The sequence below is a fragment of the Passer montanus genome, unplaced genomic scaffold (genome assembly GCF_014805655.1).
Source record: "Passer montanus isolate IOZ18808 unplaced genomic scaffold, ASM1480565v1 scaffold2, whole genome shotgun sequence".
NCBI lineage: Eukaryota > Metazoa > Chordata > Aves > Passeriformes > Passeridae > Passer > Passer montanus.
This window is the reverse complement of record NW_024366591.1, coordinates 7,928,467-8,000,555: the sequence shown is the minus strand read 5'-3', so window position 1 is coordinate 8,000,555 and position 72,089 is coordinate 7,928,467. Positions and strand designations below refer to the sequence as shown.

The following is a 72,089-nucleotide window of genomic DNA, read 5'->3' as shown; positions in this document are numbered from 1 at the left end:
CAAGGACTGCAGACCAAAGAGTCGATGGGACCAAAGGCCTTTCACACACCTTCAAAAGCCATGGCCACCAGAAGCAGACAAGGATCAAAGAATACAGTCAGTAAATCCTAGGCTAAGGGAGGACATCACAAATCTACTTTGTCATTCACTCATTTTTTTCTCCATCCTAATTCTGCTAATACCAACACTGCACATGCTTTCCACCACTGACATCAAACCCTGCCTGCTTTTACACCCACTTTCACTGCATTTCAACCATCCAGTTACTCCTTCCAAACCAAGGGCTCATTTCTTTTCAAGTGAGAGTTGATCCAGAATATTTCCAATTGCTGCTCTGGAGCTTTGACAAAAACTCTGGACAGGCCACACTTCACAGCCTAGAATGATAACCATCCACAAAGCTCCTGAATAGTGTTCCAAGCCAAAGAGAGATACTCTCTTTCCCAATACCAATTTCTGCAATACAGACTCTCTGGTCCTTTTCCAATCTTTCCTTTTGGTCACAACACAAACATGCACAAGCCTCCCTCCAGTCCTCCTAACAGCATTTCTCTCACAACAGCAAACAAGCATGTCTCAACTTACCCCCAAAAATCCTCCTCATATGAGCTTCCAGGCCCTCCACCTCCTCAGCCCACTCCATTCCTTCCTAGGTGGAGAGCCTTCCTGCTTCACACTGCCCATCAGCAGGGCTCAAAATTTTCTGGGCTTCCCCAGCTGCATTTAAAAGAGGCAGAGCCCCACTTCAGCTGTGTTCATTGATTTCATTGCTTCCCTCCAATTGCTCAGCCTTTTGGCTGAGGGTTTCTTTTATGTCTTTCACAGCACACAGAGCTTGTATGACAACCTAAACCAAACCTCCCTCTAAAGGCACACTGACTCCATTCATCCCCTTAGAGATCATCCCAACGAAAACACTCTTGTGAGAGCTTCTTTCCCCTGACTGTAAATCACTGCTATTCATGCCTAGGAAATCAAGACAATTACCTGTCACAATTTACTCTGACATTCTCCCTGGGCTAACACACATTAGTCAATAACACAGGCTACCCTTACTAACACATGTCTATGCTGCTCAACAAAAGCACAGACTTCTGCCAGAAGTTTAACATGTGACATTTCTGTCACATGCTGTTTGTGATTCAATTAAGTGCCACTACCTAAGTACAAACACACAGTATCTGCCACCTTTCACTGAACCTCACCCACTACTTTTATTACCAAAGTAAATGAAAGCACAGCATTCATCCTCAAAGAAATTGTACCCCTATATGACATAGCTTGTTTCTTGGGTGCCAGGGACTTCGCAGGATATTGCACTGAAACAAAGTCTTCAGCAAAATACTTCAAGCTAAATAAATAAGTCAACACAAAAATCAAACCTCTCAAAAATATTTTCTGTATTAAAAGAAGAAGCCAGTGAACAGTTTTTCAGGTCAATATATTCCAGATCCATCTTAGCATTTTAAGTGGATAAAGAAGGTGCAGAGCATACCATATGGCATTAAACACACACACCTGAACAGATCTTTTTCAGCAACAAAAAGCTTGGCAGAGAAAAACTTTGAGTGTCATTCAGATAGTTTTCCAGAATAAACAGAGATTGTTAACTCATTACTTCCAATTCTAAAGCAATATTATTTGCTTTAGAAAACCTGAATTCATAATCCAGGATTTGTGTGAGGTAGCTCACATTTGCATATCCTTTCAGGTATATGGGATAGGTCCCTGTGTAATTAGGAATTTCTTCTGCTACTTTCAGGTTTACACACAATACTCCCAAAAAGTATTATTATTAAGAAGTAGCAGGCAGAACTGCTGTAGCTTCCTTTCAAGGAAAGCAATGAATTTCAGAGACATTTGATCTCATGAGTTCTGAGGTACAGCAGTAATCTGATGCATTTGCTTTGTGGTTGAAGCAGACCATGTGAGAAACTACACAACTTTATCCCAGCCACAAAGCATGCCCAAGACAGAACAAAGGACTAACACAGGACTCCTGAAAGACAGCTAACTATTTTCACTATCAGAATACACCTAAAGCTTTGTACCTTTAGAACTCCTGTCTTCATGGAAAAGGTTGGAGATTTAAAAGAAGCACTCAGATAGAATTTTATATTATCTAAGCTATCAAACCTTAAGAGTTGCAGGTCCCCTTGAGGCAGATCCTGCAATAATGCTATTCTGTCTGGTGAATTTTTATTGGAAACCTCAGGTTAACTTATATTTTCCACCAGAAACATGAAGCAAATACAAACATCATATTTAGAGGACTCTGTCTATAACAACTTGCACCTGTCTACATTTTTGGACTCCAAATCTAAACAAATCTGAGATCTGAGACTGGAAAATAGATTTCTAAAATATCTCTGTCAAGCAAATCCACTAAGACAGTCTATAGATATAAATAGTTAATTGACAGGCTCCTTTAACTACTGAGTGAAACAGTGCTACCTTTTTATGTTGGAAACCTTTTGAATTTCCTCCTGATTAGGCAGAAAGGAAAACTCACAGTATTTTGAATGTACTTGCCATAGTTGCTCAACCTAGAAAGCATCCTCTCTCTCAGCCCTCTGTGAGCAGGAACCCCTCGCATGACTAGCCTTACAAAAACAAAGAGGTGACAACAAAACCATGAGAGATACTGAGAAGACTGAGATTTTCATTTCTGAGCAATAAAAGTGTCATAGTGCTTCACTGAACAAAAACATATGAAATGTCTTAAATTACCTTAAAGTCTGGGTCATAAGCAAGGACTGTAGCAGAGAAAGCCAGCAAGGCAGAACTAAGAACATCTTTAAGGTTAGAATGCCCTCTTTGGGTATGAAGACATATTTGCAGCAACAGTAAATTTCAGGAAGTACAGTGCTATCTTATGCTGTAGGAAGGAAAGCAGATCAAAGAATGCAAGTGTGCTACTCCAAGACTTCTAAGATGTTAGAAATTACTTGAATTACCCTCTTCTAGTAGCAATGCTCTGAAGAAGCCACATAACAATAGTGAGGATGACAGCAATCCATACACAGCAGTGCAGAGGGGCAGGACAAGAAAGAGATGGACATAATTAAAAATGGGAAACTGGATACAAAGAAAAACTTTTTCACCCTGTAGGCAGCTAAGAAGTGAAGAAGGCTACCCAGAGAGGCTGTATTATCTTTGGAGGTTTTCAAGGCCCAACAAGATAAAAGCTCTGAGCAACCTGACACAACCCCAGAGTCAGTCCTGCTTTCAGCAGGGAATTGGACCAGAAATCACCTGAGGTTCCCTTGAACCCAAACTATCCTAACATACTTCTAAGATTTAAATACATGTCTCAGGATTTGCACTATTTCACTATTAACTATACCCACAACAAAAGTTCAAGAGTTTAATCTGTGGAGATGCATCCAACCTTGCAAGAAAGCAACTTCTCCGATTTTTAACTCCACAAAGGAGTCACGGGAAGTCAGCAAACAATAGTTCCATCACATCCTGGAAGCTGAAAACAGCTCACTTTCTATAAAGAAAATTCAGAATAAAGTTCAATACTGGAAACAAATAAGTTTTCAAACAGCACTTAAGCATCCATCATTCACACAGAGAGAGAGAAATTACAAGCTTTGGTGATGGTCAGGGCCTTAAGCAAGACAGATACACTAAAGCAGAACACAGGAACTGCAATTGTTCCACAGCAGCAGGCCTTTAGCAGTTAGCTGGAGATTAAATGATGCTCATGAGCATCACTTAAATGTCACTTTGATCTATCACAGTTATTTCACAAAATCTTTATTACTGAGGCTTTTTATTGGCTGTACAAACATTGGCAAGCATTTCTCTTTGCTGTATTAAAAATTATTTTGATACTTATTCCCAGGCTGCTTGCCAACTGGAAGACAAGATGGAGCCATCTGTGAGACTACAACTCTCTGAAGACACTTGCCTTTCAAAAACATAATCCCTTAAATGGTGCCAAGGGCATTACACACAAAAAAACTAACACCACGTCTGAACAGCTGCAGCAAAACCTGCCTGTCTCACAAATTTCCCAGCAAAGGAAGGGGGAAGACCACTTCTGCCCAGGGAATACTGCCTCTACCCTATCCAGTCCGTGAAGTCTGATTATGACATGAGCATGTGAAAAGTCACGCCTGAATACTCTGCCACACAGACGTATCAGCCAAAACTGTGCCAGAGATCTATACCTTATCTGTAACTGAATTAAGTAGCAAACACAGCTATTTCTAGATCTTCTCCTTCTTAGTTTGGTAGAAATTTGAGGGGGCTGGTCTCTTTCTTCTTCCACTTTTTAGCAATGTTGGTGCTCAAAATATGTACACAGGCTGCTACCCAGAATTCCTTATATCCTTAGCATTGTCTTCACCTGGTCTGCTTGATTTTGATTATTATTACTCCTGGTATTATTCCTTACTTGCCCCCTGCCTTGTAATCCTCCTTTTAAAAACTCCTCTCGTATTTTATATCATAATTTCCAAGCCATTAGAGACCACCTTTAGCCAACTAACCCCTAAAACAATTACTCCTAAGATACCTGCAGGAAAGACAGCAACCCCATGTACTTCTCATAGCTTGCACTGCAGAGTTATACTGGCCTCCCAGCATTAAAACCACAGCCAATTTAAACTTACCAGGGTCACACCTAATGCCCAGGCTTCCAGCTCCCAACTGTGCTATGCCTAGGCAAAGCACACAAAGTTTCACTAGGGTATGGCAGCACACGGAGCAGTAACACAAGAAGTGCGTGTGCATCCAGATCCAGGAGAAAAGTCTGGGCTCTCACATCAAGAAATTCAGTGCCATGCCAAACTCAGCAGAAACACAGCAAAACAGCTGCTACACACCATGCTCACGACTCATAACAAAGATAAATTTAAAAATAATATGAAATTAACTCAGAAGGTAAATGACATGAATATACGCTGCCTACTTAACCAAAAGATGGAAAACCTTACTAACCTCACTCTAAAAGATAAACACAAGGCCTTGAAGTACAAAAGGGCAAGCCAGTTGGTTTCACAAAGGGCAATCAGAAGCCTTATGGATTATTCTTCCCAAAACAGCAATGCTGGTTTTTACCTCTCAGTCCTACCTCACAAAGGAAAAGACAGTAACAAATCTACTCCTGAAAATCTACATCATAGCTACACTCAAGGTGGGCTTAGCTAACATGAAATAGATCCTAACTTGACCCTGGAACAGATGATCCCATGGAAAATTCTGTCATTGGCAAAAGCTGGCACCATAGTAGGAAAATTCTCAATTAGCTAAAAGAACAAGTACCCTACTGCTAGTGTTCGCTGCATACAAAAAAAAAAAAAAAAGAAGTTGAAGCTGATCTTTTCGTAGCTTACAGCAACTTGAGACCCCCTGGCAAAACTGGATTTTCCCCCAGTCTTCATTCTCACAGGAAGCAGACATCCAGTTGTGATGGACTGCTCAGAGGAAACCATAAACTGGAGCAGCTCTTCCCTCCCAGCCAAGTCTGTACAAGTCCCCAGCAGGCCACAAGTGTGGGAACACTACAGCAGCTCTCTCACCATGACCATGTTCAGGCTCTCCAGGGGAAAGGGAAACACAATACCTGTTGATTATTAACTACTTTGGGAGCAAAACCACACAGCTGCTCTGGTTCTGCACCCCAGGCAACAGTAATCAGATCCTTCTTACACAAATTCTGTGAGGGTCTCCTCAAGATTTTCACTGCTCTCAGCAAATTAAAATGTCCCGCTCTCCTAAACAAGGATTCTGGCAGGACAGGAGCAAAGTTTAAGCATGGTGCCCTGCTAAAACACTGCTGTCCCACTGCAGTGGCAGCACAGCCTGGGACCATCCAAGGCATCCAAGAGCACCCACCACTGCTGAAGTACAGTTATCAGCACCCTATGCACATTGCTCCCACCATAGACACGGAACCAAAAGATGCTAACAACAAGGAAATGTTACTACAGCAATGCAAAATATCACCCAGCTCAGCAGCTGCATGTCACAACCTCCTGGGACTGGTGTGCCTATGGCTCCTCAGGAGCAGAGCTGGGAATGCAACACAGGCAGCCTGAGCTATTAATGCAAATATGACGGGTTAATGCACTACTCATTCAATGGGAAAAGCCAAGCCCCAGCAAACAGCTGTGCTGCCCATTCCCTTCCATCTCCACGATCTCCACGGACCATTAGCAACAGGAAGCACCTGAAACTTAGACCAGCACCATGAAATTCAATCTCATTCCTGCCTCAGTAACCATCTTTGTCCAAAATCCTAACGGAGAATGGAAAGCTCTTGTCCCCAAAGACATACTCTCTAACAAAGGGAGAAATTAAGTTTATATGATCAGCCTAGCTCTTGAAACAAAAAGTCAGATATTTTATGGAGCTGAGGCTACCTCAATTTACCACCCTGAACAGGCTCAGGGATGTTCCTTTCTTTGAACCTCATGGTGTTTCCTTGAAGTAGAACATTTATGTGTGGAGGAAGGAGAACAAGCAACCACAAGAATTAGATAGCCACAACATAAAGGAAAAACCTGTGGCTATAAGCATTTGGCCTTGCAAGTAATCTCCCCCAGCACCACTCCAAGTGCCTGCATATCTGCAGTACTGATAACCCGTAAGACTAAGCTGCTATGTCAGTGGGAAGAATGCTTACCACCATAACAGAAACAAAATACTTAAAGTATCCCATTAAAACAGCAAGAAAGCAGTTTACTATCATGAAAAAACTATTCTTCCCCTTCCCACGCTCTCTAGAGACTTGATGGCTTCCCAAAAGCAAAACAAAAATATGTTAAAAATTGTTTCCTTTATTGCTTAAAGCATATTTTTCAGACCAATCTGATGATTTTCACCATCATCAGACTGGTGATTTAAACTCAAGTTGCTGTCAGATAAGCTGAACTAGGGACTGTGGTGCTCACCCCTTTAATCAATAAAGTTGTGAAGCCATTGACAGACTTCATTATCTACAGACACATTCAAAACATCACTACTATCTGATTGTAATTTTCCATTAGTATTATTATTATTCACCATTAAGCAAGGTCTTGAAAAGCTACACCAGTGCCACATCCCTCATCTTACACAGATCTGGAGACTTGCAAAACAATTCAGAAAATGATATCAACTCCCAGTTCCTGCCTCTCTCACAGATACTAACCCTTTCATTTTATTTAGTTTTACACAAAGTCTCCCTACTAAGAGATTTTCCTCTGTAATGGTCTCCTGTCCCACTGACCTCTCAGCCCAGCAAAGGAAAACTTTCAACAAGAGCACATTAAACCCCTCCAAACAACCAACTCTTCAGCCATTGCAGAGAACAGAGAAAGGTCACATGCCACATCCATTCTGCTCTTAATTTCAAGGAGCCACTTTTCCCACACAGCTCTTTCCCAAAGAGATTTTATAATCTAAGAACATACAGAGTGTTTAACAAATTTTTATTCAACTGTAGTTCTGACTTGGCTGCTCTTTCATTCAATCCATAAACACAGGTAGTGCATACAACTTTAAAGGAGCTAACTAAGCAGTACTAAGAAAACATATTTTCCATTTTCCATCCCTTATTCTGAGTACACAGCTGTTTATGTAGTAAATATTTAGTATTCAAGGTAAAGTCTAATTTAGTTGGGTTTTTTTTTACATTTATCATTGTTATGAATAAAGAGAGTGACAGAGGGCAAAAAGAGCAAAGTAAGAAGACGATTTACCCTGACACCGGTGTGGCACGACTGAGACCTATCTGTAAGGCAGCAAGAGGGGAAGGGAGGATGTGGTGAGAAAAATCAGAAAGAACCATTGATCATACTCATTAGACAGCTGGGTCCCAATTAGAAATGTATCACACAGAGATAACAAGAGGTGTTCTGGAAGGAAGCTTGGCTGTGAGATGAAGGAGGGTCTGAAACACAGCAAGCAGCATTTTACAGTATCTACAAAGGGGAGGCAGAATCCAAATTCTTCAAGTCCCAAAGGAATCACACCGAACAAAGAAACCCTACTTGAGGAAAACACATGATCTCACCCCTCTGCCTGCAGACTTCAGATCACTCATTAAGCCACTTCACATTCTCAGCATCAATAAATAGGGAAGTAACTCCATGTCAACAGCTAATTCAATTTCCATACAGAAAACTTATGTTTAGCAAACAAAGTACATCCATAGTGGATCCTGGCTTCCACAGCATCAGTAGCTTGCAGGCTTGATATTTCTCCCTGAAAGCATTTTTCAGGTGAGCTCTGAATGGAATCCACACCTATATGGTAAAGGAGAAGAAAAAAGGAAATTACATGGTGTGTTAAATAGTTAACACTACACAGAAATAAGGAAACACCTTCAAAAAAGGATACTACCACACTTAAAATAGGAACAGCAGCCTTTGTTCAGTACCAGAGGGCCAAGTTTTTCCTCATGTGACTGCTGGTTTACAAAGGCCGCATTCATTCCGAATACATAAGGGTTTTGCAGCAGTTTTCCTTCAAGAATATTGAATAGTATTACAACATACCCTAGGTTCAATCCTAATCTAAGTGACGCAGCATGAAAGGGCTGCTTTCTGGAAAGATACACAAGATGCTAAGGATGAACTTGGAAATCACTATGGCAACTCTGCAGGTCCCTTCCTCTTCACCTTGGAGGCCAATGCTCCAAAGGAATCATTAATATGCAATTTCCACAGGAATCATTAATATGCAATATGGCCAAAACCAGAAAAGGTCACAGCCTGTCTCTGCTCAATTAGAAAGAGGGGTTCACTCAAAGAAACACAAGGCTAAAATGGGAAAAGAAAATATCATAACTCCCGAGGAGCGCCCGTGGGGCGTCACACACGCGAGTAAATCGCACTTGAAAGGTCAGCTGGTTCAGTCGCTGTCAAAGGCCCAAGCTACGGCGAGCAAAAAAAGCCTAACCAAGTGTGCCTAATTTGTGAACAAAGTCAGAATTAACCTCTAGGGTTTTCGCTTTTGTCACTACAAAACATTGTTTGCAGTGCTTTCTGTCCTCCTGTTCATCACAATTAATTTATTCTGGTGCTAATAAATCCGCTTTTCTTACACAAACCCACTACAATTCCACCAGAAGCAGCTTAGGCCCAAAGTTTTGACTTCACTTTACTGATGAGAACAAAAGATGATTTATCTAAATTTAAAGAGGGAGGAAGCCAGTGGCAATACAATACTTGCCTCTGACTGTTTTTCAGAGTGCTGCTGCACTGTAATCTTCAATGTCATGTATGAGAACATACCATTTTTGGTGCCCAATCTCAAAGAGAGCTATAAAGAAAATTGATAACTCTGATAGTATCCAGCACTGGGAAGAAAAAAAGACATATTGGATACAATCCTCATCTCAAGTACACAAAACACTGCACATAAACATTTGGTGGTTCATGTACATTTCCTTCAACTTGCCATGATCCCAATATTTTAAGTAACCACAAATCTCTAAAGTCAGGCTTTTTTTCTTTTAAATCAAATATTTATTTTAAACACCCCTATTTGCAGTTTCATCAGGGCTTAGAAGCCCTATGAATACGGCTTCAACTGGAAAACCACTGTCAATGCCTTCCCAGAATGAGCCACAACAATTTCAACTTCAGCAATGAGATGGGGGAACATACAACATCATTAAAGGGACTTTAGTATTCAATCACTAAGAAAAATTTTAATAAGTAGAACTTTTCCCATTTTCAGGAGTTACTGTAAGGCCAAAAGCAAATTAGCGAGTAAATGAACCAATAGGAAAGGACAAAACAAGAGATAATGCATCCCAGGGGACTTCACCCATTTCTTTGAAAACCAGCATTACTTCTATCTAGCAGCATATATATATATACACATATATATATACCTCCTGCAGCATATTTTGTGAAAGCCTTTACTATAAAAGCACTTCACTGCAGAACTCTTAAAATGCTAGCATAATTAATTCAAAAGCATAGCAAGAAGTTACTCAGGCACATGTACACAAAGATTAATGTAGATTACCAAAACAGGAATGAGCTGTTTCCTATTAAACTGTTGGCAGGGATGACTGAAGTGTTTGCAGAAAGTCTTGGTGGACTCATGAAACTGGGAGAACCACGTATCCCAAACAACCCAAAAGACAGCAGACACACCTAGTGTGTGTACACCTTCTTTCCCAGTTGTCCTGGGAAAGGTGAAGTGTTTTTTTCCAGAATTTCCCCGTGGCTCCAGCCTTTTGCCAACACCACTTGTTGATTAGCAGGCCTAGCTTGGGCCAGCTGATTGTTGCTGCTCTGAGAGAAAAGGAGAGCAGTTCATCCACATTAGAGGTCATGGTCTTGTAAGATACATTTATTTATAAAAGCACAGACACACAGAGTGTCCTCTGAGAAGGCAGTTTTCTTTTTCCTCCTTAAAGCAGGACGGGAGAGTTAACGTAGGTGACTTTTCTAAGAGCACCATTACTTCCCTCTTTGCAGTTGGTTATTTAAAAAATAAACAAATAAACCACTAATGTCTTTGTATCACTATAACTGCACTCACACGGGCTGAAGTGAAATCAAAGCATCTTATTTTTTGAGTTAAAAAATGATAGCTACGTTATCTCAAAGTCGTAAGACCCTTTCTTAGACTGCATTAAGTGAAATAAATGCCAATACACCAGGGGCTTAAAAAAAATTAAAAGAAAGAAAAAAAAAAAACAAACAAGTATAAAAAAATCCTTAAACTTTCAGACTGTGAAATGAAAGATCCACATCCCGCCCGACCCCGGCCCGCACCCGGCGGAAAGCGGCCCTGGCCCGGCCACTCCCCGCCGGGGGCGGGCTCCAGCAGCTCCACCGCCCCGGGGAAGGAGAGGGCGGCGGGCGGGACCGGCTCGGGCTGCGGAGGGCGGTGCGGTGCTGTGCGGCGCGGTGCGGCCCTTGCGGTGCGGTGCGGTGCTGTGCGGTGCGGTGCTGTGCGGTGCGGTGCGGCGCGGCCCCAGGGAACCCCGGTCCTCCGGGCTCCCGCCCGCGCAGTGGTGGCAGGCTGTGCGGGCTCTGTTCCCGCAGCGTTAAGTTGGGCGGGAGAGGAAACAGGGAATCACAAAATCGGTCATGCTGGAAGGGACGGCAGCGACCCAAACTCTCTGCTCAAGCAGGGTCATGGTAGAACACATGGCATGGAATCGTGTCCAGGTGGTTCTCGAGTATCTCCAGTGAGGGAGACTCCACGTCTTTGCACAATCTGTCCCCATGCTCGCAGACAAAGCGACTCCCAGGGGCTGCCGCTGCTCCCAGCCCGAGGGCAGCATCCAGCCCGGCCCCTGCCGCGGGGAGCAGCGCTGCCGGCCCGGCCCCGCCAGGGGTGCCGCACGCCCCCTGCGCGTTCCGGGCTCCTGCCGAGCTCTCCGAGGGCCGGGCACCCTCCGCCTCCTCCCTTGTTTGCACAATCTGTCCCCATGCTCGCAGAGTAAAGTTCTTCCTCATATTCAGGTGGAATTTCCTGTGCGTTGGTTTCTGCCCATTGCCTCTTGTCCTATTGCTCAGCATCACTAAGAGGAGCCGGGTTCAGTCCTCTTGACACCCTCTCTTCAGATACTTAAAAACATGGATAATGTCCCCTCTCAGTTGTCTCTCTGGCGGCTGAACAGGTCCAGCTCCCTCAGCCTCTCCTCACAGGGGAGATGTTCTAGTCCCTTAATCATCTCTGTATCCCTCTATTGGACTCGCTCTGGGAGCTCTATGTCTCTCTTGTACTGAGGAGCCCAGAACTGGACCCAGCACTCCAGATGTACCTCACCAGGGCTCCTTAGAGGGGCAGGATACCCTCCCTTGACCTGCTGGCAATGCTCCTCCTAATGCATCCCAGGATTGCATCAGTCTTCTTCTTGTTCACTTGATGGGCATGGCTCATGGACAGCTTGTTGTCCACCAGGACCTTCAGGTCCTTCTCCACAGAAGTGCATTCCATCAGCTCAGCCCCTAACCCATATCTTGGGTTGTTCATCCCTGGTGAAGGACACAACCTATGCTACACATACAGATATATGGCTTCCATCTCACAGGTCCCAGCATAACAACAAATATATACCAAACATACTCTTGGAAAACAATTTTTTTTTCAGGTTTAGCCATATAGGGCATTGCTTGGTCTCAGAGCCATCATGTGACTGTGAGCCCTACTCTGGCACTGTTTTGCATGTCAGATACTCACTGAATTTAGCAAGACATGGACATGTATACAGCTATTATAGTATTCATTGGCTTCAAGTAGCCATAAACATCTTGGAAGCAGGACTTAAAAGGATACTTAGAAAATCTGCAGATGATACAAAATTGGGAGGAGCTGTCAACTCCCTGGAAGGCCAGGAAGCCCTGCAGAGAGACCTCGACAAATGACAAATCAGAGGGCTGGGCAATCGTCAACCCTATGAAATTCAACCAGGGAAAATGCTGGACTCTGCACCTGGGATGGGGCAACCCTGGATATATGGACAGACTGGGGAATGAGATGTGGAAATCAGCACCATGGAAAGGGACCTGGTGGTCCTGGTTGATGGCAAGTTGAACATGAGCCAGCAGTGCCCTGCAGCCAGGAGGGCCAGCCCTGGCCTGGGGAACATCAGGGACAGCATCACCAGCCAGGCAAGGGAGGGGATTGTCCTGCTCTGCTCTGCACTGGGACAGCCTCACCTTGAGTCTTGTGTGAGTGCTGGGCACCACAATAAAAGAATGATATAAAGTGCTTAGAGAGTGCCCAGAGGCGGGCAACAAAGATGATGAAGGTCCTTCAGGGGAAGCCATATGAGGAGTTGCTGAGGACACTGTTCAGCCTGGAGGAGACTGAGGAGAGACCTCATTGCAGTTATACCTTCCTTGTGAGGGGAAGAGGAGGGGCAGATCAGTACATTGATCTGTTGTCTGCGGTGACCAGTGACAGGACCCGTGGGAATAGCCTGAATCTGTGTCAGGGAAGGTTTAGGCTGAATATTAGGAAAAGGTTCTTCACCAAGAGGGTGGTTGGGCACTGGAACAGGCTCCGCAGAGAAGTGGTCACAGCACAAGCCTGACAGAGCTCAAGGAGCATTTGGACAACACTCTGAGGCACATGGTGTGATTCTCAGGACTGTCCTGTGCAGGGCCAGCAGCTGGACTTGATCATCCTTTTGGGTCCCTTCCAACTCAGAATATTCTCTGGTACTGTGAATTCTATGTATGTATTTTCATTGCTTTTGTATGGCTCCACATATCTTTATGTCACAGAGTTTTTAATTTTGTTAAAAGATGCTATAATTTACATATATGTATGGGGTTTTGTTGGTATAAAGGCAATTTTCTTCATAGTAGCTTATTTAGGACTCTGTTTTGGGTTTGTGACCAGAATTAGGGATGTTTTAGCTGGGCAGTGCTTACACTGCTTTGTGAACTGCCCTGCCAGTGAGCAGGCTGGGGTATACAAGAAACTGGGAAGGGACACAGCTGGGACAGCCTGACCTAAACAACCCAAGGGATATTCCAAACCATATGTCCACATGATGTCATGCCCAACAGTAACAGCTGGGGGAAGGAGGAGAAAGAGAGGATGTTCAAATTTATGGCATTTTTCTTCCAAATTCACTCTTATGCATGATGGAGCCTTGCTTTCGTGGGGGTGACTGAATGCCTGCCTGCCCAGGGGAAGTGGTGAACAAATTCCTTGTTACATCTCATTGGAACAACATGAATTTCTGCTAAAATCCCCTTTCCTGTTTTATAATTTAGGTAATTTTAGTCCTCCACCATTTCCAGTGTATCTTCTCCTCCCTAGTTAACACATACATCATTTTTGCTATCCCTAGTATTTCTCTAGTGACAGTATTATTTCTATTGTTATTCATAATTTCAAGCTTCATATAAGCTTATGAGTGCCCGCTGGCTACTCATAAAGTAGTTTTAATAAACTTTGCTAAAGTTAAACCTGCTTCACTCGTCGATACTATATTAATCCTGTACATGAAATCAGAGTTTTCCAGATGGCCTCCATCCATCCTAGTCTTCAAGAATGCTCCTTCCTTCTCAGATGCAGGAAATGCAATTGTAAGTTGAATACACCATCCAGTGCACAAGGAAATTTTCACAACATTCAGAAAAGTTGCTAAAAAAAGCTCAGATTTATCTAACAACTGTCATATTACTGATTTTCTCTGGTTTCAGTCCATTTACTAAGAAATACAGGACATGCTAAGAGATTTTTGACCTCCTGCTCCAGTCTGTGTCCTTCCTGACTTGAGAGAGAAGACAGCAAGCAGCTGGCCTCACATGCCAAAAATAGCCACACATCCTTCTTCCTTCAGCCTTGCTGCAGTGCATCTGATTCAAGTGATGTCAGTGCTGGCTCCCATCATTCAGAAAGAAATTGGTCATAAAAGGGCAGCTCTGTGGGTGCAGACAAATGGCCCATCTAGCACAGCCTTGCCCCCAGCTCAAAGCCAGGGCAGCTCTCTCAGCAAGAGCAGGAACAAGGCAGCATCCACAAAACTTCCCCTTTGGCCTGTGCCACCCCCTCTGACCACTGTGTGCTCAGGGCTCCTCAGCTCAGTGAGGTTTGTTGAGTCAGTATCCTGCCGTGGTTCTCAGCTCTCCTGGGGCTTGCCCAGCCCCACCTTGAGCCTTCTTCAGCCTTTGGCCCACACAGCACCCACGGGTGAGGGGCTGCCCAGGTCTCACCTGCTGCACAAGGCACCAGCTCTTGCTCTGAGCTTGGCTATGGCTCCCTGCCTTTGTGAGCTCCTGGATTTTTGTGCTTGAAAAAATATTTTTTTCCCAATGTGTCTGCGCCTCTGATGATTTCCTGTGTTAACTCATAATGTAGTCCGTTTTCCAAACTGTGCAGTGCCAAACTAATCAGACTGACCTAATACACAGCCCCTCTCTAACTTTTTATGTTTCTGCTTTCTGGGATGAGGGGACTAAGTAAATGTTCAGGTTTGCTATGGATTCCTGCAGTGGCATCTTCATGCTTCCTGTTCTGTGTGCCTTCATAAATGGTCTGTAACATTTGACTGAGTGCAGCCACACACTTAACTGATGTTTTCTGATATGTAACTCATGCCATGGTTTCTTTCTCAGTGGCTGTGATAATTTCAGAGCTTTTCATCTTATATGAAAAGAGAAGCTAGGAATTTTTTTTCCTGGTAGGTGCTGGTTCAATTCACACAGTGAATTTCATCTGAGGTTTGATTGCCCAGTTATTCAACCTCACAAGGTCCTTCTGCAATTCTTTGCAGCCAGCTCTTGTTCATGCTACCTCAAGAAACTCAGCATCAGCAGCAGACTTGTTTCAGCTGCTTATATGGTGAACAGGAGGGGTTCAGGAGACACTGATCAATACAAAGCTACCAAAAGGGACATAGTCTCAAAACAAATATTTTGAAGAAGCAGAGCATGAGATGTACTCGGGGGAAAAAAACCCTGCTAGTGAGCTCTTTGCATTTATTCTGAATCTACTGGGAGAGTTAAAGTTTATCCCAAACCTCACCACTTCTGCCTCAGGTAAGCTTGCCTTACCTCGTGTGCACTTCACATCAGAGTGTATATTTAACAAAAAAGTCCCACCACAATAGAATATTCAGCAGACTGTAATTCATTACCTAAGATTATAATCAGGAGTATATGTGTGCACATGTGTGAGTGTGCACACAAAACATGACATTCTCTTCCTTTATCCAGAAAGGAGCTACTTTTTGACAGCCATTATCATTCAATTGCCAGACCATTGGAAAGGAGTTGCAGGGGGATGGCAAAGAGTTTTTACTGAAGACTTTAAGTATAACTGGAGAAAAAGGTGCAGATACCCTTCTGAAGCAAATGCTAGTAGAGAAGAATAGTATACTTGGGTTTTAATGCTGTTTTAATTGTGCCCTAAACTAATTATAAACATAACCCTAAGCCTGATTCAAATGACATAGTGAGACATCCAGAGATGTAGAGAAATCTACCCCGGTCCAGTTTGCCCTAATGCACTTTAGGGCAGTTGTTAAGTATTTAGATTGAGATGGTTGGTGTAAGAAGTGACACAGAAGAGCATATCTAACAGTGGATACTATAATGCTGTCTTCTAGTTTAGATTAGCTAGGAGGGAGCTGGAGAATTTTGTTATTTCTTAATTGCCATTTTTCATTATAATGGCACATACAGGCACAGCTGCCAAAAGAAATTTTCCTGCCTGCTCCCTCCACTACTTCTCCAGTTGTGCCTGCCTTCCCTTTCCCCATGCTACTGCCTTCTTTGTGCTGGCAGGAGAGATTCATCGGCTCTTCAATGGACTAGGAACTTTTTTTTTCCCCATTAAAAACGTTTCTCCACTTAAAAGTGACTGTGAAGCTACAGCATTACATGCTGCATCAGAAATCACACCAAATTTTAACAAACCCTCTCTGTACTGAAGGCAGTGCTGCTGCCTCTTTCCTACTCAAACAGCTTCCTGAGCCCTCGTGCAAGCTCCAAATTGACCCGTTTTCCACTGCTTGTCTTGGCCTCCCAGCTTCTCATTATCTACACATAGCTGCTGCTTTGTGTGGTACCTTCACTTCCAATTGACATCAGGGTATGGGAGCTCCCCCCTGCACCTGCTGCCATAAAGAGCAGATTTCCTGTAGCTCTGTCCCTTGTGACCTCTGGTTCGTCTCACAGCTCAGCTGCAAAATCTGCCTTTCTTCTTCTTCTTGCATTCATCTTTGTTTTTCCTCTCTGCCCCATCACTGCTTCACCAGAGATCTTTCCTGTTTCAGTAGTAAATAATGTATTCATCAAAACATGCTGCTGAAGGGAAGCCAGCTCTACTTGCAAATTCAAATCAAATTAAATTTAAAAAAAAAGGTTTTGCATGGCATAAAAATTAGGAAATCCCAGATATGTTATTTTTATCTCTTTAGCATCAAGACATCTTGATCTTTGCTCACATGTGGCACTGTGGCATCTATCATAGATCAGAAGAGTAAAAACCATCATTCTCATGTTCTAATATGGATTTTTTTTTCCCCAGCTACTCTTCTCATCCTCTCTCCTTCCCTTTAAGAACCATTTTCAGGGCATCTTGTGAAGGATGGCTGTGGCATGGACTGGGACAGGTGCAGTCAGGTGGGAGGGTGGGAAGGAGTGGCTGGTGTAGAGCAGCAGCAAGGACTGGCAGAGTGCAGTGAGGCAAAGCACCCAACTGTCCAAAACCAGAACTCATTTCACTTTTAATGATGAAGTTCATCACCAAATGATTTTTTTCTGTCAAAAACCAGTAAAAGCCAGGATATCATGGGTTAATATGCAAAGAACTTTTAAATAGATGTATTTTTAGGTCATCCACAGAACTGAAGCAAAAAGTTTTTTTGCAAAGCTTAAATCAGTGCTTTGTTTTAGATGTACCATCATACCCTATCCAAAATGAGTTGTTCTAAATTTGTGGTTTAGTCAATTCTGTGGGTACTTACAATACCTTTGGAATACGCTTTGTGATGTGATTAGCATAAAGGTAATCTTTCTAATAGATGGAGAAATAAAATAAATACAGGTGCCTTATGTGAAAGGTAAAAGTCCTAGACTCAGTTACTAAACCACAGAACTCCTAGAAATTTCAGCTAAGCCGAGATTTTGTTAAAAAAACCCAACAGCTTTTTAAAACAAACTCATGTCAATCTGAAAGAAAAAGATGAGACTTTATTGTGATTCTTGTTACAGGTGAATACATTTCACTTTTCAGAATCTTCTGTTTCATTATTCATATACAACTGTGGCAGAGCAGTTCTTTGGTTTTCCTGGCATCATTTTTTGATCCTGTTCCAAAGACAGTGATTCAACTGGTGTCAGTGTAGGCTTCAAAATAAGAGTAAAGCTGATAGCTCATTATCACTCAATTAAAAATATTTACGGGATTAATAATCACATATTATGGATAACTCAAAGTTTTTGAAGTCCTAATCCAGTGGTATACAATTCAAAAGAGTTAAGCATTTCGATGTTTATTTTGACTGAATGACTTCCCATAAATTTAAATTAGTCAAAGAAAAGAACTAAGTTTCCCTAGAGGTACCTGATCACTAGCAAATGAGAAAAGGATTCATACTGCTATTCTGCAGGCTTTAAAAATGGATTTTACTCACAGTAGTGTGAACCAGCCATAATTATGTCAGTAGATCAACTAAGAACAAAACTGTGAGAAACAAAATCAGGAACACTAGTGATTTAAAAAGCAATATAAACATATTTCCTCATCAAGTGTCCTTTTTACTGAATTAATCACCCCAAATCTCAAATTTCCTCAAATGTATTTCTCACACTGTTCAGTATCTACTGCTTGTCACAAACTGGGGTTTAAACACTACGCTACAGCTGATAAGTAAACAAACACTCCTGCATTAATTTTTTTTACATCTGGATATGGAATTGCTTTCTGTTGAGCTGTCATTATTATAGTGGGAGTTTTTTCACAGCACATGTGTATTTGGTTTTGAAGTGGTCATTATTTGGCTGTAGCATTCATTTAAATAAACCTCACTTCCTTAACATGTCATCTTAGAATGGCCATTGTATACATCCATTCTCCTGCGTGGATTGAGTGGGTCCCAGTGAGGGGAAGGCCATTTTCTCCCATTTTCATACTAACATGCTTTGTAAGTGAAGGATCACTTAAATAATGTATTAAAGAGAAATCCACAGCATTGAAAGTTCTGATTTGTAAAACATGTTCCTTTCCATGCCAGAAATCCAAGGGGTACTAAAGCAGGATTGCCATCTGGGGATTGAAAGCCCACATCCTCACTTCTGTAGGGTTTGCCTGAGAATGTGCAGATGGGCAATGTAGCAGGCATCCAGGCATTTCTGAGGAAACGGCAAAAAACCTACTCTCTTCTGTGACCTTCACACTCCTTGCCTGTTCACAGGTATTTTCCTGACTGCTAAGCCAGGAGCCAGTCCTGGCTGGTGGTACTGTTGTCTCTGCCTGATCAGAATTGTAAAAGGAAATAGTTCTCTGGTTGGTGATACAAACCACACATAACAATTCTAGGAAATTCTGGCTGTCTACTTTTTAAGAAGTAAACTATACGAATTAAAAGTCATCCCCATTTTATTCTCCATTTCAGGAAATGCCATGAGGTGTCACAAATGTTTCAATTATTAATGCCTGAAAAGAGGAAAGCTGATTCCATTTCAGACACCATCAGATAATACTTTTGCCAGAGGATGTTATTACAGTTTTAGGCTAAATAATATAAATAACCTGTCTTCTGCTATAGAAAATATCACTACTGGCTGGAAACAATTATTGTGAGATAATACAGGGAAGTTTGCCAGCTGGGCTTGTTACATTTTCTAGTTCCACATTTATTATTTACATTAGTGCACAGCGCTATCTCTGAGCACAGCCAAGGCTCTGCTGCTCTATTTATGAACCCACTTTATGTATCAGTGGCAAAATTATAAGGCTGAAGTAAACCATGCAGTGAAGTAATCTAAAACAAATCCTTAGAAGATATTAATTTCCATTCAGGATATAAGCACCACCTTTAAATGGACCACATTCAGTATGAGTGAATTATTCCAATTATTCAGCCAGCTTTACAACTTGCCTGTGGCTCAATGCCAGCATTTTGCTTGGCAGACTAATGAAAATTTGATTATCAAAGGCACCAGGTCAGCTGTACACTCAGGGGGCAGGTAATGAGCTGAAGCAGCCACCTTGGTAAGACACAAGGCCAAGGAATTGTCCATCACCTCATTTTATTATGCCAGTAATAAAAATAAGCAAAGCATGCTCCAAACAGCTATCTGGACCTAAGAACAGGTGGGTGTGGACCCAGTTTTCCCTGCCCCAGTGATCTGTGGAGAAGGAGTGTCCTGCTGAGCTTGCCCTGGGACAAGGGATATTCATGAAGGAAGCAGTCATCCCTCCTGGGCCCACAGGTATTTATAAGGGAAGGCAGGACAGAGATGCACAGGGAAGGGAGGGAGAAAACCACTTCAACAATTTTTTTTCATTCTTGCATCAACAGGTTGCAATTGCACTGGAGGTGAAATCCTAGTGAAGCCAGTGACAAAATCTCACAGGCAGATCATAGGACTAGACTTCTACAGACAAAACCAACCCTTATCATGTAACAGCTGGTCAGCAAACTCAGAATACAACAGAGCATGCTCTGGGAGAGTTGTTATAATGTCACTCGTATTTTCTTGGTCTCATCACAGGAAACTGGAAAATTCTCTTTGAGAACAAATATCTGGAGGAGATAAGGCTGCATTTGCAGTTCATGACTCCTGTGTCATTTGCTGTGGAAAAGGCTAAATGTGTCTCCCTTCAAAATGTTGAAGTTAGCTCCTGGGAAACACTGTCCCGGTGAAATGAAAGTCATGGAAACTGTGCAGATGCCTGCTTTTAAATGGCTGTGTGAGAATGAAACTTTTGTTTCCCCTTTCACTTTTATTTCCTTATTCCTTGCACGATACTTATTCTAGAGCAAAAAAAGTAACAGGAGCAAAAGTGCTTGCTTGGCTTTTTGAAGTTGGATCAAATGCTTTGTTTATAGCAGACATGGGACTCTGGGGTGGGGGCAGGTTGTTGCCAGGCTCTGTCAGCTGCTGTGCTGCAGATGCCACTTCTAACTGCCAGGCTGTGGGCAGGAGTCTGGCACCTGGGAGGGCAATGCTGGTTAGAGGGAAGATCCCCTGATTTGTGCTTCTCATCCATCTGACACGTGCCAAAACTCTGCAAAAGCAGGATTTGTACTAAATAAAATTGGGTCCCCAATTCAAAGCCTGTAAGTTATGATATTCATCTGCCTTACTGGTGGCTCATGAGAGGACATCAGTCCTCACAAGGTCTTATGAAAGCCTCAAAACCTGAGTTACCTTCTGCAGGTTCCCATGTCTTCCAGCTGACTGCAGAGGGAACCAAGGAAGGTCACCTTCCTCAGGAACCAAGGAAGGTCACCTTCCTCAGCTTAGCACCCCACACTCTAGGAGATGACTCTGGGCCATACAAATGGCCACTCAAACAGAACTGCTGTGATTCAGCCCCTGGGAAAAGTAACCAGAAAAGGAGAGAGCGGTGCATATGGTTTGGCAGAAAGCAAGAGGGAAAAGTAAGAAGAATAGGAAAGGCAAAATAGAAAAAGGGGAAGAAATAGACAGGAATGAACATGAGCTGTAAGATGGAAAGCAACTGCCAAAGGGAAATAGCAGAGGCTACAGGGCTAAAAGTGTCTGAGAGGTCAAGCAGAGGAAAGTCAAAAGCACATGAGTGACGAGCCTAAGCATGCCGTGAAGAAGCTCATCCCTGTGCCTTGGAAGAGGAGCAGCAACTGCCCAAGGCCACCAGAGGGACTGGCTCAGCCACCCCCAGGGCCTGGAGGGAGCCCTGCATGAAGGACACTGCAGTTTGCTCTGCCAGGGTCACTCTGTGACGGCCCCTTCTGCCACTCCTGGTAACAGCAGAAATGTAGCACTTCGTAGTCAGGAGCCAGAGAACACAATTGTCTTTTCCTCATGACAAACATACAGCACTGTTCAGCAGACACAGGGCAGGGTTTCTGACGTGTGGTACCAGCAGGAGGAATTTTTCAGTTTTCTGTTTTCAATTCTCTTTTAGATGTGAAATAGTTGCAAATTATTCAGTACTTTTTCCTTGCTCTGCTTTCCAAATTATCTCAGCACGACCAAGGTAACATAAGCACAGAGAAGCCTTCAAATATATTCAGTGTGTACTGGAAATCTCTGGTTTAATTGTTAAATGTCTTTCATACTTAAAATGTAGTTGGAAAGTTACACAAATCTGCATGTTATACAAATCCAGTGATTAAAAGTCACTTACTGGTTCATAACAGTAAATGTACTGCTGAATGTCAAAGTATGGTTCATAGAAAAGAATGTGGGAGACATTAGCCAGTGTAATTGCTTTGATAGAGTCCATTATCTTTAATGGAGTTTTTACAATTGTGCACACATGTGTACCTGCTGTGAAGACACCAAATTACAAATTAAACTCTGGTAGAGCCAAGCCACAACTTAACTATTTAGGCCATGGATAATAGGATCACCCTTGCAGCTGGATTAAGTACCATAAAACACAGTGAGATGTGTTTTCTCTTTGAGAAACCTTCCTGTTCACCATTTGGTGGGGTGAGGAAGCGTTCCTGAGGGGGAGCTGCACATCTGGGAAGCAAGCATCCAGGCTCCAATCTGCCCAGAGCTGCAGCAAGAGGTCCAGGGAGGCACAGAGGAAATTCTCACAACTGCCTGTTTCCCCGCCACGAATTAAGTGACTGAGTGATCAGAGGCAACAACTGAATTACAGGAGTGAGTCACAAAGTTCAAAACAAGAGCATCCACTAATTGTTTCATGGAAGAGGCTCAGGGAAGTCTGAAGAAGGATTTTGTAGGATTTTCTTTTACTTATTGTGAGCTTTGTAGTCTTTTGTAACAAAGCCAGCCGTTGTGATCTGAGAGTTTATTTTACGACTCATAGCCCAGGGAGGGCAGTGTTCCAGGGCTGGGCATTCATCCCTCATGGGCAGTTTTTTCTGCTGTGAGCCTGAAACAGCTTTGGAGCTGTCTTCTGGAGCTCTCAGACACCACCAGATGGCAAATGGGAGGAGGGGATAAATAGCTTTCTTCTCAGTCTAGCTGTCCCATCAGCTGTGCAAATGTTTGGGTCAGTTTGATTAGGATTTGTTCACCTATATTTCAGGTGCTCAAGGCAGGAAGATGACCTGTAATTTTTATTTGACAAATAACTCTACCCCCAAGCCTCTAGCCTTGGATAAGATGTCTCAATGATCATCCCCTGAGTCTTGCTCAGTGGGGCTTAGAGCCACATACAAAGGACATTAATCCACTGGCAGATTGCTCTGGTGAGGTGGTCACTGAGGATGAAGATGGCTTCCACAGTGCTTATTACCACAGCTTACAAGCACACTGCAAGTTTATGGCTTGGGCTAGTGGTATAGAAACATCTGCCAAAAATGTCTTAGTGCATGTTTGGTTTCCATGCACCCATTTCTCAGGATAATTCAGATTTATGACCTCCAGCTGCTGTCCAGTTGGTAACCCTGAGCTTTTCCTTTTTGCTGCTCTCTCTGTGCTTTGAGACATGAAGGCTCCTCTCATTTCTTCTTCCACATACCTGCCTAAGACAGGAAAGGTTCACAGCCTACCTGTTGGACTGTTGTTTTCTGAGCTAAGGCTTATTCAGTATTTCAGAACTCTTTACAGTACTTCCTTCCAGATCAGAGCTAACCAAGGCTCAGTGACTCATTTGTCTGGAGTCGTGTTCTTTTCTAATTTCAGTCCCAACCTGAAGATTAAAAATCAACAGAGGAAGCAGATGAATCAAAATGGGATTTTCAGTTTGGTGGAGAAAAGATCTGTGGAGGCAGATTCACTTGGCAAAAGCTTAGCTGGGGCAGGGGGGGTCAGAGGCAGGCAGGAAAGACTTCATGCAAATACAGTGATTTATTTCCAGTGAAATTATATGGACACAAAACACATAATGCCCAAGAGACCAAGAGATAAGGTCTCTTCCAACCCTAACACCTTTATGATTTTATTATGGTCTCACCCTTGTATTTTTCTGAGTGCAGAAACTGAACAGTGTCTGCTTCTGGACTAAGGGCTCTCTTGTGGAGAAAGGTCCCTGCTGTTGGCAGGAGCTAGGCTCCTTTGCATCTTTTTTCTACCTGAATTTTTATGAAAAAAGAGGACAAATTTTTTTTCCATTGACGAAAAAAAAAGTGCAAAAATAAGCAGGCTTGGAAAGTGAGCAGAAATTAGAAAGTTTTACCAAAAATTGGAAATTTTCCATATTTTGCACTTGGATTTAATGCAAAGTCCATTTGGAATAAAGGTACTTGCCAAATTATTATCAGGAAAGTGAGAGTTAGCAAAGGTATCAGCCAGGATTAAGAAGGAGCCTAAGTTAGTGGAAAACTATCACATTTAGGGTCCATTTACCAGAATACTAACACTTATGGTCTTGTATTTAAAACAACAGCTTGGTCTCAGCTGTCTAAAAAAACCATTGCATTACTGCCAAGTCATTAGCTTACAAAGCTCCAGGCCCTGTCTACACACAAGCCTGCCATCAGTTTAACTAAAATCACTATTTAATCCATTTAGAGCAATCAGCACAACCCTTTTTTTTTGGGTAACCAAATTAACCTAAATCAATACAAGCCTGTTGCAGAGACAAACAATTTAAGGACACTGACATCAAAACCTGCATTAACTCAGGCGGTGTAAGTTTTGTGGCAAGGCAGGAGCTCAGGTCAAGCCAGGGATATGCTGCCATGGTTCTTTTTACACCATAGAGCTGTGCCAGAAGCACATTCAGCAGCAGCTTTGAGTTGAGTTGCCCATGTTACATGCATGGTCTGGATCCCCACTGCTTCTCTGGGCTATGCCCTGCTGTGTTCACGAGCTGCCTCCTCTTCCCAGCCCTGAACCCTGCATGACAAACCCAACCTGTCTCCTGGGGGAGCTTTAGGGGAGAGGTTTAAGACATGGCTTGCTCCTGTAGAAATCATTCAGCTTCAATGGCCCAGGAAACCTTGTTTAAACTCTATTCTCTAGTGCTGAAAAACATGAGAGTGTAAGTACAGACACAGCCCTTTCTGACAACAGCCTGCTCCCCAGTGTTTGCAGCTGCCTGGGCAGGAGACCAGGTCTCCTCTCCAGAGACCTGTTGCACCCTTCTGCTGGGAGACAAGGAGGAAAACACCAGCAGTAGCAGCTGGCCAGGGTACAGGCTGTTCCCCCAGAGTCTTGGGGTCTTGGTTGCAGTGCTCAGCCCCTGCAGGGGCTGTCCAGCACTCACTCATGCTGAGGGAGCGGGCAAAGCTCTCAGCAGGGCCACCCTACAGCCAAACACAGCACTCACCTGCAAGGAACCTGAGCCAAAGGGTCTCAGGGGGTTCCTCAGCTCAGTTTGGTTTGTTGAGTCAGCAGCCTGCAGTGGCTCTCACTCTCCAAGGACTTGCCCAGCCCCACTTTGTGACCGCTCCAGTTTTTGGCCCGCACAGCAGCCACATCTGAAGGGTTCCCCAGGTCTCCATCCACTGTGCAAGGCACAGCTCCTGGTGCTTGCTCTGAGTCAGGCTATGGCCAGCTCCAGTTGATGGTGTCTCATTCTTCTTTTGGCAGAGACAGTGAGTGGTTGCTCCATATCCATCTTTATGGCACATGTAACTCTGTAGGCCTCTATTAAACCCTCCCTATCCAGCCCACTGGACTTGCAATTTCCTTTCACAGAGAAACTATTCCCTGTGTTTAGTCATCCGTTGCGTCTTTCTCTAGGTATTTTCCAGTTCTGCCATATCCTTTTTGAGATAAAGGATCAGAGTCACACTCAAAAGCAGGTGACCCAGGGATTCATAGTTACATTTATACAGCATATCCTTGCTTTTATTCCTAGTCCTCAATATTCCTACCATAAGACTGGGGTTATTTTTGCTTATTGACAATCATTGAATTGATATTTTCTTGGAAAAAAAATCCCAGTATTTTGAAGGGGGTACATGGGGATTATTTTTCCTTGTGTATTGCTTCACATCTACCTATACTCAGTCTGTTTCCCCATCCTGTCACTCTGCAGGTCCATATTGCTTTTCTGCACATTTTCTATCACCTGTTGTCTTTATTACAGTGGATATCTCACCACGAGCAAACTTTTTCACCTTGCAGCTCACCTTCTTTTCCATGTTTCTATGTGTATACACCATATGCATGCACAGGGCAGCATATGGTGTATACACATAGAAACATGGAAGGGAGGGAAGTGCACAGGAAATAAGGCAAAAATCCAAGTACGTACTCATTTATCAGTTATCCCATTTTCAGGTGGTAACGCCCTACAGCAAAATCTGACTTCCAAAAGCTAAAGAGACCAGAATCAGAAAATCAGGGCCACAGACAGGCCAGGGAAGGGCTGCCGAGTTTCAGAGACACCTTCATAGCTGCCTGTCTCTGAGTTTTCCTGCTGCCCAGAGGGAGCATCAAGCTCAGCTCCAAGAGCTCTTGATGACCTCAGGGAGGGCTTTGAGCTTTGACCTGAGGGAAAGCTGCAGGATGTAGCTGCTGAGTTTCAGCAGCTTAGGGATGTCACTACCTTCCCTGCTGAAGCTGGGGATTTCAAACTCTTTCTAAGACACCAGCTGGAATCTCACTGGAGTTTATCATAAAAACTGAGAGGACTCAAACTGTCTCTGACCTTTATACATGGGTCCCGAGCATTCAGAGTTTCACAAACGAAATCTGTCTGTGTTAAACTGTGGCAGAAAAAGACGGAAATCCCTCTGAAACCTGTGATCTTCCAGAGGCAAAGGAACTGCTCTAAAACAAACCAGCATCTCCTTCCTCCCATGGCTGTAATCCAGAAAGCAGTTTACATTAATGAGGTATCTGGCTCCCAGCTAAGCTACAAAAAGCTAAAGATGCTCAGATATGACTGTGACATTATAACATAAAACAGGGCTGATTTTGTACTGCAGAATGCCTGGGTAGCAACAGATGTCTACAGCCATGTGTCCAGACACACCAGCCTCACCTGATCTTTTCCAGTGTGCCAGCCCTCCACCCTGGAGCTGGGTACAGGACAGGCAGGAACTGTGGGTGTAAGAACAGATCTATGCCATTCTCTGGCTTTCAGCCCCAGAGTAGATATCATGTGGAGATCATACCCTGTAGGAGAAGGACCTAAAATTACCCTTGAATGACCTTTAGAAGAAGAATTTCCATTATGACAGTGCCACCATTTCTAAGTCTATTGATGCAATTTTGTGATTGTTATTAATGCCTTTCCACTGGGGCAATCCAAGTGATGACTATGGCTGTATTATGCCCTTTAAAAGCCTAATGCTTCATCATCCCTCTGCTGTGGTGCATGCCAGGTGTCTCCTGGCCTGGGAACACCCCTGAGCAACACAGTGCAAGGGAGACACAAAGGCCCAGGACAACACAAGGGACCAAACCACCTTTAGCATAAACTGGGCAATGTCTCAGAACTTAAGCACTAACCCCAGCCCCCTTCTGTTCGGGGAGCAGCACAGCCACTTCTTTTATCCTGCAGAACACAATGGGTTTGGAGCCTCCTGTGTTTCTACCTGAGAGGTTTCTGTGACAACAACAGTCAGGGCAGGGAAGCACACAGGCACATTCACACATGCAGGAGCATTTGATTTTATAGCAGGAGTTTGACAGCTGAAAAAGACTTGGATTTTCTTGTATAGGTAGCATGATTAGAACATAAATTAAGGAATTTAGGACTCTGGTCAATAAATCCTCATAGTCTCCTTCAAAGTACTACTTCAAATAAGAACATTTGTATGATTCACAAATCTGCAAGAACACACCTGGTCAAAGTTTCTCATGGCTTTTTGTTTATCTTTCTTCAAAACACCATATGCACATATGATGAGATATAAAAATATGCTATTCTCTGGTATTCCCCCGATTTCCAAATAGTAGAGTATGTAGAAAGTAAAAATTATTACTATCAGAGACCTACCTCAGTCAAAAAATGAAATTTACACCACATCACTTATTATGTTTATAAGCACTTAAAGAGAAAACAATAAATAACTTGTTACTCACAGCCAAAAGCTTGAGCACTCCAGAGGCTGGACACTAGGTGGCAGAAAAATGATACGTTCTCCAGTAACTGATAAATATTCATCCTTCTAGTAAGAAGGCAAGCCCAGGGAGTTAGAGGATGTATCTCAAATAAATTGAAGGTTTATAGCTGTCCTGCTTTTCCTAATCAGCTCAAATGAGCACAGATCCTGTTAAGGTTGTTGGGCTTTTTTGCTCCTGCAAAGCAACATTTCTCCAACAGCCCATCAATCAGGAGCCATCACAGGCAGAGGCTATGCTGAAAAAGCTGGAAAAAAGGCTTGGGAAGGAGGCAAGGAAACCGTGCCCTGCCCTTCTCTTCATGCCCTAGAGAAAAGATATACAAACCACAAATAAAATAATTAGTAAATATAAAATAACAGGCATCAGGACTTTATGAAGGCGAGCAGGAGGTTCTACATTAGTGTTTCCAATATTATCCCCTGCTCACTGGGCACATGTAAATGCAGCCTGTGGCAGGTCACAGCCATGCCCATGCCAGTGACTGTGGCATTTTGGTGGTGCAGTTTCTGGCCTTGGCCGGCTCTCAGGAGCAGAAGGAGCTCAGGCTTGCACTGGTGGGAGCAGGGCTGGAGGTTATATAGTCACGTCTTATTGCAGGCTCCTGGCTGATTTACTCATTTATGGCTTCATCTTACTCATCTTCTCTCAGCCCTGGCATCTGCTGCCTGTCACTTTTACTTCCAGGTACGAGGTGCAGAGCAAAACACACCTGCCAACTGCCCCTGCTGCAAGGAGAGAAACAACCCCCACTCCCTCCTCAAAGGAGACTCCTGGGACATAATGTTCCCACGACATCCAAACTCCCAGAACTAACTATTCAAGCACATCCTTCGCCACCCTGAGGCCTGTCCCTGAGCACAAAAAATATTCATTTTAACAAAAACCTGGGCAATTTCCAGACCAGTATTTTCAGCTTCTCTTGCTGGGGTCATCTGAGGAGAGGACCTTAAGGAAGAATTTAATGGAACCAGTAGGACCCTTCTGGATTACAAGGGACTTGCAAGCCTGCAGAAAAGCTCAGGGCTATGGGAGAAGTGCCCAAAGCTGTACCCCAAGATGTATCCCAAAATCTGTACTGCATCTGTAGCCAAGAAACAGTTTATGATGGGTTCAAGAAGTCATCTGACCTTTTGCGGCAGCGCAGGAGTAGAGCACACACAATAGAGTCTTTCTTTAGGAGGAATGAACATCTGCATGACATGAAAACAACAACACTAGGGGGGACAAAAAAAAAAAGAGGATGAACCCACATGTCACTGGTCTGCAAAATCCAATAGTGCAGGCTCAGAATTCAGCCCCCCCCAGATGGCTGAAGGGACACCAGAGCCAGCCTGCCTGGCCTGTGGGAGGAGCTGAGAAAGGAACCATCACATCACTCTTGGCCAGCGTTCAGGGAGGCACCAACTGGCTCCAGAAGAAGTCATGAGCAAGTCTCTTCTGCTACATTCTGCAAATAGACCTTTCAAAGGGATGATGGGTGAGGTAAAAAGAGGTAGAATTTGTGGAAAATCATACTCTTCAAAGACAACCTTCCTCAGAACTGGAGAAGAACCTTCTTTCATGTTTGTAGGCAATTTTCCTTGGCTCGTGATGATTGCAAACCTCAGAAAAACTGAGGTTTGCTCACCTGCAAAAGCAGCATGAGGTCTGCCCGCCCACCCACCCATCCTGACACATGGCACCACGGCTGCCATAGGACATACGCACCAGGCCTTATCCGAATGCAGGAATACCAGACCTCTCCCCTCAGAGTCAGAGCACTACTCCCAAATTTGGAGGTGCGAGCAGACAACCCTACCTAAGAAACCGATCGATTCCTCTTCCTGCACGGACACATTTTACCCCAGGATTCCAGCTAAACATGGAAAGGACTGAACCATGGGTTGGACATGGGCCATGGCTCAAAAGAACAGTACAGCCTCAGAAAGGATAAGTAAAGAAGGGAAGAAACAGAGAGGGGTTTGAAGCAGCAATGCCAGCGAAATGGACACGCAAACAGCACACAAGGGGAAACTGTGGTCACCGTAAGCATTCCTTTATGTTAAAAACTGTATCTAACCATGTCTCTAACAGCTGCAGATGATGGCAATTCAAACATCAAGGTTTGTGGCTACCAGTGTGGGAGTGAAGGTAATGTGAATGGCAAGTTGGGTCATATGGGAACTGAGAGCCTGTTGATTAGTGACTGCATGACTGGAAGCCTGCAAACCCTGCTCAGTCCAGGACCTGCAGGTTCTCAGCTGCAAAGGAAATCAAGTGCCCCTTATTTATGGCCCAAGGCTAGATCAATGCATTGGGGACCTTGTGGTAATTTTAAATTCAGTTCCTTTGGTCAACTCCAAGTCTCTCTTATAGCTGAGTCACTTGGTTTCAAAGTGTTGTTTCCAACTCCTTGCAGGGCTGTCTTCCTGTCCCACGTCCTCTCCAGTCCCACCCTCCTTGCATGTGCACCCGCTGTCCTGTGCCTCAGCCTGCTCTTCCTCCATGCTGTCCCACTCCTTGCCACTCTTCCCCCCTTTGTCTCTACCTCACTTCCTTCCATTTTGCCTCTCCACTGCCTTCACCCTTCTCAACTAACCCTTTACTGTCACACTGCAGACTTCCGTAAGTTTGGACAAGCTTCTTTTCCAAAATGGGAAGTGGTAAACCACCCTACAACTACAAACAGACCGTCTTCTGGTAAAAATCCTGTTACTTTATCCCCTCCCCTTTCTACCATCTTACTTTTGTTTGTCTTGGCTGACCTTTTGCCTACTCTTAAACTGCAAACTCTTTGAGGGCAGTGCCAGAATCTGGTCTGGATTCTATAAAGCACCTAATATGCTAAATATTACAAAAGGTGCAGTTTATTTTCTTTCTTTTTCTTTTGATTTTCAATAAACTCACTGAACATCCAAGTAAGCAGGAGTTTAAGTAGACAGACATATGTGTCTTATCAACAGGAAGTTTCTCTTGCATAACTTCTCTGGCAGTTCTGGAAAGCTAAATGCGGGTGCATTTTTCCTCACTGAAAATTAACACTCAGGAAAAAAAGTGAACCCATAAAGAAAAATCATTTCTGAGAAAGGAGATTCCAGAAAGAGAGATGATTTTTAGCACGCAGAGCTGTCCTTGTGAAACATCTGCTATGACGTAGTCCTGTTCTGGCTGCAGACCAAGCGTATCAATAGCTCCATAGAGTAATGGGATAAGAAATGGGAAAATTGCCATTGCTTGTTTAGCAGCTTGTTTTGCTGATAAATGTCTGTCACTTTTCAAATAGCTACAGTGCAATTGTTTTTTGGGGAAAATATTTCCTTGAGCAGGAGGTTTTCAGGCCATTAGCTACTTCCCATCTGTGCTGGTGTTTTAATACATGTTTTAATACACCGCACATACACTTTGCTCCTTATTAGAAATTCACAGCTTTTGATTATGACCAGGCAGCCTGAAGTTTAGAAATCGTCTGCCACTAAAAAAATTTCTCTTGCCTTACTGAAAATTTAAATCTCAAAATCATTAGAACCAGTATGTACTAGTTGAAAGAGCATCTACTTCTAAACATTGCTAGGGGGAAAAAAGTACTCTTTCTAGACATCTGTAGTTTTAAAATAATGAACGACTGTATAAAAGCAGGAGCTGACTAAAGTGGTGGCCACTGTGTGCTCATTCCATGGCCAGAGGCAGAATGTCAGCCAAGCAGTGCAATGTGCTGAAATTCATCTCATCCATTTCAAACTGTGCCATAAACATTTTTTAATTCCCTCTGATAGCTGCTAGGACAGACAAGAGACAGACCTCTGTTTAATATCACAAACTACGTCTAACAGTATCTGCTTTCACTTCACACACTTACACAAAACAGGCAATGACTTGCAGTAAATTAAGTGTGCCAAAAGAGGCACAACTGCGCTGTAGCTGCATCAACTGAAATGCTAGATGTATGCATCTCAGTGAGAGGGTGACACCCCAAAACGATTCCTTTTTAGCAACTAGCCTCCTTTCTTTCCCTTCCTCTCATCAGGATTAAAAAGAAAAAAAAAAAAAAAACCCAGAAAACAAAGTTGAGACGCAAAAAAAAACCCCAGAAAACAAAGTTGAGACATAGAAACATGGATGGTACTATTGCAGATTTGTTCCAGGGATATACCTGCTTTGTCACCTGAATCCTTTGCATTTTTTTCACTCAAAAGATTCACATGAAGTTTCTATACTAACTAGTTTTTAGACACCACAGAATAAACTTAAGGGAGAAAAAAAAATTCAGCATTAGAAAGTGCCCATGGAAGTATGAATACAGGAATGGATCCAAGCTTCCAAGTGAAGTCCTTCACGGTGGGAAACTTGCACCATAATTTACCACTTGGACTACACAGGCAAAAGGACCAACACAGAGACAGTGACTACTTTTCAGAATTTATTGTAAAAAATAGTATTAAACAATAGGAAAAATACCCTTTTTCAATCCACCCCATACTACTTTATGTGGGAACAATGGAAAAATTTGACAGAAATGTATTTATCCATTCCTATCCATATATCGGATGATTCCAGCTACTCAGGATATGCTCATGGGAAAAGTATTGGCAGTATCACAGCATATGGAAGTGGAAATAAAAAACATGCAGTATTTTCAATTGCAGTTGGGAGGCCTATTTCCTGGAGTCTAGAGATCATGTTGTTTTATCTGTTTTCCTTTAGCATTATGTACATTATCAGACTTTCATAACCTCAGACACCAGCATAAAGCCCTGATTTTTTGCCAACAGTGACATACCCCCCTCAAAGATAAATGTGGAAACCAGAATGACTGCCTTACTTCTGTTTGCAATTTCCTTTCCACAGGAACATGCACATGATATAGTTCCTGCTAACACATATTTAAAGCTTGGCTAGCCCTTTTCCACTTATACCAGTTCAAGCCCACTGGAGGTCCTCAGGGCAGCACAAACAATGGAGAACAAACTTCCAGCATTGCAACACATTTGTTCTGGCCAAAAACTGCTTGTCCTAACACTAAATTACATACTTTGTATGACAACTTCTTTTGTCTACAAACAGAAATATGTCAGATTTTGCATTAAACTGTATTACAAAAAATGTAAAACAATACGTTCCACAATTATTTTCTGTGGATTTCCTAGCTCATCTCAAAACTGTGAAGAACCAGTGTTAGTTCAAATGGAACTCAGTTTTAACATAGACCCAAAATGGCAGGTGACAGTAGTATTTACCTGGTGCAATTAGCTTCATTATCAATTGGCAAAAAGTTGACTTAAGTTTCATAGTTTAAAGCACAAATCAGAGAAAACTTGAATTACATGTCACTGTTGAGACCACCCCAGTCTCAAGTCAAGGGATGCACTTACACACAGGTGCATTGTTGTAGGTGTGACATGAGTACAGAACCCAAATACTCAGAAAATAGGTCAGCAGAAACCTATGGATAATGATAAACAACAGCACCCAACCATTTTTTTTCTACTGCTCTGCTTGATGAAAACTTGCACCAACAACTGTTTGCGGTGCGTCACACAAATGACAGTCACTGTCATTAGTAGAGTAGAGTAGTAGTAGAGTGCAGGGGAAATTTTGGTCATTCTGAAAGAAGATACAATGGAGCAATACAGGAAATTCCATACCAAGAGGCCAAAGTCAAACATTTCTTCTCTTGCACATCATAAAAGGTATTTTTGGTTACAAATTACCACTGCAAACAGCCTTCTCAAAGATAAAACTAAAAATGTCTCTACCTAAAAAGCTTTGAGAGGGTCAAAACCCCACAAACCGTAACTAGAGAGCTTTCTCTAGGTCCTCTTCTCTTCAGAGTAGCAAGAGCTTCCCAGTTTTAGGGAATCCCCTCCTCTTGGTCAATCAATTCCGTTTTGGTGGAGAACACATCAGCCAACATGTGCTTTGGGATTTCGGATCCCCGTACTTTTAACGTGTAGCAGGCATTCTCTACTTTTGCCAGACTCTGTTTCAAGGTATAGAGCTTCTTTGAGACTTCGTAAGGTCCAGTGTTGCCAATGAAAGTGAACCCATCGTAAATCTGACGCAAGAACTGGCTCAGTTCGAAGGGCGTGTCTATGTCCCCGTTCCCAACGCTGCTGATGCACAGCCGCATCAGCTCTCCCGTCAGATCAGCCACTCCCAGCAGGTAATCCACAGGGGTCACCTTCAGGCTCCACGTATGGGGCTGTTTGTCATGGGAATTGGAGGTCTGGGGACAGAATGGAACAAAGTCCAGTACAGAAAAGTGTGAGAAAGCCATCTGTAATGGTTCAACACGCTAACTCATCTAACATAACTGGAAATTTAAAACATTTTGGAAAATTAAATTGCATGGCACTTCCACATGGTCTGATTTCAGAAGTACTAATCTCCTTCCAGTACTAATCTCCTTCCATATAAGAAGGTAATTTCTACTTGAGATGTCATTTTCATTCTAGCAAGTATGATAAACATTCCCTAACTCTACCATCTATATTTGCAAGCAGAATTACCACATCTTTGTAGCAACATTTATTTGCAGTTGTTTGGGGTTTTCTTTCATTTGACAGATCTCAGCCTGATAGATTTTTTTCCTAAATAGTTGGTCCAAAGTTAGCAAATCAGTCAAAAATAGTCTGCATTATGAAAACAAATAATATAATTTCATAATGGTGTCTTGAATTTCAAAATATATTCTCTACAAGTAGCCATAGTATTCTCAGATCTGTTTTATATCAACTGAGCTTATTAAAATAACAAACAAAAATCTTCATGAAGCAAACCCATTGCAAAGCTACAAGTTTGCTCCAATATCCAAGTTTCCAATACTTTTTATTGCCAGAATATTGGTAATGTGGGAGACAATGCAGGTTTCTTTCTGTTCACTTGTTCCCACAATATGCTATCTACCCAAATATGCTATCTTTGACAGATCTGGTCAGAGGCATGCACGCTGGGGTTAATAACTTCATAGTTGGTACCTCTGGTGAAAAAAGCTAAAAATAAGGCTTCTCTGCAAATATCATACCAAAAGAATAAAGAAAGAATGAGAAGTGCTTTACAGCAGAATCTCTTCAGCAGAAGCAAACTCAGGAATTCATTTAAAGCAGCATTACTGTATACTGCACCTCAACTGCTTGTGCACTTCTGTAGATTGCTACTAAATCACTGCTGTCCTCTGTCAACAATCAAACTGCACCCAGTTTACTGTGTTTGGTGACAGCAGTTTGTCCCTATGAGCCATTTAGGGCAGGCTAGGAGTACAGACAAGTCAAGTCAAGCAGATACTGCATTAGGGCTAAGGTATGATGGGACACCAGTCTGTCCTCTGAAAGGAATCAGCTCCAGGGGAGTTACAAATGATGCAGCTAAGGCATATGCACAAGTCAAATACAGTGCCTCCAGTGACTAGTTCAATAAGATTTCAGTCATGGAGTTCATCCTGCCTTGGACTTGTTTGTGTCCTCCAACTTCTGCAACATCACTATACACCAGAAGGTCTTAGAGACAGCCCCAGGCACTAAAAATCTCTCTGTAGTTTGTTACTATGTACAAATGTAGTTTGTTAGCCAGCATTTCACTGTCCTGGATCTTTTGCCATATCAGAAAGAGTTCAGTTTGCCCTGAATAAAAAGGATGTGAAATTTATAAACTTGTATCCCACAGATTTAGTTTACTACTTATCAGAATAAAAGGCATGTTTTGAACATGTCTATCTAATCCATTCCACTAACTGGTCTTATTTAATCAGATGCCAAAAATGTGACTAAGCCTTCTCACTGCATTTCTATCCCAGAAAGATGTTTGTCCATTGAGAAAAGAAAAACTTTTACCATGTTTGTTGTTTCTTCTCTGTCTTCTGCTGTAAATATTAGTTGTTTGTTGATCTCTTCAACACTGATCAAAGATCGCGTTTTGATAAAATACTGAAACGAAACTGCCTCAACATATTCTTGAAGTCCTGCAAAAACAGCAGAAACAAGCTCATGCTTCCAACTTTCCAGCAATAATCCATGCTTACAATTATTTAGTTTTTAGGAAACCTTTTAAGTGAGACTATTTGAAGGTTACCAGCAAAAAGTGAAAATTAACATAACCCAAAAATAACACTGAAACACAATCTAACATAGCACGTTTCTGAAGCATTAAAGTCAGACCAAGCATACAGACAAACATGTTCAAGTTTTTACTCCATCTGCATTTTTCATGCAGAACCTTCTGTAATTTCTATATAAAGCATCATGGTATTCTCAGAACCATACTGAAGATCAGCTCCCCACAATGTTTCCAAGGGCTCACACTTGGACCAGTATAGTTTAATATCTACATTAATGTCACAGAGAGTGGGATCAAAAGCACCCTCAGCACATTTAGAGATGACAATGAGCCGAGTGGTGCAGTTGATGCACCTGAAGGATGGGATGCCACCCAGAGGGACTAGGACAAGCTTGAGAAGTTGTGTCCATGGGAATCCCATGAAGTTTAACATGACCAAGTGCAAGGTGCTGCACTGGGGTCAGGGGATCCCCAGTATCAGCACAGGCTGGGGGATGAACAGATCGAGAGCAACCCTGTCCAGGAGGACTTGGAGTAGATACTTGTTTAAAACTGAGCTTCCCACTTCTCCATTTTGTGAGAATCAGGCTCCTTAAAATATGCAGGTTTGGTGAAATTCACATTCAAGACAAAGCATATGTTGTTACAAATCTCTCCAGACCAAATAAATAAATAAATAAGCAAATAAACAAACCAGACAGGATTGTGATGTCCAATACGAAGACTAACAGGTGATCCTGCTTTGGCAGAAGGGTTGGACTAGGTCATCTCTAGAGGCCCCTTCCAACCCTAACTGTTCTGTGATTCTATGAATACATGAATAACTGCTCTATCCAAAAGAACTTACACTCTGAAATTAAGGTGTGCAGGGAGACAAAAGGAGTTGGTGTGCTGCAAAGGGAATAAAAGATGGGATAACAAATGTCGTTTATACCAGATTGTTATGCCATCTACAGCTACCTGCCACAATTCTCTCTAACGACCTACTTATAGTAGATGGTGGTTTTATTATGCATTACTGTGAATGTGACAGCCTGGAGAAAGAGAAAGCTAGATAAGTTTTCCCAGAATTGGCCTGGGAAGCTTTAGGGAGCTGGAGATAAACAGTGACAGCCAAATATTAAAACAACCTGCAGGTGGTGTTTTTCTAATAATCCGGTTTTCAATAGGATTGCTTAACAAGACACAAATGGGTATCTTTTTAATTAGCTAATCATGTGAAATGTATTGATTAAATGACCAATCAGGTCCACCTGTAGCAAACTGAGCTATAGAAGAAGAGAGGATGAACTAAACAAGGCTTTTGCCACTTTACCTTCTGATCATGTATCATCTCTGACTCAACAGTGACATTACAACTAAGGTGAGATCTAAAAAAACAGTTTGACTGTTCAGAGATTTCACAGGTTGTCAGTTTATCTTTATGTGCAGAGAGCAGATTTGGGGGAAGCATGTGAGAAAAGTTCATAGCAGAAAGCTGAAGCTGGCACTGTTGGTGGAAAAAAAGGCAGAAACAAAGCTGGAACAAACAGCCACAGCAGTACTAAGCTAAAAAAAGTTGTAGAGACAAACTCAATGCTGTGTATATCTGACCCCTGAACAGAGAATGCCCAAAGAGGACATTAAAGGAGCAGACACATGACAGAGATGGTTCTAGCACAGCTATTCAGAGCCATTTTAAGGGGATGACCTCACTTCAAGAGACGCTAATAGGTATCATGCTGCAAGAGGGCCAGGATTAGACAATAGTTTTGTCAGTGAGAAAATGAGGTTGTAACCACGGGTAACCAAGAAGTAGAAGCCTGCTTCCATTAGAATAATTTTAATACCCTCAACTGACCTGTACAGTGTCAGGACTTCAGCTTACAGAAGTATGCAGAAAGAAGCAAATTTAGACTTCACCTGGATCAAAGAAATAGTCTAAATCAAAAAGAAGAGAACATAGATTTGAATAACAGATGAGTGTGGAAATATCCCAAAAAACTCAAGGGGTAGGAGGCTTTCCACGTTACTACCACAAAAACATGATATGTGACCTATTTTTTTTTTTCCTTTTAAATATGTATTTGAGCAGAAGCAACTCAGAATGGCAATTCCTTTCTAGTACTCTACAGCAGCACTGGGAAAAGCAGAACAAATATGCAGCAACCAAACTCACACTCAACACTGCGGTTCACAAACCAGAACACAAACACAGAGCTGGCAAGGCAATTAAACACCATAATTTAATCAACAGAATTCAGGTAAAGCATTCTGGGCACGAGCAATAGAAAAACACTAGATAAAAGCTACTCAGGATCTCTTAAGATAAATAACTTCACAGGCTGCAGAGAGGTAGATTTCATCACTCACTCTTTCCCTGACTTACCTTCTGATGTAACAGGACCAGTAACCTATTATGAAATTTTGGCTTTTTCTGTGGATAAGCTGTAAGCTACCACAGAAAAAGCCATACAGCAGCACTCAACATGACAACATCTGTGAGAATCTCCCTCTGCTATCTATGGAGAAGACTATCACATATGAAGAATCAACTTGGCATTTTCCACAGCTCTGAGAGAGATCAAATCAGCCCTCAAACTTTTTGGTAAACAGTCTCCTCAATCAGTCAGATCTCCCACTTTCAACTCACTCCACATTACTACTTCATACATGTTTTGTCCTTTTCCATTGTTTGGCTCCTCTGTTCTTTTATCTTTCTGTACTTTTTAATGTGGGCATATTTATACGTATGTACACACATAGACCTTTGCTTCCTCCTGCCATCCCATTCTAGCTGGCAAGTTCCAGCCTTGCGCTCCTTCCCTTTGTTTAACACCACCATGTGAGTGCTGCACACAGTCTATTTGCCATTTACTGTCACCTTCTCAAAATTAGGGCATCTATCTCCCCTATTTAGTAAGCCTTACAAACCTCAATTGAAGTTACCATCACAAACAGACTGCTAACAAATCCTGTCCATGACTATTTTGCAAAAAAATTAGTATTTTACTTTTTCTTATTTTTAATTTTTTTTAAATAAGTTCTTCTTCCAGAAGTAGCTACAATATGATATTTCAATGAGCCAAGACCTTGAAATAAGGTATTTCCATGTGCAGGTAGAAGGATGTTTAAACATGTTATGTTTTAGCTTAATGGTAGGACATCCGCTATTTTCAGCAAATAATTCCCAAGGTCAAAAACCCCATCCCATTTCACTACACCATCCAACAATACCTTTCCCCTTATGCTCTTGTTTTGGATTTATTCCAAAATTAGTTTATTCATGGATTGAGCTGCCAGTAATAGAATAGTTTGTAAGACTGCCTTTTATGGGTTTGGGTTTTTTTGTAGTACATGGACAAAAATACCAATTAAAAACACTGTGTTATTTTTACGAGTACCTCTTAAAATCACAGATGCAAGGTAAAAAGTTACCTGCTTAAGTATTATGATATTTTATTACATTTATTCTATAGAACTGGCTTATACTAGATAAGTGACAGTGACCCAGTGTAGCAGCTCCCTTCTGTTTTAAAAAAATTACTTTCTGCACAAGAACTACATAGCTACACTGAGATATCTTCTGAGTATGCATTTACAAATAAAGATTTTTCTGCCTGAAAATTTGAGCACTTTTTGCCAGCTGATATTCAAGACCTTTTTCTTTAGCTACATATGCAAGATCTGAGAAAGAAGAAAAAGCAGTCACCCTAAGAAACTTAACAAGAAATTTGGTTTCTTAAATGAAAAAATAATTTTTAAAAAAGTAATTGGAGCTCTCAGTCCAAGAGTCAAATGAATGCATAAGACAGAGGAAAAGCTAGTTCTATGTAAAGAATGAGTAAATAATTGAAATGACTTAATTGCAGGAGTCATATTAGGGTAAACAGAATCTAATTCTACCTGAGATATGCATGCATCCATGCATGCATGGAAGCTTCCACCCAGAATGACAGATCAAATAAGAGGTGAAAGTTTCCTTCTGAAATTTTGCTACTTCATTTCCTCCTTTAAATCTCAGTTCAACAGCTCCAAAACAGGTTCAAAAGGATTTCATGCTTCTCAGTTGTTAAGGTTAGCAATGCCAGTGCCACCTGCCATCTTCTCAAATAAGCTGCTTCTCACCCTATTTCTTCCCAAATTCATTTTCTTTTATCCTTTGTCCTGTTTCTGTCTGTCTTTTTGTTTAGAGAGGAACCTGTGCTGATGGTGTGGACACAAGCAGATAGACAAAAGCCTGTGCTCTCTCACCCAGCTCCTCCCCTAAGCCATGCAGCAGGAATCACAGGCAAGAGCAGCCACTAGAAAGATGGTAGGAAGATACAGCCAGCAAGCTTCTTCCAGGATCACTGCATGAAAGGTGGGGCACGTTATTTACAGGCCAAGTCATGTGAAACTACCTGCTTGCTGATTCATTATAAAACCAAAACAGCACCGACAAGGTTCTATCTTATTATCATGTTTGCAAGTTACATTGTCATTAAAAAACTCCAAACACAGGAAAAAAAACTTCCCTTCTTTCTCCTCCCGCTCCAAAAAACAAAGAAAGCAATAACAAAAACAAAAAAACCCCACCACCAAAACACAGAAATCCCTGCCATAATCCAGGGGAAAAAAAAAAAAAAGTTATAGTCTTGTGGAAATCCCAAACAGAGAAATAATTATGCAGAATATGGGGAGCATGGTAAACTTAAAGAACTTGTTTCTAGAAGCATATGGATGAATAAAGGGGAGAACAAGTGAAATAAGCAAACAAGTAACCATCAGTTGAAACTATTAATACACAAACCAAAGCCAGCGTCCTAGTAAGATGAAACTGGTAATTCACACCTTAATCTGCTCCTTTAAAGTTCTCTGCATACTTGACAACTATTCCTAAGATTCAGAGGTCTTCTTCTTGGCAAAGGGGGTAAAAACTTTAGTAATTAAACTTAAACTGAGGCTATGAAACAATCAAAACATTTTGCTGATTGTGAGCATGAAGTCAAAAGTTAATTTTATAACATACACTGACAGAGGATAAAGCCAGCTCTCCTCACAGACAGGAATGCTCTGGACATCCTGTTGTGAAAATGGCTTAAAAGAGTAATTCCAGTCAGGGATGGATTTTATAAAATAGTACTAATTAAAAACACAAATAAAAGTACTAGAACAAAAGTCTATATGAGCTCACATATTTGGAAAAACACATGTTTCTATTCACTCAGTAATAATTCAAAAGCTGAGTCAGTTTACTATTATATCAATAATTAAAATAATGTAAATTTCTTCTCTAAAGCCCCAAATGCTTTGTTCATTAGTCAGCTGCTACTTGACACATCTACAACCACCAAAAAGTTCTATTCTTTTCTAGCTGTATGTGTTGAAGCGATGTATTGCAGGTACTGAAGTGTTAATATTGTTTGCACTTTGTTTAAAGTTGAATACACACTTCAGGGAAAAAGGCAATATCAAGATTAGTCAGTTCCCCCAAAAACTACAGAAACAAATATAAGTTCCCTATCAGACAGGTGCCTGTGAGAGTTAAATTATTTCTCCAAACAGGCATAAAAACCCTTCAAAGAACTGCAAACAATATTTTAATCTCTCATTGCAGAGAGCAGGGAATCAAGCCTTTTTTATATTATTATTAAAAACAAATGGACTTATGACAAATGATAGGCCTTTTTGCAGATGAATAATTGTGCGTGAGAAATTCACAAACTTTTCTTTTGCTTCTACTAGGAGACCTGAAGTTCCATGCTTACTTTTGTAATCAAGGTTTTTGTTCTGAAGTTTGGGATTTCATTCCAACTCACAAGCCCCAAATGTAGTAATTATGAAGAGCACCCAATGTTTTACATAAGTTCTTAAAAAAAACTATTCCTGTGACAAGTAGTCTTCCTGACCTCTCTGACTACCCCCAATTGCCTTCATAATTAATACAGAATTTTAAAAGTCATTCAGTCAGACAGCAAATTTTACACTGCTGGAAGCCTTGAGGGCAAGTGTTCAAGATACCAAAGAAAGGAAGCTCTGACTCAGCCAGGATGTTTAATGATCAAAGAAGAAAGAGCACCTAACACAACACAGCTTCTGCAGTTCAAAACACAGTGAAAGTTCTTCTTGAGGTGATGTTGTTTCTATGCAACAGACTCAACTCATAAGTACATCAGAAGAACCAATAGTGGCCATTTGTCCTCATAAACACAGATCTGTGAGATGGCACAAAGGTACTTCACCACTTGCCAACCTCCATTTCTCCCCACACGACTGCAAAACAAAAACCGAACCATGATGTGCTATCCCCGTCTCTTCTTGGAATGGAGTCCCTCTATGACACATTCTCCTGTGTGATTTTAAATAAACAAACAAAAAAGCTTCATAGATTGTTTTTTTAACTTCTCTTATGTTCAAGCTGCACTTGGTTCCTGCAAAGGCTGGAGAGATCTGGTCTGTGAATCACTAATGTCAATAACTGCAGGGTTGAAAAAAATTCCTGAGCCAGACAACAAGGTGTCCTCCATTTGCCAGCTATGAAACTGAATTAGAAGACAAACAACATCACTAGTTTCGGGCTGTCATGTGAGTAACCACAGTATTTGTCATAATAGTACAGCAGGACTTTAGAACAGTTAGATCTTAAGTGAGAAGCAGGAACAGAATCTTTGTGATCATGCTGACCCATGGCATGCATCTTTAAAAGACTCTACATAGCTTCCCTCATGGACCTCTGCTGCTCTGAACTGCTCCTGCTGAATTTACATCTCATTCAGGGATGAGCTGATAATCAATTCTCACATAGTGCATGCCCAGTTTGCTCATGTCAGAATTTGCATTCATGTTTGTAGGTTTGTTTTAATTTTTGTGTATGGACATACAAAAAACTGCAGCAGAAAATACAAAGTGAGAGGCTTTGCAGTCGCTGTTTTTTTCCTTCTCCTTAGAAGAACTTAGGAAAAATAATAAAAGGGCAGCAAAATGCAACAAACTGAAGGTATCAAATTTCAAATGGGCAACTTGCAGAATGAAAAAAAAATCAAACCAGTTTGACCAAGGAGGGATATGAGTCAGAGAAACAGAAAATAACAAAACAGAAAGAAAGAAATTAACAAAATTGTATCTGATAACCATAACCTTATTCACTGAAAATTCTGTTAATTTTCCAGTATAATCAGGAAACTTTGTTTCCATTTCTGGCATTTTACCCCTCACCTACAACAGCAAGAGATTAATTCTTCAGTCACATCCTGTTCCTGTGTTACTGTGTTTTCCCACCATCTTGCCTAAACCTGATTGCTTCCTTCATGGTCAGCTTTCCTTTCAAGTTTTAGGTGTATTTAGGTCTCATCCTGGGTGAGACGTTTACAATTCATGATACCTTCTTCCTGCAGTACAAAGCTTTTCCTTTCTACAACCAACTTAAAATTAAATATGCCATCTATTTTAATTACAGTTTTTAAGCTTTCTCAAGAAAAAAAAAAACAGGTGTTCTACTTATACTGTTCCTGATATGCAGAACAGTACTTTGATATTATATCCTTGATATTGTGTACCTTGATATTATTTCAGAAATATATGTGTGTTTACAAAGGTAGAACAATCTGAGTATGTTATTTCCATATTTTGAGTTTAAAAGCTAAGAAAAAAAAAAAAAACTAAAGCCAAGTAAACACTGAATTCATTACGAAGATAGTTCCTTTAGCTTGCATTCTAATTAAAATCCTTCATACAATACCCAAAAAATGTTGTTACTTAAATCATCAGTAATCTAAAGCTGGCCTGCTTGGACAGACCCCACTCATCTCCACAGCATTTCTTAGGGCATCCTGTCTGGTTGTCCAACATACTGCAGTTAGAAATTGGCATTCTAGCACAATTGAAGTATTTCCTTTTCATCCACAGACTTAACTGGCCTGGTCCAGTTGAGCAATGCAGTTTGTTGCAATATCTTAGATGCCTCAAGTGACTCTAAATGGCACAAGGCAGGAGACAGAAATAAGCTCCATTATATCAATCTCAGAATACAAATAGTGTCTGCACAAGACAAACGATGTGTTAGACTGCGTCAGTGCTGAACTTTTACACAGAATTTCCTGCATCATCATCAGCAGAAGCAGTCACAGAGCAATAGTTTTGACAAGGTGCTGACATTTTAAAGCCCTGTCATCTAATCCTATTGAGAGCAAGTGCAGACATGATAAACAGCTAATGAGCTTCCCTGTGCGCAGCACTCCACTCACCACTGCTGCAAGCACAGGCACACAGCAAAGGTCAGCCAACAGTGCTCCACTTCCATCTACCATCATCACCCCACATCACTCCACTTAAGAAACTCCACAAGAATTATAGGCTCCCCATTCAATATTTCGTCTTAAGGGCCAAAAAACTGAGTAAAGTCCCCAAATAGCTAGAGATTTCATTTAACAAAGTCATGTTAAAAATCCCACACAGTGCCAACTTATTGAGCAGTCCTTAATTTTCCCTCTGCAGTACACAAGTTTTGCATTTATGCAGAGAAGATTCAGAACATACTTTGAATAATTACATACATCCTAACATAGAATCATAGAATTTTTCAGGCTGGAAAAGACTTTTAGGATCAACTGAATCCAACCACTAACCCAACACTGCCAAGGCCACCACTAAACCATGCCTCTAAGCGCCACATCTACATGTCTTTTAAATACCTCCAGGGATGGTGACTGCATCACTCTCCTGAGCAGCCTGTTCCAGTGCTTGACAACCCTTCCCATGATTAAATTTTTCTTAATATAGTATATAAACCTCCCCTAGAGTGACTTGAGGCCATTTCCTCATACCCTATTTCTTGTTACATTGGAGAAGAGAGCACACCAACCTGGTTACACTTGCCTTTCAGGCAGTTGTAAAGTGCAACGAGGTCCTTCCTGAGTCTACTCTTCTCCAGGCTAAATCTCTAGCTCTGTCAGCCACTCCTCAGCAGATCTGTGCTCCAAACCCTTCACTTCTTCCATCGCCCCTCTCTGGACACGTTCCAGAACCTCAGTGTCCAAAGTTCTAGTGATGGGTCCAAAACTGGACACAGAACTTGAGGTGCAGCCAGTGCTGAATACAGCAAATACAACAAACACTGCTCTGATCCTGTTGGTCACACTGTTGGTGATAGAGGCCAGAATGCCACTGGCTTTCTTGGTCACCTGGGCAGGTACTGGAGAATAATGTTCAGCTGCTGCAGACCAGAAACCCCAGGTCCTTTTCCAGCAGGCAGTTTTCCAGTTGCCCTTCCCCCAGCCTGCAGCACTGCGTGGGGTTGGTGTAGCAGAAGTGTAGGACCCCACACATGTTGCAGAGCACTTCTTTCTTGTCATGAAGTTCCATACAGAACTTTTTTGTATACTGTTGATATTTCCCTCAGTAGCTGAGAGTTAAACATACATATAAAAATACTTAAACACATATGTATATACAAATAAAAAAATCCAGAAAATGTTCTTCCTTCCTTCCTTTCAAAAATCCATACAATCTTATTCAGTCCTTTTTTTGCATAGTGTCTCTCAACAATTTTAAAGAAAGAGTACATATTTCCTCACAGGATATATAAGGTATACACTGCAAAGCAGGCCAAAGGAGCAGGAATTCTATATTACAAAAAGTAAAGCTTTAAAAACATCAACAAAGCAGAACATTCTAACATAACAAATGAAGAGCTCTGCATTAAAAAAAGACTTCATTATTTCAGTATCTCTTTGTTTGCTTGTTTAATCATCCCCTGGGACAATCTGTACTGTTAAGAAACGTGTAGAAAACAGTCATCAGTTTTTGTTGTTGTTCAATTAGTGCTATACTCAGTGTTTGAGCTCATGCAAGTGTCCTTTGGGGAAACGTCCTGCGTGCCATTAGCACTATTCTTAATGAGGGAAAGCACGAAACTCCTTTAGTGCTCTGCCAGAATTGTTTTATCTTCAAGTCAAAAGAACAACTGCTTGGAGTAACCCCAAAAAAAGCATTTAACAATTACAAGTGGCAAACAATATTCCCAAGCATAATATTCATAGCATTCTTCTATTTATAGGATAACAGATATTACACTGAATAAAATATGTATTAGGCAGCTTTATTATGCAGACAATCATGATTCCCCAGTTAAGGCTGCTACAGTGGTTTCTATTATAAGCTCAATTTTGAACCCTTTTACTCCTTCTGTTCGAGGTAGGGTGGGGAACAGGAGGATGTTTCATGTTTGGTTTCAAGACAAAGGAGAATATTTTTAGGAAGTTTGAGGTTAATTAGACATGCTGCTTTTGAGATACGGGACATAAGTGTTTCTTTATTCTTTTTGGAAGAAAAAAGCCATTTAATGGCAATGTTTTTGTTCATAAAAAGCTTTTTAACTAGTTCTCCAGAATTTCTTTAAAGTACAAAATCAGAGTTGAAAACTAGGTTAAAGGAAGCTCAAGACTTACAGCCCTAGGAAATACATAAAGACCAAGACCTAGCCCTTTTCTTAGTTACTTTTATTTTCAACAAGACATGCAAGCTTTTTCCACTGGAAAAAAGCAAACCAACAATTAAAGAACACCAGACTTAAAACCAAAACTAAAAGTAACATTCTTAACTCCTATCACTTTTCAACCCCCAATTACATTTCTTCATGAACAGTGGTGGGCAAGTGGAATAAAGCATTCCCTCTCCCAGCTGCTCTTCATCTAACTGTCCATTCATTCTTCCTGTTTCTAGGTTTTCTATCTCAGCTTCATGATCCTGACATCAAGCATCTTCACATCTCTGACACCTCCTTGATCCCAGCTTCAGCACAATCAAGATCTACATGTCTTGAAGCCTGCATGTTCCTTTTTTTGTCATCCCAATGACTAACTGGAGAGCAGAGGATTTAGCGAAGGTAAGAGTAAAAAGTAAAGGTCTGGCTGAAAGTTAGCATTTTATACTTGTTTTATGCACACAAGCTCATTTACACAATGCCTAAAAGCAATTCCTGTCTTCCCAGTGACACACAGGTATATTCTAACACTCCCTTACTAAGCATGCACTACGGGCAACAGCTGGCACAAACTTTCCTTGCAGAGGAGCTAGAACATAAGTAGATCATGTGGATGATGTACCAAAATAGAATAAAGGCAACTTATTTCAGTTGGATTTTATAAACAGTCTTCTTAATGAGGCACAAATACCTAATTACAGAAACAACAGGAAGATCTTAGGGCCAAGTATTATACAACTGATGGGAGTGCGCAGACTCACCATTTACCTCATCTGAAGAGAGGGAAAAAGTAAAAGTACAGCTATTTCCAGTTCTAACTTCAGAAATGCACTGGGGGGCTGTGTATTTGTACCCCTTAGTTCTGTCCAAAAAAACTGCGAAGTTCAGGTATTTGAGAGATTCCACACCTGACTGCTGGAAAGATAGCAGAGTCTACTTTTTCTCTCCCTTATTTAGCACACTAATACCTTCTTACCCTCCTTTCTTTTTACGTTGAGATGTCAATAAGATTCATTCTCTTAATTATTCTTAAAAATGTAGTATGAAAATTCTTTCATTCTATGACAATCTCACCCCAAGTTCCATGTAAGCACTAAGGATGTGCTACCATACATGCCACTGTGTGCAGTTCTGGGTGTCACTATTTAAAAAGGTTCTGAAGGTCCCTGAAGGCATCCAGAGGAAAGCAACAAAGCTGGTGAAATCATTGGAAGGAATGTCCTATAAGGAGCAGTTAAGGATTTTGGGCTTGTGTAGTTTGGAAAGGACAAGGCTGAGGAGCAGCTTCATTGCAATCTACGGGTTCCTGAGGAGGGGAAGTGGAGAAGGTGGTGCTGGTCTCCTGTCCCATCCAGTGGCAGGACAGGTGGGAATGGCTCTAAGCTGCATCAGGCACGAAAATTTCTTTTGAAAAGGTGGTCAAACACAGGAACAGGCTTCCTAGAGAGGTGGTTAATGCCCCAAGCCTATCAGTGTTTAGAAGGAGCATGTGGACGATGTTCTTAACAACTTTTTTTGACTTTTGGTCAACCCTGAAGTGGTCAGGCAGTGGCACTGGATGGTTTTTTCACTGGAGGTGAAAAACACTGTAGGTTCTTTCCATCTGAATTTGCCTGTTCTGTTCTAAAAGTTTTGCAACTGTGAAGGCACTGAGTCATCATACACACGCATCAGGTCTCTAACTTCCTCTGCTAACTACTTCCACTACTACTAACCTCCCCTAGAGTAACTCATCCCGCTCTAAAACGGACAAATATATCTTAGTCATTTTAGGAGGCTGAGATTTACAACACTGGAAAAAACTATTAAAAATTCTGAATTATTCCTGACACAATACTTGCTGTTGTTTTCTAAACAGTTTATTCAGGTCTATTCTGGTATTAATGACTATCTTTACGCAAGTCAGAAATAAATTACGCAGGAAAATCAGTAGCTGACGGTGTGTATTTACCAAATACAGAAAGCAAAGCTGAACAGGACTTTTTTTCATTAACTTCTTTATTTTCAGATTGCTACGGCTAGCTTAAGTTTAGGTATCTTTCACGTAAAAAAGAAATTTAGCTTTTGATATCTGAAAATATTTTTTTTTAAGAAACAAAAACAGTAATTTTTTTTTACTAAGAGGAGAGAATCTGGATATAGAAAACCAGCATCAGGTTTGCTTACTTGTTTTATAAGAAGATGGATACACACAGAAGTTATTGTGCAGTAACTTTCCATATGTCTGCTCCATATGTATACCTATATATAGGTATACTCTCTTATGTGTGAGATGAGTGAATCTAATTCCAGGCCAATTGCTCCTCAGCAGAACTAGAGGCAGGTAAGCCTCTTTGAATTTACTGCCACAAAGACACATATCAAACAAAACACAGTCAGTTCAGGTGAGGCAGCTGATGCAGAGTAAGTGGTTACCCTGTGAGAATCTGACTCATATAGCATGGCTGATGGCTTGCACCACACAGTCTCACAAAGATCCATGAGGTAGCAGAGCTCAAACACTGCTGTTCTATACATAGCATTATATGACTCACACGGGACTACAAACTTCAGGGGTTATTCAAACAAACTTTACAGGTCACAGTGAAGCTTTCAAAAACTTTTGTTCATAAAACTGAATTGCAAGGATTCTCAGCTTTTATAAGCAGTACTTAAAATGAAAATCAAAAGACAGTTTTAATGTGTGAAGATACTCATAATATACTTTGAATAGTATTGTTCACAGTTTAAGTTCATCTGTAGTGTCAGCATTTTGAATTATCTCTGTTCATTGTGTCACTACAGTACTTGGCTATAAACAGCAGCAAAACACATCAAATGGTACTAAGAGAAACTATTTACATCTAATTTGAGCAACCCAATGCATCACAGGTAAGAGGACAGTGGAATTGATCAGAGCCATTGAGGACTATCAGAGCATGCTCCTTCCCATTCCAAATTGCTGAATTGAGACTCAAGACCTGTGTCACTCTTACACCAAATTTTGTGTAAGAGATGAGTACAAGTTACCTTAAGCATTTTTTGTCTTGTAAAGTACAGACACGTATTTGCTGCTGGTTAATCAAATCAATCTTATGGACATTTTTAAACAATTAAATAATTCAGGACAAATCTTCAGCTCTCATCAGCCGAAAAAGTCTTGCTCAAACAAGGAAAGATATACACAATTCCTAATTGTTTAAAATGAGACTGATAAACACCAGACACTTTTATACCATGACTAAGATGTCAAAGAAGCAGTTACATATTTTACTCATGTGTTGCTAGAACCAAGGCATAACAATTTCAGGTAATATTCAGATTGTCAGCAAGGAGTCAGCAAAGAAATACGGTTTGGCAGCAAGAGTCATGAACGAACTGGGATTTAATATCTCAAGAATGCTAGCAAAGACTGCTGTTTACAGAGAGGAGCAGAAAAAGATGTGACTGAAAAACACAAATTGATTTAATGCTTGTAACAGAGAGACAGAAGCACATTTTGAGCATAGAAAAAAGAAAATGCTAAACTAAGGATTTAAATTCATTAACTTTATCAAATTGAAACCACTTTATCACTCAAAATGGATAATTTCACAAGACAGTTGGTCCCGCTCTCGTCTTTGAAATTGCAACCCTTCAGGGGGGCAAATGAGTGTGCTACATATATTCCTCTCAATCAGAGAACAATAGCCAGTACATTTGTGAGAAATGCTCCCAGCTTCAGTTTAGGGCAGGGTCCAAACTGTTCCAGCTGTAGACTCTCATTTACATCTTCCTTTAAACTGCAATGAAACTGTAGGACAATAGTTTCTCTAATAGCAGAGCTATCTTTGCTAGTAACAAAGATTAACCTGAGTCCTGATTTATAACCACAGAAATGTAACAAATTCAGACCTGCAGTATGAAGAGGAAGTATTGCTACATAAACAGAAAATAAGCTTAGTTCAAAACTGCACACTTTTCCTCATTTTAAATTATTTACCTGGAGATATAGCTCTGTGGAACTGATACATGTCTTCTCCAATCAGTTCTTGTGCCACCTGCTTGATCTTCTGTCGGACAGCATCCAGCTTGACTTCAGATTCACTCAGTATTTCTTCCCCATTGGGAGCACTGCAATCATAAAACAGAAACTGAAAGAGCAGTTTCCAGCATGAACAAACAGTAAAAAAAAAAAATTACACTTTTTCTTTTACTAATCAATACATTTTTACTGGTTCAAGAAAAAGCAAAACTGATATTAAAATGAGAAACAGTTTAACTCTTACAGATACCTACTGCAGATTCTGAAATTCTGTCAATTCTTACCAAGAAAATAATCAACTAGTCAGGGTTCTGGTAATATGAGGCTTATTCCAGATTGCAGTCATGATTATTATTTAAGTAAGAAAAAGGAGAAACACATACAAAGGCTTAAAAAAATATTCCAGAAAACTAGCAGTATTTACAGAAGTCCTTCAACTTCTTTAAAAAAATTAATATTTTGCAATACTTGACAGTATTGCAAAATACAATACATCATGTACTTCTACATGTGTTGTTTTTTATTTAAGAAAGTAGTTATGGACTATGCTGTTTAGAAACAGCTGAAATATCTGATTCATAATCACAACATATACTTGGCATTTAAAATTTAGTTTATCTAATTTCCTTTAAACTTTCTCCTCCCTTGAGCCCAAATAATCCACATGGTATATTAGTTTACAGTCTCTTTAAGGAACTACTGATTAATTGGTCTCAAGAAAATATTTAAAAGCAAACAGTAAAATCTACTGAAATTAAAGCCACAATAATTGTGAAAAGCAATGAAGAAGGAAATACAAAATACAGCATGGAAAACTTCCACTCACAAAACCAGGAATGCCTTATAAAATAGGAATTTAAATTCAGAGTAATGAGCAGTTCTTTGTTGTTGTTCTTTCCTCCACAAGTTCCCAGCTACCTAGCCCCTGCAGTGGGAGTAGTTACTTACAGCAAGGCTGTAGAGGTTACTGGAACTATCACAGTACCTCTTTGCAGAAGAAAGCCAAGTTAAAGAGCAGGCAACTTCATAATCTCCATTTATAACTGCAACTATGGATAGTTACAACTTCAACATAAATATATTGATAGGTAACGAAATGCAAATTAAGATAAATGAAATTACAAAGAAAAGTAACAGGGAGAGCTGTTATAACATGCAAGACTAGTGCTTGTCACGTACAGCAAACACTTTATACAGCAGGCTAAGCAAAGCTTCAGATTTTCCTGTTGCTTTTCTAGCTTGTCTCTGGCTCCCAAAGGTTGCTTGAAGGCTTATGAGAACACAAAACATATGGAGGCTCAAAACTTCACACAGAAGCCTATCCAGCTGTAGTATTTACATAAACAGACCCCAGGTCACCTCCTATTTGCATTGATGACCTCGGGTAGGGGTGCAACTAAAATGGTGACAGAACTGCCCGGGCAAGTAACCTGAAGGAAGGGTGCATAACTCCTCTCTCATAGCTTGCTGAAAGCTGGAGGGCTCTCACCTGCTGCTCACTCTACTGCTTTACACTGGTTTAATAAACCAATAAAACCAACTCAGAAACCTGAACCAGCACCAGCATCTTCTAATTCTCTAACTGGAGTGTGCATTCATTAGCTCACATCCACCTTAAAGGATGTTTATGGCAAGTTAATTAAATTCCTCTCAACAGAACATTGCAGCTGTTACTCACAGACAACACTGCAAGGCAGACTGTAGGTTTCCATGAACATTTTCACACTCAGTGTGACTCACCTGATGAACCTGTGGAGCAGGAATATCGTTCTTTTGCTTTCGATCGTTATATCCCGGCTGAGCTTCACGAGCCGTTCGTATTTATCGTGCCTGGTGTCAAGCTCCAGCTGGAACGCTGTGGAGTCAATCATTACAGCAAACCCAATTGTCACACCAACACAGGGCAGGGCAAGAGAAAAGCACCTGTGCTGCACTAACTCCTTGCAGAGCCCACCAGCCTTGCCCCTGGGCACCTTTCCCCAAGGTGAGCTGTCCCTGTGTGGGGCACGGCTGCAGACACCATCACTGCCAGAGCTGCAAAATTCATCATTAATGCCACCTTTGTTTAATAAGTCAGGTTAAGTAGATATCAATCCTGATGATGCCTTAAAGCAGCCTAAACAATTTTTAAGGTAAAATATTTGGTTTTGCTAATAAAATCTATTCCACAATACTGCTGCTCTGGAAACGGACTGCAAATTCCACCCCAATTCAGAGAACAAATTAAAAAAAACAAAACCCTACAATCATGTGTTAGTAAGATTCACCAGTGCCTAAACCAACCAAATAAAAAGCATCTGGCTAAGGCACATATACTATTCAAAATGCACCATTTAGTTATAAGAAAGGTTGCCTTTCACATCCCAGCTAGACTTGGCCAGAAGTTGAGTATTTTAATATCCCTAAGGACTAGAAGTACTAAAGAAAAGTGAGATCAATTACTTGAAATAAAATTTCTGACTTGCTGATATTAGTTCTCTCTAACTACAATAAATACAGAGAAGAGAGGAAGTGGATCTGGTGTTGAAGTCAAATATTATGAATGTTTACTAAGAGTGGATCTTTAAAAAACTTTGAAGAAACCATGTCCCTTAAACTGTTTCTGAAACTAACCAAACACGGATGAATGGATGTCATGAGAAGGGACGGAAAGAACTGTTTTGAATTGGAAGTAGTAACAACTTTATGACTAACTGATATTCACAACAGTGAAAAATTAAACTTGAAAGTACAGTTGCTCTACTCAATTCAAGAGCAAGTGTACGTACAATATTCAATATAAATGATGGAGTGGTTTGGTTGAAAGAAGCCTGAAAGACCACCTAGTCCAAAAGGACACTTTCCACTAGATCAGGTTGCTCAAAGCCTCCTCCAACCCGGCCTTGAACACTTCCAGAGGTGGGGCAGCCACAGCTTCTCTAGGCAAAGTTCAGGGGTCATGGTTAATCATCTGCCAAGCTGATTTACACAGAAAAATATAAACACCCATTTTTTAAAAAGCCAGGAAGTTATACGACATTGAAGTACACATTAACCATCTAAAGCAGCCATCCAGCTTATATTTTACCCTTCTTAGCTTCATAAAAAATATGTGGCACAGGGAAATTTTACAACAAGAATTAATCTGTTCCCTTTCTCAAATCTCCTTCCTTCTTCAGTCAAGGCTTCTCATCTCTGAAGGTCAGCTTTGCTTTGTTAGGGGTTATCTAATAAGAAATTTAAATTTACTGGAGTTTAAATCTGCTTTGGTCAAAAATCCTCTAAAAACAATTTGGCTGAAGGGAAGTTTACACCTGCTTTTTTAAATAACTTCGAAGATATGTTAATGCTTAAAAGGCATTCAAAGTTAATAAAGTGACTACATGAAGGTCTACATTAGTTAGTTGAAGTATTTTTTTTTTAAAGTGCAGGTATAAACAACTACCAACTCTTGAAACAATGCATCCAGATTTACATTTCAGTAGCTTAGTCATTTGTGAATCACAGCCAAGGTCAGAGCCTCCTCAGTTTCCCAAAGGTCACCATCTCCTGCTGTTGCCCCTGTGGCTCAGATTTTTTATTACACCTCTGCAGATCCTACAGTTTTCTCTCACCAAAGGGCCCAGTCACCTTTTGCCTGAATGAACACTTGTGCAATTTGCTCAGCATCAGGCTCAGCACAAGTGAGGAGGGCAGGGGGAACAGCATTCCCTGGGATGCTGAGGGGATGGAAACAGGAGCAAATCGTGAACCAGGCAGAGCTCTGCAAAATCCCACTCCCAGGACTTCACTGCACAAAATGCAGAACACTAAGCTCTAAAGGTATGGAGTATGAGTCGAATTAGTTTCAAGTTTCTTCCTCAGAGAGAGCTGGTTTATTTCACTAATAACTTCCTAGCAATTTCTACACCACATTTTTAAAATCTGATCTTCAAAATGCTTACTTACATTTAAAAGACTTCATCAAAGCTGAAGGTGGATTAACATTCTCTTTTTCTTCTCCTCTTCTTTGACCATGTGGAAAATTATCATGCTTCCGTTTTCTGAACCCACCTGATCCTATTAAATAGTAGACACCAAAAAAAAAAATTTAAAAAATAATTTTGCCAGAGCATAAGGAGCACCAGAATGCTGTCTTCAGAGCATTCCTGGCAGCAATCATATTCTACAGGACAGAATAAGGAAACTGGATGAACCTTATTATCAACCGACACCAGCTTCATATTATCATGTTACTTCTTCTACCACATTGCTAGTGAAAATTAGGAAAAAAAATCCATTTCAATGGATGAGCATGGCAGGAACCTAAGCCTTTTCTTTGTAAGGTCTTTGGGTCTTCACACCCTTTTACGTTTTCTTGCTGTAAGTGAATGGTGGCATGAAGTCTGTGATTTATGTCACGGGTCTTTTCTAACACAAAGAAGAAGTAAGGCACAATTTAAGCAGACTACCCCTATTCAGGTACACAGGTTTAGCTCCTGCAGTGCAGCTTAGGCCCTTACACTCTGCCCATTAACCAGGTTCTTCTCTGAATGTAGCTGCTCACTTCTGCTGCTTCGTGTGCCTCTTCCTTAACCCTTCTTTTCAGACCCACACCCAGAACTCACCCCTTTTGGACTACGTTTTACTCCCGATTTACACCTTGTATTGTTTCTTCCTTTTATCCTTCCTTCACCTTGGACTAACTCAGTGTGTCACCCATGTGTCAACCATTCCTCTCTCCCTCCTTTTGGTAACAGCTGGACACTGCTCCTAACAGAGCCAAAAATTTGGTAAACTTGGATACAGGCATACCTTTTGAATACGTGGAGTTCTCTCAATTTCCTTAAAAGAAGAACCAAGGGAACACTGGATTTTAAAATGTTTCCGCTTAATTTTTTATTATCCCAAACCAAAACAAGAAGTGGGCGTAGCTACTTTCTTAAAGAGGAAACTGCAAATATTTTTTTCTTTTCTGTTGGACATGAGTTCAGGACTTTGTTTTTCCTATAGCAGTTTAAAACATTAAATGCACCCCCTGAAAGAGCGCTGAAGGGAGGTCTGTGTGATTCTCGGTGGTGCCAGGCAATAGAACAAGAGGCAACAGGCAGAAACCAATGCACAGGAAATTCCATTCGTCCTGACTATGAGGGAGAACTTTACTGTGCAGGTGACGGAGCACTGGAGCAGATTGTCCTGAGAGGTTACAGAGTCTCTCTCACTGGAGATGTTCAGGAACCACCTGGACACAACCCTGGGCCAGGTGCTCTGGGATCACCCTGCAGATGATCCCGTGTGGTCCCTTCCAGCCTGAGCTGCTCTGTGACTCTGATTCTGTCACTGCTAGGGCTAAACCAACACACAGGCAGCAGAGCAAGCTGTGAAAATATATATTTCACATATAGATATTGCTACATACATAATATTTTATACACATATATACACACACTATACTGAGCAGCCAGCACAAGAGCTTTACAGGCCTCACACACGCAGCTCCCCTCTGTGGCATCTGCTTCTCCATCCCCAGGGACACAGACCCCGACAGGCACCCAGCGGGAAGGCGGGGCACCCAGGCAGGCAAGGGCAGTGACACCCGTGGAGGAGCGGCCCCTCCCAGGGCCATTTTCACGGCACAGTCCAAGGGCACCGCTGGGCACGGCAGAGGCCCCGCACCCCCGTCCCCTTCGAGCCGCGGGGCCTCCCCCTGCTTCCGCCAGCCCCAGCTCCTCAGGCCTCGGTCTGCTGAGGGAGGGGAGGGGAGGGGAGGGGACATCACCTTCCTTGCCGCTCATCGCGGAGCCGCCGCCGCCGCGTCAGGACCCCGCCGCGCCGCCCCGCCGCCGTCATGGAGGGGCGCCCGCGGCTGCCTGACGGCGAAACGCCACACAGGCGGCAGGAGCCCGGCCCGCCGCCCGCGGCGCGGGAGGCACGGTGCGGAGCAGTGGCGGCGCGGAGCGTGATTCGGGCGTTGCTGTCCGCGAAATCGGGGCAGAGCCGAGGCCGGGCCGTGACTCCGAGAAGGCGACTCTGTGGGCAGCTAGTGCGCGACCCGGTCGTGGGGCCTCAGCGCCCGCGGCATGACGGGACATGTAGTGCCGGGCGGGGCGGCGGCGCGGAGCCCTGGGGTTGCGTGCTCGATGTCCCGCGGGTGGCCGGCGTGTCCCGCCACCGCGACAACCGTGCTCCTGGCTTGGACCCGCAGAAACCCAGCGCCATTCCTCAGCCCAGACGCGCACAAGCGGCTGTCATGTCGCCTTCCCCTCTCCCCCCGACTCCTTACTGCCCCTTTCTTCCCCGGCGTATCAGGACTGCGGTGCTTCCAGAGAATCACAGAATTAGTTGGGTTAAAAAAGACCTCTGACATCTCCGAGTCCAGCCTATGGCTGAACACCACCATGTCCACTGAGTGCCACCTCCAGGGACACTGAAAACGCTTCAGCACTTCCAGGGATGGTGACTCCACCGCCTTCCCGGGGAGCCCATCCCAGTGTCCAACTGTGACATTCTTTCCGTGAAGAAATTCCTCCTCCTCACCATGTCCAACCCAAACCTTCCCTGGCACAGCTTTTGAGGCTGTCTGTGCACCCCTGTCCCCTTAGTGCCCCTTTCCTCCCCGGCACTAAGGATGCAGGGGCTCTCCTTCCAGGCAAGGTGGCGGAGCAGCCCCCACTGCAGCACCAGCCTCAGTGCCCATCCACGTGGGTGCCAGGGGAAGGAGGCCAGGGAGGATGGCAAACTGACACTGAGACAGCGTCTGGAAACTGGAGACACTAAATGTACACCGAAAAGATCTGATAGTGAAGCCACCTGATACCAGGTAAAGAAATCTGAGAAGCAGCAGAGGTAGCTGCTGATGCAGAGAAGACAAATTCCCAAACTCAGGTTATTTGCATCCTACGTTTATTCAGGCCTGGTAAAAATTATGTTTCCTCTACTGGAGACGTAGTGTGAGTGTTCTCAGGACACGCTGCAAGACTGAGCACAAAGGATATGGATGCACTCTGTAAAGATTTCCCAGCACAGAGGGCACCCGATGATGCTTCACTTCTTATGATGATAAGCTACAAAAAGTCTGCTTGCCCACTAGATTTGTACTTCCCTACACGTGCATCCTGATGGATTCCTCTGAATGTGTTTAAAATAGGGATGGGTCTTGCAAATCCCCAAATCAAAAGGTTTGCAAATAATCAGTCTTGCTGCTCTGCTGCTAGATCTCGTTTCTTGTCACAGCTGTTGCCTGTTTTAGTAGCTGATTCCCAAGGAAACAAAGCTCATATGAGCACAAAGGCGGAGTGCTTGCAGCCTTTGTGTGTGGGTGTGCGTGTGTGCCTGTCCTTCCTCCCCACCCTTAATAATTTTTTAATCTGTTGGTCAACTGGTCGATCTGATTTGACAGAGGGAAAGAGCCTCCAGGAGTGATTATAAACATCCTGAGTAAGGAAAAAATTTTGGGTGGAACTTGCACCTTACTAGAAATCAGATAAGCCCAGCTGTGAAATGCAAATGCTTCAGAGTGGAAAGTTAGCAGAGCCCAGCCTGTGGGAGTGCAGGGACACCAGCCCAGTATGAGGTGTTTTGCATTTAACAAACAAACAAAAACAGCTTTTGACAAACTTGAATATCAGGTGAATCCAACAGATTCAGGAGGACAGTAAATCACCTCACTCAGATAGCAGAGGAGTAAAACTTTGACAGTGAGCTTTAAAGTCTCCAGGCAGCCAAGCAGGAGTTGCTCAAACCTTGTGTTTTCAGCTGTTGAGAACATGTGACTGTCATGCAGTGTTCCAAATTATTCAGAAGAGCAACATAAGACCTCTCTCCAATTTCCTAATCTGAGAAAACAGATTTCAATCACACTTGAAAAACAGAGGACAAAGAGGATCCCAGCAGAACTTCCTCAGGCCTGATCTGCATATTGAGTTGTGCAACAGCTTGATTGCTGCCCTACCAGCTGCACAGGAGATTTCTGCTTTCTATGGGGCAAAATCAGGACACGAAATTATTTGTGTCGGTGTTATCGCTGCACACATTCAGGCACAGCCTTTTGTTTTAGAAGATGTACAAAACTGCTTTTGGAAACACATACCTTTTTTTTTTTTTAACTGTGCTATTTCCCTGTTCTTGGCAGCTCTGGACAAAAAGCAGAGTTGTTTTGGTTATATCGATGTTGCAGGAGAGTGGAAAGAGTGCCTGCTTTTGAATGCTTCCCAGCAGTGGAGACTTTTCAGCCAATTGTAGGGAGTGAAGGTCAAGTCTTCAGCTGATTTTTGTTGGATTTAGTGACACTTTGCATGTGCACTGAGATATTCAACTTGCTTGACTTCAATTGGATGCTGTTGTGAAAAAGAACTGGTTGGGGCTTTTCTTCTGAAACAATCCACTTAAATGTGGCAGTGTTAAACCACTTTGGTAACAGGTTAGTTGCAGTATTTTTCATTTTCTTCTATCTGGTATTTAAACCGTTTCCCTTCCCCTTGCAGTTTTGTGTTCTTTATGCCTGAAGAGAATGCCACCTGCACCTCCACAAGTGTGAAGGTGGAATAGCAACATTTTGAAGTAGGAATTGGTAGAAAAGAGTTGCGAGGATTTAGAGTAGGGCAAAACCCTAAATCCCAAAACCCAAACAAGCTAACAACAAACCAACAAGGTTTTCTCAGAGAGTTAAGGTCACACTAAGATGTTGTATATGGGTTGCACATGGCTGTGCTCCAGATCCTAAGACAAGGTTGGTAGCTCAGCTTTCACATGGGAAAGAAGTGTTTTCCCCAGGGCTGTGAGGACAGTGCACGAGTGCATAGACCAGACAGGATCTGTGCCATTCTGAGTGGGGAAACCAACTGAAAACAACCACTGTAGGGGGCTGGAACTTCTCCAATCATTTTATCCCTGAAGTCTGTTGCTTTGAGCAATGACCTGCTTCAGCAACACTCCTACACAATGTCCTTCAGTGAGGCTTCTGGTTCTCTGCAGTACTGTCAGCAGAGACCACCTTGACATGGCACTCAAGGGAGCAGGAAAGAAATCCTTCCTTTCCTGTAAAAGCCTGAGTTTAACACTGACTCAGCTGAACTCTGTGAAGGGCAGACAGAGGAGTGTGGTGGGTCCAGCTCAAGAACCACACTAGTGAGGCTGCTTCAAGTGCTGGAGCTGCACAGAGGTAGAACCCAGGTGATTTGTCAGACACATGAAATTACCATTTCTTTCTGCCCTCTGTCATTTTGACATACCTCTGTGGAAACTATTTAAGATCCCTGGGATCCCTGGCAGAGCTCATGGTGTAGCTCTTCATGCCCCTGTATGGCTTGTATAACTTTAGAGACAAATGCTATCTTTGTGGTGCCCTCCCATGTTTAAATAACCAGCCTGGGAATGTCTCCTAAACCTTCTGCTAAAGCAGAATAGTGCTATGGATAGTTAGGGCTGGAATTATCCCGGCGTATCCTTTTGGGTTTCATTTTATCTCATGACATGGTGCAGTGCTCTTAGAGCAAGATTGTGAGGTTGCCTTGGAGATGGAGGGCTTAGCCACAGGGCAAGCTGTCACACCGAAATGTTCCCATTAGCCAGGGTAACTGTGAAAGCTTTCCACAAACAATTGAGTGAAGTGAAGTGACAAAAAGCTTATGAAACAGTCACAGGGGAATTGCATAAACGGGGGTCAGATGTTCAATTTGAGAGTGTTCCATGACCGAGGAGTTTCGCAGCTGGTTGACGAAGGGAAGAGGGAGGTCAGCTGGTCTCTAGCTGTTATAACAACCTGTTATGTTTCTCAGGCAACAGAGATGCCCATAGCAGTGGCAGGATGGATCAGGAGGATGATTTCCTCATTTCCTGGAATAAGGTTTGAAAGTTGTGAATATTTTACTGCTGGTAGAATTTGAGATTTCAGGATGCAAGTGTTAATACACCATGGTGCAGCCTTTGAGTGGATCAGCAGGAAGACTTTAGGAATGCACCATTGATTTAGCTGACTTGTAAACAAGTGAGTGGAAAAAAGGACAGAGAGAACCCACAGATTTGCTGCAACATCCATCTGGGGAAAAAAAAAAAAAAAGAGAGAGAGAGACCAGAGAGAGACCAAACTATGCATCGTCTTTACTCCTAATGTTTAGTTTATATCTTCCAAGGGAAAACTGGCAAGTGACCGGCTGTGAATAATGTACCCATGGGGAAAGTTTGTTTCTAAACATGAACAGTTAGTGCCTGGCTTATGTCTGGGTGGGTGTGCTGGCTATTTAATAAAGATTTCATTCTACTGAGGCAACCACATAAAAGAATTGCTTTGGAGGAATTCAAGGTGAGAATATCTTTATTTTGCATCAACACCAACACCCTTAATGCAGTAGAAATGAAATGCAGAAATTAACCTTTCTTCTTCATCTCTCCCATGCTCTGCTCTGTGTCTGAGCCCCTTGCAAAGTCTAACTGAAATGATATAATCCTCTGTATTTCTAGCTGCTCCAGATTGTTAAATGTGGGCTTTTCTGCCACAGCATGGAGGCAGGACAGAGAAAATGTAAGAGCTAAAGTTATAATGTGTTGTAGTTTTGAAAAAGATGCTGGTGGAGTAAGAGCTGCAAACAAAGAAAACCTAAAATGTTTCCTTCAGCTTTGGGAGTCAGAAAAGTGAGGGAACCCAAGGATATGGCTCTCATCAGAAAAGGTAAATCCAATTACATAACAGCAGATTTGCTTGGGGTTTGGGGGGTTTTTTTGGGTTTTTTTTGTTTGTTTGTTTGTTTGTTTTGTTTTTTGGGGGTTTTTTTGGGTTTTTTTGGGGGGTTTTTTTTGGTTTTTTTTTTTTTGGGGGGGGGGGGTTTGTTTGTTTGTTTTGTAGGTTTTGGTATGCATGCCTAGGTCTCTCATCTGAACCATATGAACCTTAAAGAATCTCAGATGCTTTTTAGTTCCTACAGCCCTCAGGAACTAAAGGGCTGCCCCTTCTGCCCCTGCACTGCAGTGCCAACTACATATTCTCCTTCAGCCTCTTGGTCCTCTCCAGTGCTGCAGCTTGGAAGTAATGGCTCTTGGCAAAGGAGATAATCTGATTCATCTGCACTTAACTCTCTATGAGAAGGAATCTGAGAATGGCCTTTGTGTCTACATCTAAGAGAGGCAATATATTATATTATATATGGAAAGCCCTTATTCACACCTATGTAAATCAGGAATAATTACCTTTAAATTGGGTGCCCTTGAGATGACTATCAAGTCTTGAGAATTCCCAATGTACAGAATATTTTATGTTGCGGTATAGGTAGGGCCAAAAAAACACTGCAAGGCTCAGGTAGTTAGAGAAATGCTTTCCTAACAATTCCCACCAAAACGTTCTGTTAAAAAAGCAGTTAAGGTTGCTCCAGGGCAAAACACACCCACACAAGAAATGACAGGTTAGGGGAACCTTCACTGCATAAGCTATCCTGCACACCTCACATTAACCACTCCCAGTGACAGACTCCAAACTCCAACAAGAAGCTCCCCTTGTTCTGCAGGATAAGGAATCAAACTAAACATCTCCTACATGCTCCAGTGCAAAACCCTTCAGCTTTTGTAATGCTACCATTAGCAGCTGGTGCCTTTGGAGAGTCTATGGTGTTTGTAGGGGGAAATGGAGATTAAGTGCCCCTGAGCATAGGTTCTCTTGGTACTGCTGGTCTCAGGGACCTTCTGTGACTTCATCAGACTGCTTTTCTTTTATGTGTTGGCCACTCCACTTAGCAGACCCTTCCACAATGCACAGCTGAAGAGCTATCTGTTGCTTTTTATTATACTGGAGAATGAGCTATTTGATATACTTACACCAGAATAAATCTTCTGCCTTGCTGAAAAAATAGCTACATCTGCACCAGGTATTTGTATGCAGCTTCTTCCCAGCTGGGCCAGAAAAGATTTTACACGAAAGCTGTTTTGTCACCCAAAGAAACACCTACCCCACACTATGAGGTGGAAGGATGATGACAAAAAGTTGTAATTAGAATTAAAGCTTTAGTTTCTTAAATAGAATTTTATGACTGGCATAGCATACAATTCTGTGACCAGAATAGAACATGATTTTTGTAATTAGAATCAGCATATCATAATTTTCTAGGTAGCTTAGCACAAAATTTGTATCACAGGTTGGCTTACAGTTCCTAATCACCTGGATGCTCTGCAGAATGGGTTAAATCTTAATACTTGGCTTGAGGTATCAATATAATAATCATAATATAGAATAAAAACTTGTGGAAAAATATTAATCACTCAGAACTTATGGGAAGCAGATGATGGTGGGAGTATCCCTGACCACTAGCAGGTCATGGGGTTTGCTGTCCAGTGGCAATTGTGGTCCAAGTCCCACTTTGGTCTCATAACTGCTTGACTTTATAGACAGTGCTCTGTGTTCTGCCACACCTCCCTGTTTTGTGATGGTGTCATCACAGCCTGGGTGCCTTCAGGGCTGGTAAGGAAGGGAGCCCAGGGACCTTGAGGCTGATAGGGAATGGGGAGAAGAATTCTGTCTGGTGCATGGGACCTTCCAGACCTGATGAGGAAGGGAAAGGAGACTGAAATATGACCAGTTTGGTCACAAAGAATGACCATTTGCCTTTTGAACTGGCACTGGTTAAGCTAGCCATATTATGAGGGGTCAAGAACAGGGGGTGCCAGTTACAGACTTGTATTGAAAAAGACTTTGCTTCAGTTTGGTGGTTTTCCATCTACTTTCCTACATAGCTTTTTACCTTCCCACACCTAGCGGCTGCTTTCATCCAAGTCTCTTCTGCTCAAGTGGTCACAGTGACCAGTACTGACAGGTTTCACCTGGTTGTTTAAATGCTAACACAGAGTTAATTCTGCCTTTCTATACCCAGGTACTATGGAATAATGTTTTGGAATCATACTAATAGGTTTGTCTGCTGCCCCTGTGCCACAGGGGGCTTGTGAGTCTTCTTATACTCTGTAGAAAGGTAAATCTGTGTTGGTCCAGGCACAGAAACCAGAATTTTTATGCTTGGTCTCAGGGGAGGGTTTTGACACAGCTGCATCAAAACAAAGAATTCCATATGAGTAGAGGAAGTACACTTGTGTTACAGACCTTTGTCCATTCAAAATGAGCTGGAGAAGAGGTAGTCTAACAATGTCATTTTGTGGCATGGTTGATGACCTTGAAGACACTGAGGGCTGAAAATCTCACAGAAACTTTCATACATATGCCAAAGCTGTGACTTGGTCACAGGCTTTTACTTGTGCTGGTGTCTCCAAAATTCAGGCCCAGCTATTCCTGAGTGCTATGCTGTATGATCAGATCTGACCTGGAAAACTGAAATTACATTAAAACTGTGCTCATTACAGACTGAACATTTTATAGTTCAGTCACAGAGTGAAAAGCAATAAAGGTTTTATTTGCATTTATATTTTAAAAATCACTTTTAAAAAGTCAGCATGAAGTTTTGTTTTCTGTCCTCCAGGAAAATCCACCTATTCCAACAAATCCCAGAGAATCAATATTTGTTTAGAAAACTGTCATAACTAAAACATTAATCCTAATAACTTTAAAATACCTGTATTAGTGGTTTCTAAGTTTATCACAGGCTATGTAAGGGTAATGAACAAATTAGGGTAAGCTTGGAGCACAGGTCTTATGAAGATACCTATAGATGACATGCATATCTCTACTCACTGGTCCAAGAATATGATATCAAAATGGGTGAAATACTTTGTTCCCATGACAAGAATACATCCCATATGGAAGTCATCAGTATGAATTCTAAGCCTCCCTGTAAGCCCTTTTGAGCCACTCTTATTAAATATACATTACACATACACCTGTACAAGCTGAAGTCTTGGAAGAACATGTCTACTCCCCAGAAATCAAAGTGCTTCAACACAGATGCCTGCGGGGGGACAGTGATCATAAAGCAGCCAGAGAGCCAAAGGAATGCTGAGATTTCAGAGCCTGCATGATTACCCACAGCTGTACAAACAGTACAGTGGAGAAAACAGACTGACCTTGGCCATGTTTTGAGAGTGCCTGATAACCAGGTCCTTCAACAAGCTCTGTTTCAACATGAAGAGGAAAGAAGAGACGGTGACCCTGAGGAATAGGAGGAAACCCAGTAATGACTAAAGCAGCAACATGGCAAGTCAGCAGCTTGAACATCTTCTGGGGACTGCTCTGGGACAAAACTGGTTGGTGATGACAGACATCTGCCTTATGTACCCGGCAGCATGAGAAGTAGATTAAACCAGATATATCACAGAAATATCTCAAGTACAAGTAGACAGCACACCTCTAAACAAGAATTACTGTGCCTTGACCATCGCAGAAATATCCATGGCAGAGAAATTGTAGTCTGTTTGCAAGAATTTTGAAACAGAATTTAAAAAGCAGAGAGTGTTTCAGTGTATTTCTAAATCCACAGGGTTGTGGCTATCTTTTTCCAGCTTATTAGTGCCTATGTCCTGCTGTATAGAGAGAACATTGAGGAGGCCCATACTAGCAAATAATTGTAATGCTCATCTCACTGACCTCCCTTTCACCCTTGCAAACAGATATTTTCTTTGCTGTTTCTTCACATGTCTGGGGAACACACCCTCCAACACTTACAAAAACAAACACTATCACTGGGCTGGCCATCAGAGTTCCCTCTAACTCTTATCTTGGGCTGTGTCCCTCTAAGGTTGTTAAGTTACACGATTAACCTCAAGGAATCTCTCTCCCCTCCCTGTGGTGGACAAAACACAGTGAATCACCTTACTCACTGAGATGTTTGGCCCATAAATGACAGAGGCTAGATTCAGGATCAAAGCTAAAAACTAACTTCTTCTAGAATATCCCACACCTCAGAGTAGGCTATGGGGATGATCCTCAGAATGGTTGTAGGAAACAGCTTGAGGTTTGAAGGAAACCTTATCTTTGTTGAGCTGGAAAACTGAACATTACACAATACTTGTTTTTCTCACCTTTTGAATTCTGCCCTTGCAATGTACAAATCCGTAGGCATCACTGTTCACTGCCATCCAGCATCTTGGTAAGAAAATTTAAAAAATAAAAAACAAACCTCAAAACACAACAAAGGCAGTGAGAAGATGGAAGAAGATCAGAAGGTGAAGGTCACTATTCTGTCACTTAGTCATTCATGGAGAACTCCCCTCCTAGCACAGGCAGTATGAAAGTGTCTCCCTGTTAAGGCTTCATCTATAGCTGCTGCCAGCTTGGCAGGGAAAGCAACTCTCTGATGAAAACAAATTCCCGTGTTCCCATGACATTGAGTTGCTCCTGCAACACTGCAGCTGTCAAAAAACTTGAGTGACTCCAAGGAGAAACTGCATTTACCCTGGCTGTTTTGCTCTCCCTTTTCAAACACTAATTTTACATTCTACAGTCAGCCAAGCAACTCTTTACAAATTTTACAACCCTTTCTCCCAAGAGCCTGAAGGTACAAAGCATTCACACAGTGCACAACCCGAGAACAAAAACATAAAATGCAAGAAAACACATGAAGCCTGTATGGACAGTCCCAAATAAGGTCAGGGAATCTGCCTACACCTTCATGAGCAAGCACTCACCTGACTAATAAGAGTTAAAACCAGACGATGTTAAAAGTTGATGAAAGCACAAGTAGATACAACATATTAAATCTGCCACACAATAATCCAGCATCTGATTTACAAGAAAGTGTATAAAGCATGTCCTCACCAGATTATCCACCAGCTGCACATCAAGAGCTTTAGAACAAATTTAGAGAATGAATAACTACAAATTGTATATAATGAGTAGCTGGGAAACAGGATAAGGTGCAAGATGAGTCTTTTAAAACAACATCATGCCAAACTAAGCACTTACCTTTCTGAGATGTGATTAACTTAATCCCTCTTTAGGCAGAGGTACCATAGTCTGTCTCAACTACTGGACTTCAGGAAAGCATTTGATTCAGTGCCACAACTTTGGTGATTAAAAGGCAAACTGGAGAAGATGAAGATTAGTCAGCAAATTGTAAAGCAGCGAGGAACAGCCTTAAGGGAAGAATACAAGTTGTGTTGGACAGGTGCTATGCTGGGACGAGGGGGTTCCACAAGTACCAGTCTTAGGACTTTCAATATTTTTTTAGTGACAGTTCAGATATTTTTTAAAAACCAAACAACAACAACAACAACCAAACAAACAAAAAAAAAAATCTAGGGGTGTTGTGAAACATGACTGATCTGTGATGAAATCTGTCAACAGTAGACAGCTGGAGGGTGTTGCTGGTACTCAAAAAGTTACGGATATCACAGGCAGAAATCTCTCAGAGATGAACTTATACAAATAGAGTCAAATGATATAGTAAAAATCAGACAGAAAAGCAGTAAAAATTATTCTAATAGCATTGTGGAAAAGACACTAGAGAAACTTCATCTGGAATATTGTATACTATTCCAGTTAGATCTATTTTCAGAAAGCTCTCAAACTGGAACAGGTGCTGTGAAGACATATCCAGGAACATTACAGAGAATAAACAGCCTGTTCTATAAGACATTGGATGAACTTCAGCAAAGCAAAGGATGAGAGAGCTTATGATTTCTCACTATAAACAGTGTGGGGGAACAGGAAGGAAAACGTAAAACTGTTCAACCTGAAGGACAATCTGACTCAAAAATATTTGACTGTAAGCTGGTCATCAACGGACCAGGTGAGAGCAAAGTTCCTAGTTACCAGAGGCATGACCAAAAAGGCTACCCACAGAGGAAGACAGCAGCAAATGTTGCTGCTTTCATTATGAGATCTCTTTCATTTCCAAAGAATCTCTACTACATGGCTGCCTGCAGTGACCTAGGCAGTACTCCAAGAAATCCATCTCTGTTCCTGCTCCTGTCCTCACAGCAGTTGCTGGTGGTGTCCCAGGAAGGTGTTCCTCAACTCTGGTCTTACACAAGCAGGCGTTTCACTGGTTGCACAGACTTGAGAGGCAAATCTTTGAACCTCTGTCTCCCAGCCCTCAGGGAAGGTCACTCCCTTTTCTCACAGTGCTGTTCAAAATAAAAAATCCTCTTCTATTTCTCCAGCTGCCAGTTTTCCAGAGGCGTTCTTCATTTTTATCTTTGGCAGCAGTTAAACAGCTCATTTCTCCAGCCCAGGTGCTTCCTCCAACACAGCGACAGGAAACGAGCAGGCTGTGAGGCAGGCAGGTTACCGAGCCCCTGTGCAGTGCTTCTGCCCCTGCCCCAGCACTGCAGCGTGCCCTGCTCTTGGCTGTGGCACCACAAGTGTCTGTGGGGACCTGCCTGAGCCAGCACCTGCTCTGTCCAAAACACACACTACTGCAGTTGAAAGAGAGGGGCACACAGGCTCCTGGGGAGAGAAGGAAGGGGAGGCACGCAGCTGCTGTTGATCATCCATGTTATAGCTACAGCAGATCCATAGGGACTGTAGCTATAACATAGACATAGGGACATAGAAATGTGTATTTTGAAAGGTTTAATGTTATCTTTTCTGGACCAAACTACTTTAAAAACAGTGTGTTAACTATGGCGGACAGTCAGGTGCTAAAGAACAACACAGAAGTGCTGTTTCATGTTTTTGGACTTCAAAACCTCCTTCTTGGAAGAAGGGGCAGAGGAGAGTGAGGGTCAGGCAATAGGACTGTAAGCTCCGTCAACTGGAGGACCTTAGACCTCCCCCCCCCACCAAAGCCATTGATCATCTCTTGGGGACTGGCTTTCCGTGTGATCACAGCAATGCACACTTTCACCACCTGCTCTGACATGCAGCTGCACCTGCCCCTCCTTCCCAACCTTGAGGCTGACCACAAGGAAAATGCCCTTTGTCACTTTGTCATTGCTGGCCATGCCAGGTTTACTAAACCACCCACCTTTTTTATTCAGCATTGTACTGGCCTTGTAAGAACTGGAACTTTTCCAAATACTGCTTGAAGCCACTCCACCTCTGCTCTCCCTCCTTGCTGGCAGGGGCTTTCTGCAGCCAAATGAAGTAGTGGATACCTGCAGGGTGTCCCCTGCACCCCAGGAAAGCAGGGTGTGCTGGGAAGGTTAACGCTGATGTTTCCTTTGCACATGCTGGCATCAAGAAAGTGCACAGAACTTGCCCATAGTTCCAGCTCATGTGACTTTCAGCTCTACCTAGGGGTCCTCTGGGTTTTGAGAAGGGGATTGTGCCAGTTGTCACAGAAAGCATTAACAGGGAACACACTGTGAGCAAGCTTGTGGAAGGCACAGAATATGGGACAGGTTTGTTTTAAATTTCTGTTACTACAGTACAGTACAATCCTGGTCTGGGCCCGAGGCTTCTCCAAACTGCCCAGTACCTACTCTAATGATGATAGCATTCAGAGGTACGCCTGTTCCTATGCAGATGGGACAGACAAAAGTCACAATAAATGGTTCAGCAGTCTATCTTAGAGCAGAGCTCCCACACATAGACAGAAAAGTGGCTATTTCGCCCACTCCTTTGTATGTTGGCCCTGATGTCCCAGTCTGGCCAACCTTTCATTAGTGTGAAACCTCTGAGGGCTATTTTCATCCTACTGTAAATCAGCAGAGCTTCAGAGTTGGCATCACAGGAGGTTCTTACCTCATGGGGACTGTCCCAGCACAACCTTCCTCTGACTACATCTTCAGGCAGGAGATAAGAGGATCTGCTGTACATGCTGACTACTGCTGGCTGTGGCTGTCCACCTGCCAGAGGAATCCTGAGGCAATCATTTAGCATTTCCCTCTTCCCTTCCTTAAGAGAGGCCTCAAACAAATACCAGTATCTTCCCTTTAGGCAAGTGAAGTGGGGAGGTGGTGAGGAGTGAGGAGCTGAGCAGAGCAGTTCTCTGTGGTCTTCTGTGGTCAAGAAAGAAGGAGGTGCCTGCAGAAAGCAATTTACCCCTCCATGTCTCTCTTTGAGGAAGTGCCCAGGACAACTTTGCTCCTGACATTGGTACTTCATATAGACACCTAAAATGAGGTGTGGACAAATCCACACCCTTCTGCTTCTCGCATGATGTTTCACAAGCAGAAGTGTTGTAATTCTCCTGCTTGCTGCTCTCAGCCACTAATGTTAGATAGGATGTTAGATAAAGTACACCCACCCACGTTCTGGAAGAGCCCTTTCCCCCAAGTGACATAAATGATAATTTTCATCTTGCTTCACTAGATATTCAACATTGCGTAGTGCAAAGCATGCATGTTCTCATGTGATCAATAACACAGTTCCTATCTCCGGTAACAACAGCCCAAAACACCAAGGGTTGGATCCTCTTGGGGGTTGTCAAAATTGCAGTGTTTTGTAATCAATAGCCTGAGAGTCTTTCTCAGGAAGATTTGCATTGCAGGATCAACAGCAACAGTAGTCCAAGCCAAGCTGATGAAAGAGACAGTTAATCCCAAAGAGCCAAGTCCCTGGAATGTGCCCTGCTCTGGGGGGGCATCATTCAGCTACGTGCATATAGCTGGGTATGTCTGGTGTAGCTGAAGCTGGTAATTAGCCAGAGGTCGGGGCTTGGTTGATGCTTGGGGGTTTTTTTGCCTTTTTTTCTTTTTTTTTTTTAAGTAAGAAAAACATTCACAGTTGTTCCACAGGAAAAGAACAAGTAATCTACCCACACGGAATATATGCAGTTGTCCTTGTTTCCTTCTTGCTTACTTTCACCTTCTGCTAGTGTAATTTGAATGACAAGATTTTTCCAAATACCAAATTAGGATGACTGCAGTTGCATGCAACAGATGAAGGAGAATAACCGGCAGGCTTTTAAGAAACCAGGAATATATGAACAGGGCAGATACTGAAATGCACAAACTTTGCACTGTTTTACAAAACCAGCCAAAGGCAGAGCTGCACAGGTAGAGTCCTACAGCTGTAGGGTGTCTGTGCTTCACTTCCCACTCTCCTCTTCCCCTGGAGGCAGCTACTGCTGAGCTGTGACAGCTGAGCTGCATGTGAAGCAACTCTTAAACCATTTAGTTTTCAACCTGATGTGTTAAAGCAAACTAACCTTACCCAAGCAGAGGAGTGAAAGGAAGTCCAAGGCATGATTCTTCAGGGTGACACATCCCCTGGTGCCTGAGGAGGGCCACTTGCACATCTGAATGGCCAGGAAACCCCAGGACACAGTGGTTTGCACCTGCTTAGCCCAGATGCACATGCCTACACCCTGCCCAGTGCAGTGAGGGACACACTCTGAGTCACATTCAGTGCCAAGTCAGGTCTGAGCTGACTGCATGTGAACACCTGCTAGAAGCCAGCCTGTGAAACAGGCTTTCCTCACCATTGATCCTATAGAGCTACACACACCCTGGTAATGAAGTACCATCTCTAAAAAGCATCCCAAACATAAGCAGAAACAGTCAAAGCTAGAACCACATGAAACTGCATAGGCAGGCCATATCACCTATGGTGTCTGAGCATCACTTGGCTGCATGCAAAACTGCTGACTGAGCAGTGCAAAGGCCTGAATTAAATGAGTTTTAAGATAAGGTCCAGTCACTAACTATCTTCACTTTCCTAGACTGCTGCAATATAAAATGAAACAGGTCTGTGTTGATCATAAGTGAAGGTACCAAAACATGGGTACCAAAACAGGGTACCAACCCCTTGTATGGTGCTTGGTAGAGCAGACCCAGGGAATGTTGCACTTCAGGGCACCTGGTTGGGTCTGACTGGCCAAAGCCATTTCTCTTGGCTCCCCAGCTGAACTGGCGAAGTTGACTTTTGCCAAGGACAAAAGGTCAGGTGGGACTGGCTCTTACCCCTCAAGAGAACAGAGAAATGGTCAAGCTATTACAGGGAGCTGACAGAAGATCTTGGAGAGCTGGGTATGCTGTCATAACAACATCACAGGAGGAGGAAATAGCAAAGGTGGGAGCCAGGCAGTACTTTGTATCCTCACATTCCAGCTTCCCAAGCTCTGCTCTAAAATACCTAGGACAGCCACCACCATTCCACCTTATTGGCTTATTTTGCCACCAGTGACAGCCAACTTAAGTGATCATTCCTCATGTCTTGCTGCCTCAAAGCCCAGAAACAGCTTCATTTCACCTGGTGGAGGAAAGATGGTGCTTTTATTTCTGTCAGGCTTAGAAAAGCCAAAACATAGCAGAGCAGATAGGAGAGCCTAGATAAGGGAGAGCACAGGCTGAGTATGGGGCCAGGTGCCCAAGCCATTCATTTCCAGGTAACCCAGCGTGCCCAGCACAAGGCACCTGAGCACTGGGTGGAAACTAAAACGTGGGGCTGGGAAATCATGTAGCTGAGAGGGATTTACATGGCTGTGCAGGGGGTGCTGAAAGCTCCCCCTGCTTATGTGCTGGGAGGGACAGAGTTCCTCCTGCCTGGCGCAGAGCTGCCTCGGCGCCGGGCTGCGTGCTGCCCAGCGCGCACCTTCGCTCCACTTGGATTCACACACGCCACACAATGCCTTCACACAGATATATTTATCAAGCTAAAAAAAGTTCTGGTTAGCTGTTGTGTTGGCTGTGAGGCTGAGTTGCGCTATCTAGGAGGGAAAAAGAGGCCACCTGGAGCTGTAAAAATCTCACAAGCTGGCAAAATAAGGAGAGCAGTATCTTGCTGCTGGTGGGAGGTTGGATATTTACTGGAGTGGAAGAATTCCAATACAGAAATGATTCATCTTCACAGCACGCTCCCTCCCCTCACCATAAAAAAAAATTTGCTTTTACATCTTTCCTGGAATATGTGATTGTACTAGAAGAGCATTTTATGCCGCTGTTACGAAAGGGAATCCAGTCCAGTGGGAGAAAGTAATTCTTGGAATAACTTTCAGTGAAATCAAGAGTTACAATTGGATTGAGTTCAGTGTAACAAGTCCTTGGGATAGTGGTGGCTGCTGCAGACATGTTTTTGTAGGCAGTCTGGATCTACAAGTTTTCCTAGTATAATAATTGCAGTAAGAACTCTGGGGTTTTGTAACCAAACTCGTTTATGCTGGCAAAATCCCTTCCTTGTATGATAGAAAGGTGACTTATACCACTTCATTTCTTCCAGTTTTTACTTGGGAGTTGCTGTTCTATTATGTCTTTAGCTGTCTGCACAATACGTGTGAATGATTACTTCTGCATTGTTGTAACAGTACCCTTTTCTAGCATAGAC

General features: G+C 42.3%; 2 protein-coding genes and 1 long non-coding RNA gene across 8 annotated transcripts in view; 1 reads left to right on the top strand and 2 right to left on the bottom strand.

Moving 5' to 3' along the window:
• DISC1 (DISC1 scaffold protein) overlaps window positions 1-8,231 on the bottom strand; it is a 187,191-nt gene extending 178,960 nt beyond the window's left edge. For 2 of the 4 annotated variants that reach the window (XM_039707570.1, XM_039707573.1), the window contains exon 1: window positions 586-677. In XM_039707570.1, the coding sequence (XP_039563504.1) occupies window positions 586-643 (58 nt within the window). In that variant the 5' untranslated portion in view covers window positions 644-677. Of the gene's footprint in view, window positions 1-585; window positions 678-8,011 lie in introns of those variants that run through there. The other 2 variants (XM_039707572.1, XM_039707571.1) reach the window with 2 other exon arrangements.
• Window positions 8,232-29,018: 20,787 nt separating this feature from the next.
• On the top strand, window positions 29,019-41,343 carry LOC120501298. Its single transcript, XR_005627256.1, has 2 exons — window positions 29,019-29,611; window positions 39,788-41,343. It is a non-coding gene; the product is annotated as an uncharacterized LOC120501298 (long non-coding RNA).
• Window positions 31,971-56,002, bottom strand: TSNAX (translin associated factor X). Of its 3 annotated transcripts, XM_039707370.1 has the most exons (7): window positions 55,797-55,836; window positions 54,833-54,862; window positions 53,987-54,097; window positions 51,800-51,914; window positions 50,018-50,148; window positions 35,393-35,520; window positions 31,971-33,789 (listed from the first exon to the last, which is right to left on the bottom strand). In XM_039707370.1, exons 3-7 carry the CDS (start codon window positions 54,000-54,002, stop codon window positions 33,415-33,417), a joined length of 765 nt encoding a protein of 254 aa, XP_039563304.1. In that variant the 5' UTR covers window positions 54,003-54,097; window positions 54,833-54,862; window positions 55,797-55,836; the 3' UTR covers window positions 31,971-33,414. The 3 variants fall into 3 exon arrangements, with proteins under 3 accessions (XP_039563304.1, XP_039563302.1, XP_039563303.1); XM_039707368.1 differs by lacking the exon at window positions 54,833-54,862 and having other exon boundaries at window positions 55,801-56,002; XM_039707369.1 differs by lacking the exon at window positions 54,833-54,862 and having other exon boundaries at window positions 55,797-55,862.
• Between the last annotated feature and the right edge of the window lie 16,087 nt (window positions 56,003-72,089).

Coding starts and splice junctions, on each gene's coding strand:
- TSNAX (XM_039707368.1), bottom strand. CDS start 55,867: ATGACGGCGGCGGGGCGGCGCGGCGGGGTCCTGACGCGGCGGCGGCGG. Junction 50,149..51,799: donor CTGCTCCACAGGTTCATCAG/GTGAGTCACACT, acceptor TTATGATTGCAG/TGCTCCCAATGGGGAAGAAA. Junction 33,790..35,392: donor GAGAAGAAACAACAAACATG/GTAAAAGTTTTT, acceptor TTCTGTCCCCAG/ACCTCCAATTCCCATGACAA.